This window comes from Quercus lobata, chromosome 12, assembly GCF_001633185.2.
Source record: "Quercus lobata isolate SW786 chromosome 12, ValleyOak3.0 Primary Assembly, whole genome shotgun sequence".
Classification (NCBI taxonomy): Eukaryota; Viridiplantae; Streptophyta; class Magnoliopsida; order Fagales; family Fagaceae; genus Quercus; species Quercus lobata.
Genome location: NC_044915.1, coordinates 7061019 through 7122779, shown reverse-complemented (window position 1 = coordinate 7122779; position 61761 = coordinate 7061019). Strand labels below are relative to the sequence as shown.

The following is a 61761-nucleotide window of genomic DNA, read 5'->3' as shown; positions in this document are numbered from 1 at the left end:
CGATTTGGTAGCTGAATTCGCTGAGTGCCCTGAGGAAGTTAGTAGGAATCGAGATCACATGGACGAAAAATCGGTTGGCGTAATATCCGCGCCAGGAGGGCCGGTATGGAAGGTATATGTGGATGGGGCTGCAAACCAACGGGGAGCTGGACTGGGATTGGTCCTGATATCTCCCGAAGAGGTCATCATTGCGAAGTCGCTAAGGCTGGGGTTCTCAGCTACTAACAATGAGTCAGAGTACGAAGCTCTGATAATGGGAATGAGCATGGTCCATAAAATGGGTGGAAAGGCAGTGAAACTGTTCTCGGACTCGAGGCTGGTCGTTGGCAAGGTGACTGGAGAGTTAGAGGCCAGAGACCCGAGAATGCAAGGGTATCTGAACCGGGTTAGGCATATGCGAACAGAGTTCGAGTCGTTCGACGTAATACATATTCCACGAGGCGAGAATACCCACGCAGACTCCTTAGCGACCCTTGCCACCTCCTCAGCACGAAATTTCCCACGGGTAATTATTGTGGAAGACTTGCATACCCCCACTTCACCAGAAAAGGAGATTTGCCAAGTTCGTCAAGCTAGTTTGACGCCGTGCTGGATTGACTCTATATTAAAATTCCTCGACAGTGATGTGATGCCCGAAGATAAGGTAGAAGCTAAGAAAATACGAAGGAGAGCACCTCGGTATTGGTTATCCGAAGATAAAAAGCTATATAGACGGTCCTTCTCTGGGCCATACTTGCTCTGCGTGTCTCCCGAGGCAGCAGAGTTAATCCTGGAAGAATTGCATGAGGGTATTTGTGGAAGCCACACAGGAGGAAGATCCCTGTCATGCCGAGCCCTAACGCAAGGTTATTGGTGGCCGAATATGCAGAAAGAAGCGCAGGAGTACGTTAAGAAGTGCGATCAGTGTCAAAGATATGCTCCGAATATCCACCAACTTGGAGGAGTTCTTAACCCTCTCTCAAGTCCTTGGCCCTTTGCACAATGGGGGCTAGACATTGTCGGCCCTTTTCCTAAAGCTATAGGAAACAAGAAGTACCTACTGGTCGGCACAGACTACTTCACCAAATGGGTTGAGGCTGAACCCTTGGCGAACATCCGGGACGTAGATGTGAAGAGGTTTGTCTGGAAGAACATTGTTACGCGATTTGGAATCCCACGAGCTCTTGTTTCGGACAACGGGCTCCAGTTCGATAGCAATGCCTTTAGGAAATACTGTTCAGAACTGGGAATAAGAAACAGATATTCCACTCCAGCTTATCCGCAAGGCAATGGGCAGGCTGAAGCTGTTAACAAAGTCATTGTCCATGGGCTTAAGAAGAGACTAGACGACGCGAAAGGAAGATGGGTGGAGGAACTCCCACATGTGCTTTGGACATATCGGACAACGCCCCGGCGTTCGACGGGAGAGACTCCTTTCTCCATGACCTACGGAACCGAGGCCGTTATTCCGCTGGAAACTGGATTCCCGACATTAAAGACCAGTGCATTCTCTTCAAGTAATAATGATGCGATGTTGGAAAAAAGTTTAGACCTGATTGAAGAACGAAGGGAAAGCGCGATGGTACGGCTAGCTTACTACCAGCACAAACTCAAGCAGTGCTACGATAGCAATGTGAGGATGAGGTCGTTAACCATAGGCGACCTGGTGCTGAGAAAGGTCCTGGGGGCCACTAAGAATCCAAGCTGGGGAAAACTGGGACCCAATTGGGAGGGACCGTATCGAATTACCTCTGTAGCTGGAGTAGGGGCTTATTATCTAGAGGATCTAGACGAAAAACCTGTACTCCATCCTTGGAATGTAAATAATCTCAGAAGGTATTATTATTAGTAAAGAAGTTTTAATTTAAATATTCTCTTTTAACTTACGTCAGATATGCATTCTATGAGTCCCGCATCCTGTCATATCATACTGAATTGTTAAACAGAAACTGAGTTATGCCAGGTCCTCGGATCGCAAACTTAGTGGAAATTAACATCCTATCATACTGAATTGTTAAACAGAAACTGAGTTATGCCGGGTCCTCGGATCGCAAACTTAGTGGAAATTAACATCCTATCATACTGAATTGTTAAACAGAAACTGAGTTATGCCGGGTCCTCGGATCGCAAACTTAGTGGAAATTAACATCCTATCATACTGAATTGTTAAACAGAAACTGAGTTATGCCGGGTCCTTGGATCGCAAATTTAGTGGAAATTAACATCCTATCATTCATACTGAATTGTTAAACAGAAACTGAGTTATGCCAGGTCCTTGGATCGCAAACTTGGTGGAAATTAACATCCTATCATTCATACTGAATTGTTAAACAGAAACTGAGTTATGCCAGGTCCTTGGATCGCAAACTTAGTGGAAATTAACATCCTATCATTCATACTGAATTGTTAAACAGAAACTGAGTTATGCCAGGTCCTTGGATCGCAAACTTAGTGGAAATTAACATCCTATCATTCATACTTAATTGTTAAACAGAAACTGAGTTATGCCAGGTCCCCGGATCGCAAACTTAGTGGAAATTAACATCCTGTCATTCATAATGAATTGCTAAACGGAAACTATGTTATGTCAAATCCTTAGACCACTAATTCGGTAGAAACTTACCTGCTAAGTTGTGCATTGAATTATTAAATGGCAGAAAGAGTGGTAATGAGTTTTCTAAATCGTAATCTCAGTAAAAGTAATGCCCTATGAACATTCGTTAAGGAGTCAGAAAGAGAGAGCTTCGAATGCAAGATTGACGTACAATAAAAGAGGCGTCTGAAATGAATCCATCCAAAATTACAACGACAAAGTAAGTAAGTGTAAAGATAACTTAGAACCATCAGAATGATAAGAAAGTAAGCGAGAAAGTCCTCTACTAAGTGTCTAAATTAAAATTACAAAGGAGTTTCTATCTTTTTACTTTTCGATGATGCCCCCAGCCGATTGAACTGTGGAGTCCAATTCTTGTTGAAAACCCTGTGAGACCGTATATGTCTTCGAAGCAGTGGTAGATTTGTTTGGAGAAGCTCTTGGAGGGGAATTGCGAGGTAAAATCTCCTCGCTGGGGGTAATAGCTGGGGCTGGAGTATCAGCTTGGTGTGGTTGAGGAGCTGAGGTGCGTATCGCTTCGGGGTAATATACGCTCTCTGGCTTACGTAGTTCAGATGAGGCTTCAACCCCAGCACGGTTAAGAGCCTCGCTCCAGGTTCTCGCACAGAAGATACGGCAAACCTCCGGAACCTCGGCTCTTAACGCTTTCTCAGTTTCAGCTATCCCGATTTCGTAGCCCCTCTGCTCGGCTTCACCCATTGCCTTCTCAGACTCGATTTTTGCTTTCTCGGCTTGTTCTTTAAGCTTTTCGGCTCTCTCCCTTAACCTCTGAGTTTCTTCCAGATGCTTCTTAAGAACAAGAACTTGCTCTTGAGTTTTCTTCAGCTCAGCATTCGCCTCGCGCAGAAGCTTGGCCTGTTCCTCGGCCTGCTTCTGGTAGCCCTCTGATGACGATTCAGCACTCTTGCGAGCTTCTTCCTCGACCAGCAGCTTTTTCCTTGCGACGGTTAGATCCTGTTCAGATTTGGACAAGGTTTGAACAGCCATTACCCTTCTTTTCCTTTCACCATCTAGCTGATTGGAACAAGCATTGAGCATCTCATCTAGCTTGAAGGTATTTTGGATGATCTGTAAAAAATAAAAGGGGGGGGGTGAGTTAGTGTTATAGTTAATGAAAAGTACGCATTAGTGAGTAGCAGTCACAGAATGAAGCAGTATAAAAGATAGCTTCCCACCATGCCCAAATATCGTTTATGTCAAGGATGAGTTGATTCTTCCTCACATTCTTTAGCTCGGCCATATCCTTTGGGAGCAATAAGGCCTCCTCTATGGCCGAGGCCACATGACACCCTATGCTGCCGTTATAATCCCTTACAGAGGCATCGTTTCGCAGGGGTTCCCCACCGAGCATAGGAACTGGCAGCCATGCTTGTGAATCGGGATGTGGGGAATCGAATTCCTCTTGGCCCCGCGTAGAGGGCTGTCTGGTTTTCTGCTGCTTTGCCGCTCGTTGGACATCCTCCTCTCGAGTGGGACGGGTTTTGCTCGCATCTGCCACCCCCTTACCTTTCTGCTCTCTGCGCTTCTCTGGCTCGGCAGTGCTTGGCGGTGCTGTTTGCGGAGATGATGGAGGAGGGTGGCGGGGGACTGGAGGAGGAGACCTGGTTGGAAGAGATGAAACTTGCGATGGTACGGTTTGGGCAGGTGTAGACTTTCCCTGTTGACCTCCTATCAGCTCCATTAGGCTTTTTTGGGGTATCCTTTTTACCCCCATCTCGTCAGAACTTTCCTCGGGGTTTGAGGGCTGATTGAAAATCTCAAAATCGTCCGCGGATTCCGATGCTGTTGCGCCGGTTTGCTTGCTTTTTTCCCTTTTCCTTCTCCTATTGGTGCCCTTTTTCTTGAGGGAATGTGGAGGTGAAGAAAGCCCCGCTGAGACGCTGGCCACGGAAAGAGGTTCTGTGAGAGGTGTGTGTTCGGGAAGTGGAATACCCTCTGGAGCAATGAATCCTTCGTAGGCAACACTGATACGGCGAAGCTGAGGATCGCGTGCCCTAATCACGCACTTCGGCACCTGAAAGCCAAAAGAACGGGGGGTATATCCGAGAATTAAATGGGCTGCTCGTAGTTGACCATCAGCCTCGTTCACGTATATTTCAGCTCTCAATAATCTGTCTAGGCTCGCTTTCTGCTCTCTGCGCTTCTCTGGCTCGGCAGTGCTTGGCGGTGCTGTTTGCGGAGATGATGGAGGAGGGTGGCGGGGGACTGGAGGAGGAGACCTGGCTGGAAGAGATGAAACTTGTGATGGTACGGTTTGGGCAGGTGTAGACTTTCCCTGTTGACCTCCTATCAGCTCCATTAGGCTTTTTTGGGGTATCCTTTTTACCCCCATCTCGTCAGAACTTTCCTCGGGGTTTGAGGGCTGATCGAAAATCTCAAAATCGTCCGCGGATTCCGATGCTGTTGCGCCGGTTTGCTTGCTTTTTTCCCTTTTCCTTCTCCTATTGGTGCCCTTTTTCTTGAGGGAATGTGGAGGTGAAGAAAGCCCCGCTGAGACGCTGGCCACGGAAAGAGGTTCTGTGAGAGGTGTGTGTTCGGGAAGTGGAATACCCTCTGGAGCAATGAATCCTTCGTAGGCAACACTGATATGGCGAAGCCGAGGATCGCGTGCCCTAATCACGCACTTCGGCATCTGAAAGCCAAAAGAACGGGGGGTATATCCGAGAATTAAATGGGCTGCTTGTAGTTGACCATCAGCCTCGTTCACGTATATTTCAGCTCTCAATAATCTGTCTAGGCTCGCTTTATTGACCAATCTGAGATTGGGCTTCGTGTAGCGTCTATCTGCAAGACCGTTGGTTTTAAAGTTAAAAGTTGTGAGACGCGAAAATAATAAAGGTGATTAAAATGTGATTATGAGCTAAGTAGCATAGGTCTATAACTTCGCACCCACCTGGCGTTCCCTCCACAGTCGGGCAAGATAGACCATCGTGCCATTCCCCAGAAAAAATGAGGAAATCCTCTTTTAGGTGTTTATTTGAAGTAGGGAGGCACTGAATCAACCTTACTTCAGGATATCTCGACTTAAGATAGTAGTCCTGGTCAGCTAGGCGATGAAGGCTGTACGCCCAATTCACGTCGTGATGGGATAGATTTAGACCCATTCTCTGATTCAGAGCGTCTATACTTCCTAGAATCCTAAACATATTGGGAGCGCATTGGGTGGGGGATAGCCTAAAGAAATTAAGGTAACCCCTAGTGATACTACCCATGGGGATGGTCATCCCCCCTTCAATAAAGGCGATCATGGGGATAACCACTTCCCCAGTTTGCCTGGCGTCAACCCACTCCCCTTGGGCCGCATACCTCATCCCTACCGTTGGTGGGATACTGTACTTCATGCGGAAGTTTCTAATACCCTCCTCGGAGTCAACGAGACACCGAAAGGGATTCCTCTGCTTCCCCATTTTTTCTAAAGAAACTTAGTAGAGAAAAAAACTTTTTGATTTTGAATAAAAATGGTAAAAGCTTCGAGAGGACTTACAGGTTCAAAGGAAGGACCTCGGACAACGTACGATTATTTGTAGTCGCCAGGAGAACAGTGAAGACAGGAAGAAGGCAGGTTCAGTGTATAGGCCTTGGAACCGCGTAACCATTAAGGGTAAGGTACAGGTTTAATTTGGGAACGCCTTTATAGTCATGTGAAGATTGTGAGCGGCGAAATTCCCGCTCACAAAACAAGAGAAGCCCCCTACCGTTCGATTTGGATCTAACCGTCGAACGTGGGGGACAAGGGAGTTGTCAGAATTTAATGCTGCCAAAATCGGGGCGCTGAAGCGTCAGGGGCATGCCCCGAAACGCGCACAGGTGCAGGCTCATGACGTCAAAACCCACCTTTTCTCCTGAGGAGTCGAAAAGTAGGATTTTGAGGGGCTATTGTGGGGATCATTCGGTTGATAGGCCCATAGGATTCAGAACTGGTTGAGGATTGTTGGGCCAGTGGCCCATCCGAGGTCGTGCACCCGTCCGAGGACGCCATGCTCCTCGGCAGTATGCGTCCGAGGATGATCGCGCCCGAAGACGATCAGAACGTGGTCTCACCACGATCAGATCTCAGAAGTAGGTCATCTCAAGGGATAGAGTAGCCGACTAAAGATGAAAGAGATAAGGCAAACAAATATCTGAAACTATAGCTGCCTCCGCATTAATGACCTTTCAACCAACTCTCTGGCCGCATTAATGTGGAGGTGATACCTGAGCAGTAGGGAAGCAGCCTTACAGCTGCCCGTAGGAAGTTCCAGGAGGCACCAGATGGGACAGAAAGAAATCCCCCAGACACAATCTACACGTGTTCGGTGAAGATGGATCGCGAAGAGGAGTATATAAACTAAAAGAGGAACATGAAGAAGGGGATCGAAAAAAAAAAGAAGAACACACAGAAAACTGAAGAGAAAGAAGTAAGAAGGGGAGAGAGAGAGAGTAACACTAGGGACTTAAGAAAAGACGTTGATTATACCAACCAAAAAAGAAGGAATACATTGTATGGGTTTGAGAGAAAATCTTGGAGGTAGATACCACAGTTAACCTAGCTCTTTACACCCACGCTCTACAAATCATATTGTCTGGGCCTTTTACGTACGAATCCAATACTGTTTAGGTTCGTCACCAAATCGTGTCCTTACACTAGTCTTTAAAGACTGATTGTTGATAATTGACTCAAATTGACTAATATTATCATAACCAATAAAGAATAACTTTGCATTTAATTATGACAATATATGTACACACACAATCAAATTTGAACCTATGGCGTGATGATTGTCCTTTATAATCATCACACCAAAACATCAATTGGTTTTTTGTGAAGTTGAAATTCGAACTCAGGTTCCTTATCTATGACAAGAGAGTTTCCTAATTAAGCTAACTAGATTGAAACAAATAGTGAATCTTAATCTGCCTTTGTTAAATAGAGGATCCCTTGTTTGTCCTGAAACTACAATGAGAATTATTTAGCTTTAACATGATGGGAATAATTTGCCTTGTTTACTTAGCTTAATGCACACCAAGTTCATCTGCCAAATGTTTGATAACTTCTTTGAAGAACCAATTATGTTCTAATGTAGGTTTTAAAGTCTCTACTTTTCAACGATAGTGTGGTCTCTTTGAAACCCTCTGCACCAGTTCTCTTTGTGGATCTATATTAGTGAGGGTTCTTGAGGAAAGTGGAGTTCCACAATAAGATATGAAAATAATCCGACTGCGCTTTTAGAAAAAGTTACCTCAAAATCCTGTCTTGTCCTAAGAGAATTGATCCAAATCCTAAACTCTTTATAAGATCTCTGTGGTGGTTCCTGTGGACAATCTTACTACAGTTGTTATTTTTTAGACCAAAGCAATGTGTTTTCAATTTTAGGTCAACGTTCCTTTTAGGGGGCACTTGGAGAAGCATGTAACATGGCACCATGGCAGCCAATAGTGCAACATAAGCCTCATAGCATTTATGGCCTTCTATGATACTTGAGGGAAAGGTTGAAATCTCCTCATGCCTACCAGGCAACATGTTTGGAACCCTCAGATACTATAGGAACATTATGTGTTTCATTCAAGTGGGATCTGCTTAAATGTGAGAAGCATCATGCTTTTCAGTTTTCACTTACGTAAGAAGTTCACCATACTTCTTGGTATGCGTAATTTACATGTCTTCACTCAATTAGAAAGAAGTAATTTTTCAAGAGAGCAAATTTAAGTCCAATATGCTATGGAAATTTGTCTCTCAGTCTCAGAGAACCGTACATATTAAATGGACTGTTAAAAGTTTGGTCTTCAACACACTCGACCCCAATGGATGCAGAAGTTGGGACCTTCACCTGAAATCATAGTGGAAAGGTTGGACACAGTTTCATGGGACTCTATAAAGGATTATATCAAGCAAAGTTGACTCATTTCAAATGCTATTGAGAATACAAAAATTATTCCTTTCAAATCCAAAACAAAATAAATACATAACTATCATTCCAAAACATTGCAATGTTTGCTGTCTACGCTTCTTCATGTTATGTGTTCCCCAAGTATCAAGGTATATCTCCTACCAACTCATAGTTCTAAGTAATCAGTTACATATTCAACGATCAATAACATTAAATCAAAATCAAGCTGATCAACTAAAGACCAACTCTATATGACAAATCTCCAATTAAAACATTAGTTAGAAAGAAGACTTCAAGAGCTGCTAAACCCTAGGAACTGGTCCACAAGTTTGGCCACAGAATTGGCTAGGCTGTCAGCTGCTTCTTGTGTTGATGCCTCTGCATAAACTCGAATGACATCCTCAGTACCCGATGGTCGTATGAAAGATCGGCCTTGAGGGTATTTGGCTGCATTATGAATTTAAAAAGAATTTAAAAAACAAAAGAGCAGAAGTCCAGTGATCAGTCATTCATGGCATGTTCGCTCAAAAAATTGGTTAGTCAAGAAGTTACAATTACATGAAATAGAATTAAACCAATCCAAGTTCCATACATATGCAAGGTTCTCCAGCCATGCAAAGACATAAAAAAGAAGAAGAAAAAATTAATGTGGCACATTCTGTCATCATTTAGGGGAATTTCTGTGTAATCATGTCTTGTTCTACATTCAGTGACGTTTAGATGGTTGTTGAACCACAAGAATTGGATGGTCCAAATCAATTATCAAGTTGAGAACATGAATGGTAATCATGTACATGATATATGTGCACTTACCAGTCTCGGCATTAATGGCTTCTTGTATGCCAGGGGGCTTCACAACCACAGTTTCTGCATTCGCTGTTACAACAGCAGTTCTGTCTACAACTTTAACCTGACAGAATGGGAAAAAGCAGCAGAAGCATCAATTACTGAATTAGAAGTAAGAAAAAAAATATAATGATTACACTTTTAGTAAAGATGTAACCTTGAAGAATATATAAACTCTAGCAGGCAATTTTCCTCCAAGAGCAAAAAGAAGGGAAAATCAACCATGCCTTTCACAATTTTGGCATATCTATGGTCGTGGAATGTGCTATATCACAGATCCAAGACCAATGCCCATTCCAGTCTTTCTTGTTTTCCTTCTATTTCTTCAACTTTCTACCAATTTAAACGACTCCCCTTCACTAACCTTCATTCATCTAGTCCTCACAGTGCTGCAAATAATTTACCAAAATGCATTTTCCTCTTCTTTTGACACAAATCTGGTCAGCAACCTTATGTTTCTTGATGACCTGGAATTATAGCGTAAGGCATGGCAGACCAGCCTTATGGTCGTCTTATATTAAGTCTACATGATTTAATATAGACAGCTGGAACAAACTATGTTAATGCACCTTACCCTGTTTTCTAATCCCCTGTTTACTTTATAAGGTAACTACTTGATGCATCACATGGAGAAGCCTGTGAATAACCAACTTTATAACAGAAGGTGCTAGATGAGTTGATCTTGTAAAAAAATTTACAATCTTACATTTAAAATTTCAGATGTTGCCATGGAAGATGCATAAGGAGAATTCAACGAAAATATAGTAGAATAGCTTTGATAGACATTAGCTATTATATCATTTCACCTTATTATAAAAAATAAGAAAACCATTTCACCTTTAAAATTTCACACAAGAAGGTTTACCATGGGTAACAGTGACATGCATTATCAACATTAATTTTTTACCCCTTTAGCTGTTTAGGACACATCTTATATATCCTCAATTCGAGAAATCATCAAATCATTTTTGAAGAATTAATCTTGATAAACAATGGCCACTTTTTAAATTAATCTTAATTAAAGATGTCTCCCCTAATCTGGAAATAATTGAACCAATTCAATAATTAAAGTTCCACTCAAATAATAGAATCCCCCATACCTATGAAGAGCTCATATATGCTGCAGAAAAAGAAAATGATCATCTAGCTTCCATCTAAAGTATAGAAGTTATAGAAGGTAACAAAGGAAATTGACCTTGAGCTGCCTACTGGGTAGATCTCGGTAAAACTCAGTCCATCTGTGTATTGACCATCCCATGTGTTGCAAAATGACCTCCACCAAGAGTAACCCACTCAGAGCATCTCCAACAGCTTGGTTGATTAACTTACTGACTGCCAATAGTCTCAAAGCAGCCTTTTGCTGCTCTGAACCTGAAACAAAATAATTCATGAAGTTATCACTTGACCATCAAGTTAGCACTTCTAGAATTATGAAGACTATATCAGATATAACCTTTAACTACTGAAGAAAGCTCATTATTTCTGGACTCTAACCAACATAAGAAGGATTCAGAAAACACGATCGTTCCGTGGCCATTTGCCTCAAAGTAGATCCCAATATCATACTCAGCAGCTTTTTCATGTAGATATTTCACTCCTGTTGGAGTAAACAGAACTTCTAAGCCCAACCTTCTAAGGTAATCTGTTGATGCTCCATTTGCATAAGCTGTCTGTATGACACCAAGTCGAGGTTGATAATCGCTATTTACATCTGTATGCCCTTCCTTTTTGAGAATGCTTAGTTGCTCTTTAATGAAAACAGCAAACAGAGATAATATCTTGTCCCCATCAACAAGATCAATCTTACTGCTACTTTCTGATGGCACAGAAAAATATACAAGCCGATCAGCATCCCCATCCAAACTAGCACACCTGAAATACTAGAATTGCCCATGTGATTAGTCCCCACTTCCCATTAGTCAATATTTATTAAGCATCAAAGATACAGCACACATTAAGTGGCCTCAGTCAACTTAGAATTTAGAACCACCCCCCAGCCCCCCTCACCCCAAAAAAAAAGCTTGCATGCAATCCTTTCTCAACAAACTGAATAGTTTTTACAGTCAATGGACATTGCCTCAAAACACCATCAAAACTACCTTTCTCAAGCAGCCAATTATCCAATGTATCAGTTAAGAGCCATTATCAATGTTCTTGATCACAATTCAAGTTTTAACAACTAATTTGCCACTAATATACTGTTACAGTGAATATCAGTAATTCAAACCAACGAGGTATAAAAATATATTACAAAACATAATATATATATATATATATATATATATATATATATATATATATATATATAAGACACGTTGACTAGAACAATCCAATAAGTTATTTATCCACCAAAAAAAAAATTTCCAATAAGTCACCAGAATCACAGAGCTTATTCCATGGATATCACAAATATCACAAATATAGTACTTTTACTTAACATCTATATGCAAGAGACAAAATTATTTGTCAAGTTAATAAATACTTTCAATCTTCCTCAGGAAATTTTCATGATTTGGCCATACAGGAACTCTAAGTAATATTTGGGTGAAAAATTGAAAAAAATATCTTTGTGTTTACAGTTGGCAATCAAAAATTACTTCCCTATTCAACAACGAAAAGATGCCTGACCTTATCCCTACATCCTGGGAACTAAATCCACAAGGAACAACCTTCTCTTTCTGCACATAATCAGCACCAACTCCTTCATTGAGTACACCTCCATCTTTCCCAGAATTACGAACCTCAATAGCCAAACCATCCAACATTTTCTTTAAAACTTCAAGCTTTTCTCCACCCACACCGTTAGCTCCATCCACCACCAATTTGTTATCCAACTCATTGAATGTACTGCCACTAGGGATCAAATCCATCAAGCACCTACCAAGTAACATAAACTCCTTAGCGAAGGCCTTTTGAAACAACATAATATCGAACAAATTATCATATTATATTCACCTTTATCTCAAACTAACCTGAATGAGCTCGATAGCTGTTCAAAATAATCAAGTTCAGATGCTTTCACGCCCTTATTTCTTGCACGAACCATCCAATGTAGTTGTGGGGTTGTCACAATTCCCATATCGATGGCAACTGCTCCAAGAATTGAACTGATTCCCTTTAACCGAACATAAAACAGAAGCAAATCAAACTTAAGTAAATGAAACAATAACCAAAATATTAGTGCAAAGTTCATAGTTATTAATGGAAAGAGGCTACGCACTTGTTTTGCAGCTTCAAGTAGAGATTCCCCACTAGGCCTAGTGTCCCTCCCCAACAATATCTGGGCTGGCCTCACTCCTTCCAATGGAATGTTTTCCTTCTCCACAAATTCGATTATCAGCTGCCCGCAAAAACAATGCAACAAAATAAGCATAGTTTATTTTTCAATACAGGCATTCCAAGTAAAAAAAAAAAAAAAACCAGCAAGACATACATTCCCACTTTTGAGTATTTAATCGTCAAAAAACCTCACTCTCACCATTGAAACCCAATTCAACTATTATGAACAAAAATTCTCCAAATTAATATCTTTGAGTCTCTCTCATTCCATGTTTTCACATCAAAAACTTTTCAAGCCAAGAGCCTTGTGTAGCTCAGTAGCATTGCCTAGTCTAAGGAGAACCAGGTTCAAATCCCCCCACCCCTCTTGTTGTAACAATTAAACTATCCACCCAAAAAAAAAATTTCCAAGACCCAATTTAGCTGAATACAGACATGAAATCTAGTTAAAAAAATAGCAAATTGTATATTTTCAACTCCTTTTCAGGAAAAATGTTATCTCATTCACAATACACACACTATACAGCTAAAATTGACATTCTTTTCAAGACCCAATTTAGCTCAACACACATGGAACCTAATATGAAACTGAAAATTGTAAATTTTCAACGTTATCCCATTCACAATACACACACTATACAGCTAAAATGACATTCTTTTGTCCAAAAAGATATCTTTTTTCCATTAAAAAAAAAAAACAAATGGGCATTTCACATTCAAAGTAAATATGAAGAATACATGCGAGAGGGAGAGAGAGAGACATGGAGGAGGTGTTGGGGAGAGGGAGCATTGGCAAGTGCATCAGCGAATGGTTCCCAATGTTGAGAGAGCATTCCGCCACTTGGGTCAGCAATTTTGACTCCATTATCAGACTCTTTGTTGTGAGAGGCCGTAATCACGAGCCCGATCACCGAAGAGTCCATCTTGAGAGACCTCAGAGCTGCCAAGATCCCCACTCTGTACACCGTCGATTGGAGCAACCCCGCATCAGCCCTGAAACCTGCCGTACCGTACGAAAGCCTCACACCTGTCCCCAAACCCACCATATATCAGTCTCAATTCTCAATTTTCTATAATTCTGATTGTTGAGGAAAGGAAACAAAAAAAGAGAAAAGAAAATGGGGACCTTGAGGAGGAGGGAAGCGAGCGGAGGAGCTGAGGAGGAGGGACTGTTGCTGTTCCTTCATGCTTTCTGTTAGAGTCTGAGAGAGACGAAGACCAGTTCCAGGAAGTGAGCGTGGTGATGGATTCTATGATTCTGTCGGAGGAGACTGGTATTACGCAACCAACCGTCTATTTGTTTTTCATACTGTTCCTTCACTAAAACGCTCCGTTTCTATCTACGTCTATTTTTATTCTATTCCTTGACATATCAACTTTGCCCATTTTAATTTTTATCCAACCAATAAAAAAAAAATTGCCCATTTAATAACATATTTTTCTTTATTAATTATTACAACTCCCATTGAATAGAGGACAATAGAAAAAAATAATAATGTTATTAAATGGGCTAGTTGATATAACAAGCAATATATAATTCAATGATGGCATGTTTGTAGTGCATTTGTAATTATTAAATCTCTTATAAATCTTTAGTTTAAAATTCATCTTCTAAGAAAAAAACTTATTTTTCATATGCTATATTTTGTTTTCTTTTTTTCCTTTTGAATAAAAAATAGAGCTTTCGATGTAAGCTCATCGACTCTACGTCACGTGACGGTAATGAGTAATACCACATATATTACATGGGTCTTGTTAGAGCTATCGCTCAAACCATTCATCTCTGTGTGCAGAATGAGGACTTTTATCATCAAGTCACACACTTTTTGGTTTTTTTTTTTTAACCTAGAGAAAAATATCTAGTTTTTTTTTTCCTTTTTTTTGAATAGCATGTGACTCTACTCTAACTCTATTTTTGGGGGTGAGAACTAAGAAGAGACCAATGATCTATAGATAAAAGGATGTGAATTATACATTGATAAGTTTAATTAACTTAATCGATAAAAGTTAAAAAAAAATAATAAATAATGATAATCATGGAGCTGATTGAAATTCTATCCTACTAAAAAAAAATCTAAAACTACCCGTAAAAAATAAAGGACATATCCGTCATTTGACAGAAACCCAACACGATCATAGTTTTCTCAGCCCAAAAACCCTATTAAAAAAGTAGTAGCTCATTCAGTGACACTCATATACACAGAGCAATTCTAATTTTCAATCCAACCAGACATGGGTTTGCTATCTTGGTTCAAAGGCAGCCCACAGCCACAGCAACCCAAACCCGTATCCGAATCCGAATCCAAACCAAAACAACCCACCACCACCCAAAGCCCCGCCGAAGTGCCCGGGATGAACGGCGCCGTGGCGGTCCCTCGCCGCCTCGCCGACGTTACGGTTTTCGAGTTTGGGTCGGTGACTGCCTCCGCCGACAAGGTCACTCTCGCCGGATTCTGCACCGTCTCCGACGACCTCGAGCCCTGCCGTTGGGAGATCCTTCCGGCCAGTTCCTCCGACGCCCCTCAGTTCCGCATCGTCTTTTGAGTGAGAGAAAGAGAGACTCTTTTTATCATTTTGTAAACTAGCTCAAAATATAAAGAGACCCCATTGTTGAGTTTGCTTGTTTTTTCGGTTTAGTTATGTCAAATTTGAAACCGAACTCTGAATATAATTTTGTTAGAAATGGGGTTTTTCTTTATAAAAAAAAAAATGTAACTTTATTTATTGAAAATTGACTTATAGTAATCTATGCGATTGATTATGTTCTATGTTGTGTTTACTTTTGGAATCACTTAATTTTAATTTGAAAATGGTTTTTTTTTTTTAATTTAAATAGCTAAAACAATATTTTGAGGCATTTGATGTACTTTGGTTGTAAACAATTTACTGGGTTTTAGTTATTGTTTGCTTGGGTACATGTGTTTTCATTAGAATAATGCAGTTATTGAAACTGTTTTAAATTTGCACTATTGACATTGGACTTCTTTTGTGTAGATATGTGAAATTGTTTATGCATGATAGGAATTTGTGGTCTGCATTATTTGTTTCATTAATATGATATAGCTTGTATTATGACATTTGCCTTTTGGTGCCCATAAGATGAATGATTATTGAGCTGGATATTTTTACATATGAAGATGTAAAATGTGTACACATGGATATGCTTGTGTATGATTGTAGATTGAAAACATTGAGAGTGGAATCACAACAATTGCTAAATCTTGTAGGTTGGTCAACATTGAAGCTTCCCCCAGTTGATTTGAATAGAATTGTTGTCTAATTTTGGCACTCAATGTTGCTCCACATGTGTGTATATATATTATTCACATTAATCCAATACAAATATGTTATAACAAGTAACAACTCATTGCTGCTTGGCTGTAATCGGAGCTTGATATGTCCTGATATTGTAGTATAATTTGTAGTGCCATATGTGGTTTCTCTTAGATTTAAGGACGGGATGAAAATGATGAACAACTTGAATGGATTTGGTAGTAAATTTAACTTTCTTGATGATAGTTTAAAACTTCAGCTACAAATTGGTATAGGCCTAGTGTTTTCTTTAGAGGGTTTAGGGGTCATTAGGATTTAGGACCTGGTAGAATATGTTGTTGGGTATTGGATAGAGATTTGGTGTTCTTTTGTTAGTTTATTTTTAATTTGACTTGAATTGGGTGTTCAAGCTCAAGGTAGCTAGTATTTTATGTTTCAAAAGCAAAAAAAACAATGAGAATCTTAGGAAAAGAATATAAGAATGAGAACTGAGAAGAAACTTATTCCCAAGAAAAGTAGAAGAATCTGAGGAAATCATACACCTGCTGTTTTTGAGCAGCTGGGCATGTGTGAAAAGATTGTCAAAAACTCTAATAAAGGCTCACAGAAATGAAGCTTCAATTGATATTTCATGAAGAGAGAATGAAACCATTTTAAGTGCTAAAAAACTTAGGATTGTTATATTCTATCCCTTGAATTGATTAGTTTGACACCAGCAGTATATATTTCAAGTAAAAGAAGCTGTAGAAGACACTCAACTTATACTCTTGGGCTGCAACATTTGCATGAACTACTTGCTGAATGCTAGACTAAAATAAACTTCTAACCGAGAGAGATTGAAATAAGAAATAAGCTTCTGGTCTGGCTTGAAGAAAATTAAGGTTAGGATTGTATCTAGATTTTTATAAATGGGCTAAGGCAACCTACCTAGTGTGTTTGTAATCTTGGTTTAATCAGATTTGGTCTTGGAATCAATCCCACCCACCCCCCCCCCCCCCCCTCCTTTCTCCTTTTTCTTTTTACTGAATGTTGTTTGAGCTGCTTGTTATGTAATAGAAATGCTCTGTAGTCACAAAGAGGACCAAGTAAAAGAAGAGGAAATTCGGAGTTGTCCGAATGGACACCTGATCTCAAGTGGTTGTCAAAATTCTGTGTATTAACACCTTTTCTTTCTTATTGACAACACCCTGGAACAGCTACTTGGCAAGCATATTTTCCAAATTATCTTGAAATTTCTGCTCTACTCGTTTCCAATCACCAAATCCCATCAAGCATATAGATGTTTGCCAAATAAAAGCAGCTGCAGGAAACAGGTTTCTGGATGTGTCGGATCTACTTTCAATCTGTATATGTAATGAACTTTTAGCAAGTATTGCAATTGGTTGATGGTTGATACCTAATTGGACATCCCAGTACTTTTGCTTACAGTTTTAAAATTGAACATTATGTTGCTTGTCCTTAAATTCTCCTGTGTTTGGATGAATGTGGGGCAGCAGAAGAATGAAACCAATGTGGTTTTATTGACTTTCATATCACAAAACCATTCTTTGGGAATGAGAGACCGCAATGCAGAGTGAGAAAAATTGGAAGATAAAAGGCTTTTGATAGAGTTGTAGTTCTCGCTTCTATGATCAGCTAATCTTGATACTTATAAAATTTATCCATCAATTTTTTCCAGTAGTCGATCCTGCCATGTTGGCTAATGGGCAAGAATTGTGAACAAAAACCGTACTCTCTGATTTAGGAATGAGAGCAATAAAAGTGTGGCTACGTTTTGAAAGACCATTGGAGAAAAAAGTTTGCAGAACCTCAATCACGTATTCACTATCCATCCTCCAAGGGTGTTGAAAAATAAATAGAGGCATAACTTCCGGCTCCAGCTTTATTAGACTTCATGCTAATTAAGTACAAATTGCTTTATTTCAACTGCATATGAAACCTATCCCAGGTCGTCATTTTCCTCTTGAGACATGACAATTGGAATAAGGCTTTCAAGTTCTTGGGTACAAATTGTTTGCGAATGTCCCCCCTTGATGAAATTAAATGATGATTGTCAATCTTTAGAAAACCCATATGATTCTTCCTCCTCCTCATGATAGTTAGAGAGGTGAAAGAATTTTGTGTTTGTGCAAGTGAGCAATTGAAGGCTAGCACCACACGGAGGAAGACCTATGGACGGGTTAGAGGTTAAGCAACTTAATTCAGGTCTATTTGGTTTTGTTTTTGTAATGGTTGGAAAGTGCTTAAAGGGGGTTAAACCTCTTTTAGCTGAAATTGTCAAATCACTAAAGAGTTTTAAGGAAGTCTTTGTTTTAGAGTTGAATTTGAAACATTTAGAAAAAGACTTTACAATTCACGATTTATACTTTATACATCCAAACTTTTAAAGCACTATTCACTATAATTTCTAAACAATTATAATGTTTTTTTTAGTTATAACTCTATATTGCTAAAGCTATACTACTAGGCAAGAGTTTTAGTATTCTAAGGGGTCTTTATTTTCAGTTTTAAGGTCAAAATTGAATTTAAAATTTTTAGGAAAATACTTTACAATTCACGGTCTATACTTTATAAATTCAGAATTTTAAAGCATTATTCACTATAATTTCTAAACAATAATAATGTTTTTTTAGTTACAACTCTATATTACTAAAGCTATACTACTAAACAATGGCCCTAGTGTTTTCAACCTAGCCGTTTAGGTTCAAATTCCTCTTCTGTTACTGAAACCTCTAGTTAAAACCCTACTTTTCATAATAGTGCCAAAGAGGCACTAGACCAAAGTTATTTCAAATTTTAATATTATTGTTTCGATAGTGAGGGTGGCACTTCAAACAAGAAATGTTGCAACTTGATATGAATGTATGACCTTTTTATTTTTCACTTAAAAGAGGAGCTCGCCTTGCGAGTTGAAATTAATCACATGCCACAAGGCGACGAGAATTGGGTTAAAATTGGGTTGGGTCCTTGGCAGAGGACCTTGCATTGTGGTAAAAGGCTCTTCTTCATTTTAAATAAATCTATTTATGGTTTAGATTAAATATTAGAAATCTAGAGGAATTAGATCTAGGAAATAAAATCTTAATCATAAGATGCACTTTCTTTTTTTTTTTCCCAATAAAATTTCTTGTTCCTGAATTGTTCTTATTTTGAAGTGTGCATATGCTAAGGATGAAAATAAACATTTACTAGCCCCGTTTTATTTTTTTATTGTAAAATATTTTTCAAAAAGTATTTTCTAATATTTGTTTCATTGTAAAATATTGGCCAATCCTAAAAACGTTTAGCAATCAACCAGAAAATGTGTGTAAAGAGACAATTTGCAGCATGGTCAGTTTGAGTTAATCCAGTTGTTTTTTTGGGCAAATCGATCGAGTTTGCACCAATCTGGTGGTTTGTGCTTGGTGGTGGGCGGGGTTGTGAAATAGGAAAACGTTTTATTTTTATGTTTTAAATACCTAAAAAGATTTTTTTGGAAGCATTTTCAAGAATATAACCAAACACCGAAAAAGAAAACATTTTCCCCAAAAATATTTTTAGTTGAAAACAATTTACATTATAAAATATTATTTTACAACGAAAAAAAATGGAACCTAAGGATCCATTTGCTTCAATGAAATGTGTTTTTGCATTTTATGTTGTTTGGTACAACGAAAAATACATGTCAACTAAAACCAAACCCAATAAAAGACAAAACATATTTTCAGCTTTTTAGGAGCATAAAATGTTTTAAAAACAATACATACTCAGTAAATTACCATAATGTTGTATAAATTACCGACTTTATACAACTGGGAGTATCCTTTAACCAAATAACTTCATGCTCTAATAAGAAGGCAGGGTGTTTGAGCAATGCCCACTACTCCAAGAACTAGATGTTTTTCTCTGGGTAAAAAAAAAAAAGACAGTTCATCACAACTTAGCCCAACCATTTTTAAGTAAATTTTTTTGCTATGGAAAAATACAATCTGGTGAGTGGTGGCAAAGGGCTGCTTCTTGTCTCAATTTTAAAATCAGAGATCATTTGAGACATCTATTGCAATAAAGGCACTCACCACATGGGCAAAAAAATATCAACCTTCATCCAAAAAAAGCAAACACTCATTCTAACGCAACTGAGGAAGCTCAAGCTCAAGAAATCAAGAAACAGAAGCCTCAAATGTGTAACTTAAAACTGATACTTCTTTACACAAATACAGCAGGGCCTTCTCAGAGTGCATTGTAATCATTGTCACCACCCATCTTAATGTAGCACATTATGGAAAATACAAGTACGAAAAAGGATGAGAGCTCCATTACTAGGGCTCCCCAACCAATAACACCGGCATGCTTTAATATAGCTGGTATGGCAATGCTTCCAACAGCTGAAGCTCCAGTCAAGAACTTAGTCGCATTCACCCAGCTGTTTTCATCATCAAAAAGGATGTAAGGACAAGTTGAATGCTTATTTCAATGGTTCAGCTCATATTAAAGAAAATTGAAAAAAAAATCATTGCTGATTAGTTTTAGAAAAGACTTACGGGCTCTCAGATTCAGATATTACAGAAGAACCATCAGATCCCGCTAAAAACAGCAAAGGCATGGGAAGGAGCACATACATCAATACTGCAAGAGAATAATTTGCATATTTTCAAACAAATAAGCCAACAGGACGAACATTTATATGGGGAGAAATCTCAAGCCCCCTCATTCTATGTAAACATTTCACTATTAGCAACTTTGTCCAATTAAAGAACCAAATGACCAAAAATCTTCACCTAAAACACTCCCTAGCAAAGATCATATCACTTATTATGAAATTAAAATATGAATATTACCATGCATATGCTAGTTATGGGCAACAATGAAAAATATGAATACACTAACAGTTGTGCTTATACAATATAGTACCTTATTTGAGATTAGAAAGTATAACCTATGTTGCAAGGACCAAGTATTGATTTAAAATTGAACGCCTCCAATTTATTATGCTCTAGGAATTCAGGTGAAAGCCTTAACCATCCAAATATAAATTCTTGAACATAATCTTACCATGTGATTAAAACAGGAATGAAATATGAAAAGCTGTATCTATATTATGTTTGAAAATTCAATACATTCATCTAATAAAGGCAGCAGAGAACTCCAAATATATTCATTTTTAAAAACTAATATGTGAATATAAACTTCTTCAGTGAGAGTACCAATAAATCAATATGTGCAACAGCATAAGTATCCAACATATAACCGTTCCTGCAGTTGCACCTAGTCATGTAGGGAGAGATCATCCTGGTAAACATATCACTTAAAACCCTTTAATATAGGGTAATTTGTTCACTTAACAGTATATTATGACTTTTGTTTTCAAGTTATTTTTTTACAATTTTATGTAACAAGATCAACCTTAGCGGTTTGGAGAATAGGTGTAGGCATGTCAGCCCTTTAAAGAATTTGATAAGTTAGAACCTCTCTCTCTCATCTTTGAAGAAAAAAATTATTAAAGCACAAAAAATACACAACCCACGAATTTAATATTTTACTTACAACTTACAAGGTCCTGATATATTTATCACATTGATTGAAACCAAATATAACAATTTAAAATTTGAAGTTACAAGCTATAGAGATTAGAGAGCCCCTTGATAACAAACCAATGCTAACACCCAAGACCAAAAACTCACCAGTTAGCATGGGCCACCAATTGTCGTACAAAGCACATGCCTGCAGTATCACATATAATAAGATAGTGATTAGGTTTTGGCACAATAACTGTTTTTTCATCAGTTTGTATTTATAATTCAAAATATGACCAAAAGAAAAGAGCATTACTGACCAATATTTGCAGTACAATCCCTCCAGAGACCAAAATTGCCAAGAAAGCAAGTTTGCCGGATTGCAAGCAGGCACGCACATAACCTGGTATGTCTGCCATAATCAAATTTGCCTTACCTCATAGAAGAGAACAACTGAAACAGAAGATGCTATTAAAGCAGATATATGGAAACTAAAGAAATAAATATTTGAAATAACTAGGCAGATTGCAGGGGATGCACGATAAATAAAGTCATACTACAAGGACAGAAAATTTTAGGAAGCCATTTATTTAGCAAATTCTTAACCGATTTTGTTCGGAAGAACAAATTCATGCCACATTTCAGGTCAAATTTTTAGCAATGTGGATGTAAGCCCAAAGAAAGGAATTTTAGTTGCAGTAGGTTGACCTGGATACTTTCTATATATATAGTAAAATTTTCTTGAAAATCAATTTCAAAGTTTTTTAAGTGCAAATGCATATAAAGACGTTCACTTGAGAGAGAGAGAGAGAGGTGGGGGGTGGGGGGCCTTAGATCAAGCAGCCATAAAATTTGTCAGCAAACACCACATAATCATGCTTGGTATTTGTTTCAGATAGCTGTGTTGATTACTGAGTATGAGCAATTAGAACATGAACATTTTGTAATATTAGCATTATTAAAGGCTAAACACATATTGACATCATAAGCAAAGCAAGGCATGAGCCTGAATGAAGTTCAGCATATCTTTTGGAGTTATGGAAGATAAATATAGATAGGGGAAAAAAAGAACAATATTGCAAAACTGCTGTGTTCATTGATGCAAAAAACTAAAATTTGATAACATAAATGCATGCCATATTTTGGATTTAAATACATAAAAGTAAATCTAACAAGGCCTTCTGAAATGTTTTTTTTAATAAGTAGGAAAAATCTGTATAATAAAGCTTCTTTATGCAAAAGAGCACAAAGAAGTCAAAAAGTACAAGGAAGAAAAAAGATAAAAGCAAGGAAAAAAACTTAAATACAAGAGAGAAGAGAAGTAATGAACAGAGGGAGGGAGTTACTAGACATGCCCAAGACCAATTAAAAAGAGAACCACTAAAAGAAGCAAGTAGATGGTCTTCTGAACTATCTACATCCTCAGATGTCCGCCTATTTTGCTCCCTCCGTATACACTACATCAAACACAATGGAACTAAATTCCAAATGTCTGAAGAATGCTTCCCCAACTAATTCCACCAACCAAAAAGAAAATCTAGTACCGTTCTTCGTAAGACCCACGAAACCCCAAAGGATTGAAAAGCAAAACACTACAACCAATGAGCCTTCACACAATGAAGCAACAAATGATCCATGGACTCCTCACAACAATGACACATAACACACCAGTCAACAAAAGTGAAACCCCTAATTCTCAAATTATCACCCGTGAGTATCTTATCCCAAGCTATGGTCCAAACAAAAAAAGAGACTCACCGAGGGACCTTAACTTTCTGAATGTCTTTCTAGGGAAAGACACAAAGAGAGGGCTCACAACTAATTATAAAGTGATTGGATATCAAAATCCCCATTTTTCTTCAACTTCCATCTCATGTGATCCCCATTTTTAGTTGAAGGAGTATTGGATTCCGAAGGAAATCCACTACTAAATCTGACTCCCAATCATTTAGATCCCGAGTGAAACATACATCCCAACTCTTCCTCTCCCCCACCCCCTGCCTTGCCAAGGAAAGCTCTACTGAGGCCTCCCTATTAATGGTAATCTCATACAAAACTAGGAAAGTCAGTTGAAGAGGTTGATCCCCACACAACCTTGCTAGAATTTTACTCTATTTCCCACCCCAATCTCAAATTGAGTATTTTGGCTAAGTACTTCCCAACCCATTCGGATGCCATTCCCTAAACCACAACCATACATATTTTTCTCCAAGGAAAAAGGTTAATTTAAAGGATATATTTTTGCCTTACTATGGCCATAAAACAAGAGAATTGAGAGTATAGGGAGTAAGTGAAGACAGAGGAACTAAAAGGAAAATTTCACATGGACATTAGGTGGGTGAAACAAACAAGCTTGTATTGTAATCTCTAAGGGCCAGTTTGGATGGAGGTGGGAGGGAGGGGGAGTAAAGGGATACCCTTTACTCTCCCTCCCTCCCCCTCCCTCCCCCCGCCATCCAAAATAACCATAAGTGCCATATCATGGAAGTCATCACCTCATGTTATGCATTTGTGCCTGTGCTAGTGAATTCCCTTCATTTGTTGACCTATTGTCATAACTATATTATGCCTAATCACTTCTCTTATAATTGCTTCCACCCAAGGGTATGGCAAGGTAATCAGACCCAAAAGAAGGTTACCCTTCCAAACTCTATCAACATCTGGCATATGCATCCAATGCCCATCTTTTAAACAACATGAAAAAAACTCCATTCCAAAAAAAAAAAAAAAAAAAACTTTTCTTTTTTGATAAATCAGTAAGATTTCATTTAAAAAAAACACTCAAAACAAACAGTCCCGCTACAGTTCAAGACAAGGCTCAACAGACAATTCCGGCACAATCAACTCAACTAACAAATATGCAACAGAAGAAAACAATATCCAACTCACGACTCATTTTTCTGCTATAAGAGCTGAGACTACACTTTTTTTTTCAGTATCCACTAACTTCACCAACTACCATGGGGTTATAGATTGCTTTTGGATTGAAGAACAGAGAAAGGTAATCCCCAGATGGAGCAGAGGACTCTGTTTAAAAGGTTGAACAGTAATCTCCTCCAATAGGAGCAATAAAATTTGCATTACCTAATCAATAACTCTGAAATTAGCAACACAAATTTTCACACACCTACTAAGTGAAAGACTCTAAAATCACCTCTAGTAAGAATGAATTGTCAATGGAATGAAATTACAAATTTTTTTTACCACACATTAATCACCTATCAAGTAATTCAACCACATCTTTCATGGTCAAACTTCAGAAAACTCAAAAATCTAAGACCATACTCAAAAACCCACCTAATAAAAACGCAATTTTTAATAGACAACACCATGTATCATATCATATCATATAAGTTACCAACAAAAATTTATGGTAAATCACAATATATTATTACGCAATCAGGGGAAAATCATGGTGGAAAATGACCCTTTATTCTCTGCTAATAATCCAACACAAACAGTAGTATAATCTGAACTGTAATGGAAATTAAAGTAAAGAGTTACAATCTTCGAATCATAACATAAACATAGAATCAGAAAAAGAAGAAGTATTAAGAGAATTAGGAAGAGATTAAGGTCTGGTCAATGGATCTCTAGCAATTAAGTTATTATCGATATAAGATGCAGAGAAGTGAAATGAGAGCGTACCAGAAGTAGAAGTAGAAGTAGAAGAAGAAGCCAATGTGTTTCGAAATTCGATTCTATAGCATAGGCGTGGAATGTACCAGACAGACAGCCCTGTGTCTGTGTGTTGGCCCTTTTTTCGGATACAACTAAAATCAACGATATCATTCAACAGAACAAGTAATTATATATATATTTTGTGAATGGTGGATGTGAGGTCTACCTTGATAAAAGGATCCTAGCGCTAATTCACGTTTGATTATTGGATTCAACCTCACTTTCACACTACTAATCTATTTATTATAAAAATATAAATAATTATTCAAATTATTAAACACAATTTAAAATTATTATAAAAATATAAATAATTATTCAAATTAAAAAATATATATATATATATCATGTAACACATGCATATGTATAGATACACTTAATAAGATAAAACGTGTGGTGATGATCATTTTTTTTCTTTGTAATTTTTAATAGAATAAAACGTTTAGTGATCTTTGTTGTGTAGTGATTTTTATTGAGAATTGTGACTTGTTTTTTTTTAATTTAAATTTCTATAGTTCATTAATATTAGATTCTTAGTATTTTGTACTCATTAATAACTCACTTGGTACAAAAATTGAAAAACTTAAATAGATAATTATGGTATGATTCCCACATAAATTTAGACACATGGCACAAAATTATATTCTAATTTCAAGTTCTAATTGAACTTTCTTTAAGCTTTACCTATTAATATATATATATATATATATGTTATGTATTTTTTAAAAATAATTTGATAATTGGACATTTCTGTTGGAAATACACGAAGTGTTAATTGAGACATAATACTTTTAACTACTTTAATTATGTACTCTTCTCTTTGGGAAAAATTGGAAAATAACAACAAATTTCAAACAATTTCGTTAGTTAGCACCATTTCCAAGCTATTTAGGAAACTAAGATCTCGTGCTCATTGGACTCGATTTTGGTGTAGTAAATCAAGTTCTAGGGACTCGATTTCAATGACTGGAACTCGAGTTCCATAAAGAGATTTCAAACTAGAAAACCATGAAGAACAAATTAGAAAAAACCAAATCACGAACAACAAATCAAAAAACCCAAATAAAAAAACCACGAAGAAGTTCTATGAACCCAAATCGAACCTAAGAGCGACGACGAAGGTTGGAGGAGGCAGCGGCGGCGAAGCTCCAGGCGAAGCAACCCACGGTTTGGACTGAACCCAAGTGAGGTGAGCAACCCTACGATTCGAACTGAACCCAGGCAACGGCCTTTGCTCTCTGAACCCGGACAGTGGGTTTTATGCATTTTTCTGAATCTTTGATTTGGTCCTTAAAAAAAGAAAAATGAAGGAAGAAGAAGGACTCGCAGAACGCTGAAAAATGAAGGAAGAAGAAGGATTCGCAGAGCGCAGAAATTGTCTCTCTTAGGCTCTAGTTCTCAAAGAAATTGAGTTTGTTAGGGTCGAGTTCTAAGAGCAAAATTGAGTTCCTTCGACTCAAGATGTTAGTTTCCTAAATAATTTGGAAACATTGCTAACTAACGAAATTGTTTGAGAATTGGTGTTATTTTTAAATTTTTCCCCTTCTCTTTAAAAAAAAAAAGTACTCTCGCTAACTTATTAAGCTTGCGAAAAAAATAAAAAATTATAATCCACTTCGTTTGTAAGACAAAAAAAAAAAAAAAATCAATTTATTATATGTTTATGTTATTACTATTTTAGGAACAATGAGTCTATGCATACAAAATTCTTCATTACTATTGACATAGTATGTTGGTGTTATTATTATTATTATTTTTGATAAAAAGGAAAATGCATTAAAGAAAATGTTATGATTCATACGTAATATAGCCAATGTCAGTAGTAGGCCACATGGAAGTAAACAAATAGGTTGGGTCAGGCTGGTTCTAGTTTTATCCAACTAAGCATGGGTAAGAAACGTACCGAACTAAACAAGTTGCATAATAACTTATAACCTTTATTCAATTTTGATGAGTCATATAACCTATGTTGAAGTCCAATTTTACCATGTTTATATGAAAGTGATTTTGATATGATCATAATTTCTCATATTATAAATCATGACAAAAAAACTAGACCCTAACTTTGCTGTTTTAAGGAAGATTGATGGATGGTAACACAAAGGGATAATAATTACAGACTGCATGGGATTATTAGGATAGTTGGAACCTTAGTAACTAAGGATTTAGCTTAGGTCACAGCAAAAAAAAAAAAAAAAGGATTTAATTTAGGACAATTTAGGTTAGATCACATTTTGATTTGGGCTTAGAGGTCAGTCAAATTATTAAATGGAATAACGGACCGTTTGGGAGACACAAAACACAGCACAAGAGTCCAAAACTGAAGGAACAGTAGGTTGGCTGAATCTGATTCTGGATTTTAGGTAGAGGTTTTGTTCCAGTGTAAAAAAAGACAGCTTTGCTTGGGTGCTGTGTCGGCACCAGAGCTCCACAAATCTTGATTTTGTCCCAATTAACACAAAATATGCATTATTGAGCAGACCAGACCACAACTATTTCTACCCTCATTTTAGGACTTTCTTGACCAGACCAGAACATTAGTGATAGTGAATAAAAGATAATGCATTATTGTCCCAATGAATCTTATCTTAATTTCACTTGGGAGTTCGGATCCAATAAGAGACATGGTTACCACCTCGAATACAGTTTTTCTCTAAACTAGTTTGAAGAGAAATCTTTCAAACTTGTCATATATTTTTATATTGAGTGTGAAATTTGAAAATCTAACTATTGGATTGCAGGTTCTTATTATATCCTTCATGCTTGCAAAATTTCAAAAAGATCAAAGATCAATTGTTATATCATCAAACAAATGTTAAATTTTCAAGTTTTTATAATATAAAATTGTGTATAAAAAATAAATTCATTGATCAAATAGTAAATAAGATTCAAATTGAACGAAATTTGACATGCATATTAAGAACATAAGGAAGATAAAATTCAACGGTTAGATTTTCAAAATTCACACTCGAAAAAAAGATATATGATAAGTTTGAAGGGTTTCTCTCCAAACTAGTTTGGAGAGAAACTTTGTTCTTACCGCCTCCTCCCTTACTTTACGAGAAATTATTATTTACACCGGGAGAACTGTTGATGTGATCCTTCCTAACCAATAAAATAATGTTATTTATGCAAATGTATGTGAAAGCTTCCTAATTAGCACAAAGAATAAAAATTAAAAATTACCAGATGATGTCACATTTGCATAAATAACAGCATTTTATTGGTTGAGAGGTCAGGGAGAACCACGTCAGCAGTTCTCCTAGTAAACCTAATAATTTCTCATACTTTACACCACACCACAACTATTTCTACCCTCATTTTAGGACTTTATGCATCTAAATTCCCATTGCAAAGATTTTATCCTATTGCAAATTTGATATGTTGACTGCAGAGCTAAAATTCCTTTCTTTACCTTGATTATACCTTTTGTTCTAAATATTTAGTTTGGGTTCAATAATCAATATTTTCCCCTCAAATTTCTATATATATATTTTTCCTCAAATTTAAAGATAGGCCTAGTAGTATATATTGGGCCGAGGGCCCGGACCGAGGACGCCTAGTAGTTCGAGGATAGGTAAACGTTGTTATGGAAGTTAGCATTAGTGAATAAAGAAAAGAGTCTGGTCATAATAGTCCAAGAAGGTGGTCCGAGGAGGGATACTTCCTCGGCTATTCCAACCATTTTTTTTTTCATAAAAAGAATTAAATAATATCATAGAGTCTTAGATTGATAGCTTAATAATTGTAAGGATGATAGGCCTAGTAGTATATATTGGGCTGGGGGCCTGGTTCGAGGACGCCTAGTAGTTCGAGGACGGGTAAACGTTGTTATGGAAGTTGGCATTAGTGAATAAAGAAAGGGGTCTAGTTATGATGGTCCAAGAAGGTGGTCTGAGGAGGGATGCTTCCTCGATCGAGCAAAGCAGAGGTCAGAAGGTGTGGTCTGCTATCCAGAAGTAACGTTCCAAGAGATTCTATTGATAAGGATATATATCATGAAATTACAGGACAAAGGAAAGTTATGAAATATCTAAGAGAAAGCTGCTACCACTACATTGAATGCTTTGTAGCTAACTCTCTGACTGCATTAATGAGGAAATGATACCTGAACAGTAATTTTCAGCCTTACAGCTACTCCCATAAACTTCAGAAAGATGCTGATGGGATAAGGATTAACACCAACAATCTAATCTACATGTAGAGGGTGGAGATGAAAGAAAGAAAATAGTATAAAATAGAAAGAAGACCCTAAGGTAAAGGGATCAAAGAATTAAGAGAAAAACATTGTAAGAACAAGAACAGGACTTGTAACCAAATTCAAAAGAGAGATATACAAGAACTGATCTCCTTGGATTGTGCCGAGAACAATTTTCTTTAGATAAAACTAGTTTATCTTTGCTTTCTCGTCATTTGGGCCAACTATAATGGTTGTCTAACTCATTAGAGCCTAGTTTTTTAACCCATTATCTACAAATTCATTGTATTGGGTTTTTTGGGCCTAAATCCTTTAACCCTTTGGGTTTAGGAACCAAATTGTGACCTTACAATAATCATCCAAATATTTCCTATGTTTAATACGCTAATAAAGAGACAATATTTTATGGGAAAATTTTGTTACACTCATTTTATTGTGTACTCTGTCCACATTTCCCTTAAAATTGTGTTTTGAGAACATGATTTCATTTAAAATTGTGAAATCATGAAATCGTGTTTTTAAAGGAAATGTGTATAAAGTATACAATAGACAATGTGATAATCATTATACTTGTATTTTATGAATAATGGCTGGTCCTTAGCGTACAAATAAAAGAAAAAATATATATAAAAACACTATATGCTAGGAGAGAGAAAAAAAAATTTCTCATGAAAAATCTATCCAAAAAAGAAAAGAAAAGAGAGCATCAATTCAAGGAATCCGCCTCAAACTAAGGAGGAGCATCAATACAAATTGAGAAACCAAAAATTCAAAGCTCTACAATAATCCATCTCAAAGTCAAATAAAGCCGTTTAGGAGAAAACCAAATCTAGAAGAGAGAGCCCACCTTAAATGCTTGATAGCTATGAGGAGGAACTCATTCAGTTCTAGAACTCTAGCCTTGAGATCTCAAACATGTTAGCGCAAAGGAGCTTCGATTTGATGGAAAAATTTGAAGGTGAAAATGAGAAGGAAATTTTTTTATTTTTTTTTAATATAAGATAGAAAATTGAGTGAAGATGAATTTTTTCTTAATCGACAAAAATGTCCATATGTACGTGCACATGGGCTCCCTCAAGTTGCCTTTATTTATTTATTTATTCTTTCTACCTTGGGCAGTAATGTTACCTTTTGTTTATTTATTTATTTTAATTTTCTAAGCCTAGGCATGCCCTTTTTTTGTCTTGATTAACGTTGCCTCTCTTTCTTTTTTTTTTCTTTTTTTTTTCTTTTTTATAAACTAGTCATGATATTTTTTGGACATGATTTTTATTTTTTAATAAATTTCAGTGATTGTTCTTTTTTTTATTTATGGTTATTTGTCACTTTTTTGTTTTAATTGAGCCTCATTCTTTAATAAGGATATATGAGTAAATTTATTAAAACTAATTTTTTCCATCCCTCCACTTTTTCACTCTCAACTAAACAAAATGGAGAGAAAATAAAATCACTTCCATCCTCCTACTATTTTTTTTTTTTTAGGGCCTAGGCGTGATATATATATATATATATATATATATATATATATATATATATATATATATAATAAACTAGATAAAGCGTAGCATTTATTGTTACTATGCTTCAGTTAAGCCACATTAGCATCCATGTCATTATCATTTTTTCTTCCCAATTTTTTGTACAATTTTTTTAACATTTAAAGTTAATTAAAAACGCTATTATGTTTCAATCAAAATATCATATTTATCTTATTTTTAACTATTTTTATTTATTATTAAATTTTCAATTCCATTTTAATTTTTCATTTCCCCACTACTTTCTACCTTATCTTTCTTCAACCTTTCTCATTCCATTTTAACTTTTCATATCCCCACTACTTTCTACCTTAATATCACTATTATTCTATCATTTTATCTTTCTTTATTTTTTACTCTTCTTATTCTTATCCTCATACTATAAATTTGTCATCCCCTCTCTCATTCCATGCATAATTTTTTATTTTTCCACACATAAAAGGTTCTCTCTCTCTCTCTCTCTCTCTCTCTCTCTCTCTCTTTATTTTTCATCAATTTTTGGTATATTTATTTTTCTTGCATCTCTACTTTAGGATGATAAACTTTTGTATTCTTTAAAATTCTCCTTTGGATTGATACGATTTTGTTTTTTGTTTTATGTTGTTATCTTTTTTATTCTCATTGATTGTTAAATGTTATGTTATTGCATTATAAAGATAGTATATAGAAATATAATGTTATTTTATTGCATAGCATAACTAAAATAATTTGGTGTTTATTGCTATACATTTCATTTTTACTATTTTTCTTCTCATCTTATTTTATTCAACATTTAAATTTAGCAACATCCACCATATTATTAACTTATTTATATTCTGTCTCTTTTTTTTTTTTAAATTAAACATATAATATTTTTTTAAAATTCAATAAATAAAAATTGCTCTTATAGAGTATTCCCATGAAATGTTACAATGCATTGATGGAAAAATAAAATACAAAACAAATACCAATTTAGAAACACTAAATATATATATATATGAAACCAAACATAATATAAAAAAACTAATAGTTACAGATATACTAACTTAATGGAAGCAAGACGGAGTGAAAAAATAAAAAAATAAACGTTATAGTACATATTTAGTACATTAGAATTATCATCAAAATTTGGAAAAACAATAAGATGACAACGGAGAGAGAGAGAGAGAGAGAGAGAGAGAGAGAGAGAGAGAGAGAGATATATGGGTAACAAAGTGTAGATGGAGAAAGGGAAAAAAAAAATCAAACGTCAATTTGTAATTGTTAATTAGAAAACAAAGAGCCTGACGGGAGGAGTAAAGAATAAAATAGAGAAAACCTTACAAAGGACATCAAAAACTTTACTTCTACTTTTATTTTGGTCGATTTTTTTTTTTTCTTGCATCTCTACTTTAAGTTGATGAATTTTTGTATTCTTCAGAATTCTACTTTGGGTTGATACAATTTTTTTTTTTTTTCGAAGCCCATTTTTGTGTTTTAAGTTGTTATCTTATTTATTATCTTTGATTGTTAAATGTTATTCTATTACATTATAAATATAGTATATAATAATATAATGTTATTCCATTACATAGCATAGCTAAAATAATTTGGTGTTTATTGCTATACATTTCATTTTTACTATTTTTCTTTTCATCTTATTTTATTCAATATTTAAATTCAGCCATATCCTCCATATTATTAATTTATTTATATTTTTTATCATTTTTTATTTAAAAAATTAAAAATATAATATTTTACTTAAATTCAAATAAATAAATAAATTTCTTATAAATTCTTCCCATAAAACGTTACAATGCATGAATAGAAAGCTACAATACAAAACACATGCTATTTTAGAAACACTAAATTTATAATAATAATTGTGGGGCCCAAATAATTTATGGGCCGGGCCCATTTACCCGTGAGGAGGCCAGAGGCCCAAGTCGAGGAAGGCTATGGCCCAAGCTCGGCAAGATAGCCTTGGGATTCAGCCGAGAACAGTTCAGTCCTCGGCAGACCCAAAGTCCCACCAGAAAGAGGGGTAAAAACGGTATAGGATTAAAACTAGGAAGAAAAATCTAAAATATCCGGGGAAAGCTGCCCTTACGGCCATTCAATGCTCTGCACCTGACAGAGCCGCATTCTTTGGCTTTTACAACCACCCCCAATGACTTTGGGTATGGGCTGATGGGACAAGTATCAGTCTTGGAAAGTTTGACCCTACACGTGGACGAAGGACAGCGAACACAGGCCAGTATAAAAGGGAAAATAAGTGACCTAGGGAAGGGGCTGGGAAAAATGGCTAGAAACCGGAGCCTCCCAGCCCACCTCCAGGAGAAAGACTCCAGGGGTGAAGAAAACTTAACCATGTGGGAACATCACGAAAAACCCACCGTCTGGTGACCAAGGCCTAGCCTTTCAAACCCACGCTCTACAAATGATATTGTTTGGGCCTTTGTATGTACGAACCAAATACTGTTTAGGTTGTCGCAAAATCGAGTCCTTACAATAATAATAATAATAATAATATCAAACCATACATATCATAAAACAAACTAATAGTTATGGATATACTAACTCCATGCCATCAAAATGGAATAAAATAAAAAATAAAAATAAACGTTACAATGCATATTTAGTACATTAGAATTATCATCAAATTTGAGAAAACAATAGGATGTTAACGAAAAGGGAAAGAAAGAGATTAGTAAAAGAAATCAAGTGTCAATTAAATAAATTAATTAGTAACTATTAATTGGAAACCAAAGAGGCTGACAGGAGTAAAAAAATTAATTAAAGATGACCTTATGAATGTCATCAAAAGCTTTACAGTGCAATTAAATAAATCATTAAATTCACTTAATTGAATCATATAATCAACAATTAAATACAATCATACAAAATTTAAACTTAAAACTAATCAAACTCTAATCTAGAAAACAATATTTATTATCAAAACTAAAAGGAAGATGTTCTTCAGTAATAATAGAAATATATAAGAAATAAAGATGGAAAAGTTCAAAATCCCATTTTTGACATTTCATTTAACATTATTTATAAATAATAAAAATAAAAAATAAAATCCTTAAATGCTTATATTCTTCACACATCATGACTTTTAAAAATCTAATGAAAGGTTCTAAGATTTTATCTCTCATGTAATGCCTCTATTATGAAAATCATCATCCAGTAAAATATGATAATAGTAAAAAAAGTTACAAATCAGATCATGAAAAAACTAATTAGCCACTATTATTATGGAATAAAAGGTTATTTATTTATTTATTTTTTATGTATCTAAGGAAATGAAATGTATAGAGTTTACTTATTAAGGTATATTTAAAGATTCACATTAAAAAAATATGTAAAGGTTTTTTTGAAAAATAAAGTATATGTAAGGTTTTTATTAACTTAAAAGACAATGAAAAACCAATTGTTATTAACTACAATCGTCACTACTCTATAAATCTCACACAACACTATATTTAATATCCTAAACAACTTATAAATTACAACCAAAATCAATCATACAATTACACAATCAAAGCATGAACATGTAACATGAATTACCTCCTGAATTATTGCTTAAAGTTTTCACAATTATTGAAAGAGAATCACTAAATTTAATTTTTAGGAAACATCAAGATAAGGTGTCACGCCCCAAACTCGATACCCGGATTTGTGACCATGACCGGCATGCTAATATCAAGCCTAAACTTGATATTAACAAGAACCAACTTAACTTTTACAAAACTTTTACCAAAAGCTTTCCCCTTACTTTTCATCCTTGTTTCCTTACTTAAATGATATAACTTTTCACTTGATATTCATAGCATCTACATTGTACCCAAAGATTGACATAGTCCACCAATTGTTCAAATTCGGAATTTCACATAATACATCTCTTAATACTTTAAGGTATACACTTTCATTTGATCCTAAAATACACAATGCTACAAATCTAAACATCATATTGCTAATTTAGGATCTATACATATAAAACTAAAACCAGCTCATTCCAAAACTCGACTAAGACTCCCTCTGCTCCAAAATAAAACCTGCTAACTGAAAGAGTGGAAGGGGTGAGCTATACAACTCAGTAAAGGTAAGATATATGAGAATTTAATAAGGATGCATGTAAATCAGATCATTTCATTCTATGAATATTCGAATAAGAGAACATCTTTTCATGCATAGTATTTTATACTATTCATATTAATAACTTATACGCTCTTCATAGAAAATAATTGTTCTCTTTTTTCTTATCAGGTTAATATTACCAAAACCTTTCGGGTTACACTTCTTTCATTTCCTACAAAGTCACTATATGTATATTCTCATTACAAAATAATCATTTTAACTTAAATAAGATAATCGGCAACTTTGTATTAAACTAGAAACATCTTGACCCAATAAGAAAGCCTTTCTTTATAAACCTTTTTCCCGAAAAAATATTATAACTTTCATAGTCATAAAACTTTTTTTTTTTTTTTTAGAAACTCATAGTCATAAAACTTAACATTTCATAAAGAACAGGTATCTGATAACTTTTAAACATAACTTGTACTTTCATCGGAAGTTTTATCTTTATAGCACAATAGAACTTTAGAAACTTTTATATTTAATGAACAGCTTTTCTTTTCATCAGAAACTTCTTCTTGCCATGAGAGCTTTTACTTTTCACAATGCATATAAACAAAATAATTCTCTTATGATTAATAATATAACATAGTTGTTCATAAATAACTTATTGGTTAGTCCAAATCTGATAAGTCTGTACTTATTTGGGAGGTTTCTAGCACCACAGTGCTAGGCATCCAGTATTCCCCACAGTACTAAGCATCCAGCATTCCCCACAATGCCAGGTATTCCCGGAATTACATCATAATATATATCTTTCAACCATGGGGGTAGGTTGACTTCCTCCACAAGTTGACCGTAACCAATAAGGGCAGGTACAGCAGAGCCAGTTCCACTTAATGACCAATCATATAACATTTTCCATGAAAAGCAAGTAATTAACCCTTACTGACAGAGTTCAGATCACCAGATGACATAACCTGCAAATCTTTCATACTTATACATCATCCTGAAATTTCTTATTTTGCATAACATTTCATAATAATAGCATTTCCATTCTTTTCTTTAAACATCATGTTCGTGGAAATTAGTAATGGCATCAATATGCTTAAATCATATACATAAGGTTTCGAAAGTTCATGAACATATCTTTGTCAGAATAATGATTATATGCCATATCTCTAACCAAAAACCTTTTAATGCATAATATACTTTAAAATAACCTCATGACTTACCAAATACCCATATAACTTATCCCTTACCTGAAAGCAGAGGAACCGAGAGCCTAAAGTCGAAAGAGCTTAGACTTGGATACTGGTAACACCTAAACCAAATATCAAAACTTATTACTATCCATAATTCATTATCATAAACTTACACATTCATCTCAAAGCCTGTCTTGTAGAATCAAGGAAATCCTAATCCCACCTCAACGAGGGTCCCACAAACACAAAATACATTCATCATACAACATGTTGAACAAAACAGCTTCATAAATACAACTGTTGCATGGTTTAGAACCCCTCCTTTGAGTACTAAATCTCAAACCAAGTTATACGAAATTAATCTATGATCTAAACATACCAAAAGATAAACATATTAAATTATAGCTCAAAACATTCACCCTAACTTTAGAATTAAATCCTCAAAGTCAGAGTTATCCTTTACCTTTGATTGCTCATTTCAGCAGCATATGCCTCATTTGTAAAATACAAATGGGCTGTCCATACACATCAAAATGCCATGAAATTTTACAAAACCACTCCCCTGTATGTCCAGTATATACCATAAAATTTTTCGGAGTCAAAACATAAAACCATGATTTATTAAAAATCATACAAGACAATGTGCTCAAATCTGTCCTGACAGAGTTTCAGGCAATTTAGAAATTAAACAATTATTTTTATATTGATTCAAATGCTGTGAGACCACTTCCATAACAACCACATGTGTCTTAGATTCCATAGGAAATATCCCAGCATCCAAATTCACTGTATACAATTTAATACATAATTTACCATACATGAACACAGAATCTGTCACAGTAATAGTTTTGCAACGTTTTATTGTAAATTCATAAACAATTATCAAACGATGGTATTTTCATATGGGGATTTTTATATACTCATTAGACATGTTATAAAACACTTATATACAGTCATTTAACCATTTGGAGCAAAAATACACACAACAAAAATCCCAGTAGCAGCATCAAAAATACTCATCCTAACTTTTTCTTACTTCCTTAATCATATAAAATCATTAATTAGTAAAAAACCCTAATCTACCTTCAACAAATCACCAACACAATTTCAAAGCTTCTTAAAACACTATATATATATATATATATAGATTTACAAGTTCATGATTTCCTAATTTCACAAACCACAAAAACCATTACTAAAAATTCCTTGAAGAAATCATGGATTCTAAGGTGAGAGTAGCTAGAATCCTTACCAAATTTATGGTTCTTGAGAGGAAATAGAAATAAATCACTCTTGCATGAAAGGATGTCCCTTTCCTAGTGGTTGGACCAATGGCGGCTCTAGGAATATTTTTTAGGGGGTCAATAAGAAACATAAATTATGCAAAATTTAAAACAAAAGAAAACTTGAATGTATCGACATCACAAAAAACAAAACCAAAAAAAAAAACAAAAAAACAAAAAAAAACCGAAATACATAAAGTTTTACAATTGCTTTCTATGATGTTTCATATATTGAAATTGTTAAATGATTTATTCATTATAAATCTTATGAGCTATATTTTTTTCAGTATATACAGCTAAACAATCATTGATCCATTGATCTCTCATTGATCCATAGGACTTATTAATTTTTTTCCCATATTTTAATTCAAATTGGTTTGTTATTGAGTTTTTTTTTTTTTTTTTGGTTTTAAAAATGTTAAGATATTGTTAAGAGGATCATATTCAAACTTATTTAGCTAGGTTTAAAAAAAAACCCATCAAGGTTTTTATTTTAGGGAGGTCAATTTTTTTTTTTTTTTTTTTTGGGTGTGCGGGGCCAGCAGGGGGTTCATTTGAACCCCCCGGGCTCCAAGTGGAGCCGCCTATGGGCTGGACCCAAAAGTATGAGAGGTAGAGAGCTTGAGAGAGTTTTCTTTCTTTTTGGTGTTGGACCCGTAGGAATGCAAGGGAGAGTGTTCTTGATTGTTGTAGTTGTTTTGAAAGAGTCAAAGAAGAGATAAGATGGAGACTTATCTTTCTTTTGGTGTGTGAACCCGTGGACTTGAGAGAAAGACACAAGGGAGCTTCCTAGCACTTTCCTTAAGGGAAAAAGAGAGCAAAGTTAGGTAAGAAATTCAGATTTGTTGTTTACCCGTGGAAACAAGAGAGGGAGATAGCTTCTTGGATGTTCTATTTGTTTGAGAAAGTCAAGGAAGAGGTGAGGTGGAGCTTGGTGATTGCATGTCCAAGTCTTGGTCTTTGGGTTTGTTCACATGCATGAAACTTTGGCTTTACATGTGTTGAATTTCAATTGATTGCATCATATGCCTAATTAAAACACCAACTATGTATCTAATAACTTAAACCACTTAATATAGTTTTGTACATACTTAGTGTGTGTCTATATATATATATATATATAAATATAAAATACAAAAGGCCATTCAATTATTTATAATCTTTACAATTCTTATTCAAAGGTATTATAAAATAATATGCTTATTAAATACTCTTCTATTAATTATAAAAAAATGAAGGTTGTTTCAAATAATAATTAACCATTAAAACACATAGTTTAATTATAAAGTTGGGTCGGAGTGTTACACAAGGTATAAGAATTTTAATTTTTAACTTCCATAAAAAAATACTACCCACATTATTTCAACCCTTATGGAAAAGAAGGTATACATGTAGCATGCAAAACGTGTTTAATTGACTTCAAGATGTAAAAATTAGTCAACCGACTATGGTAGAATTAAGGTTTCAAAATTTAAATAAAAAAATTCTACAATAATAAAAAATTATTTTATGATAAATATGATTATGAAATGTATTACTTTTCATTAAAATAGTTCAAATTACAAAATAATAATAATAATAAGACCACCCATAAAAAATAGTCACACGCAACGCGCGGGTATACGACTAGTGATTTATCTACTCTACCATTTTATAAAAAGAAAAATTATATTTTTATTTTGGCACATTAGGCAGAAAATTGAAAAACATAATATGCATTGTCAAATTATAAATAGAAATAGATGGTAAAGTAAATATGAAAAAGATATAAAAAATAATGTGTCAAAATAAAAATTTTAAGACGTAAACGCCCTAAGAGGACCAAAAGTACACTTTAGTAAAAAAAGAAATAAAAGAGAGTAGTTTGCATAAATATAGAAAAAAAATTACTAATAAAAAAAAAGTAAAAACAAATTAAAGTTTAGGGGGCATTAGCATTATTTTAAACTAGTCGCTAACCCGTGCGATGCACGGGAAATGTATTGAGTACAATATATAATTTAATCTTTGTTTATTTTACTACAACACCAAAATTGAATTTGTAAAATAAAATCACAGAGCTAAAACATTTGTTAACAACTATACGTTTCAGACATTTATTAAACTATATTATTATCTATATATATATAAAACCGAAGTTTTTGAAACTCCTACAATTTTCCACATCAGCACAATATTTAAATTAAATTTAAATTAAATTAAATTTTCCACCTCATCACTGTTTTCTTTTTCCAATACAAATTAGACTTCTAGCCAAATAAGGACACTCTCTCACCGCCTCTACTCTCTCCTATTTTTACAAAACAAAAATTATGTGACTACACAATGGAGAAATATAATAAACAAAAAAAATATGTCTACACAACATAGAAATATTAGAGAAATATGAGTTACCTTTTAAATGTTAAAATTCAAAATATTAAAACTTTTAAAAGGTTAAAAAAATTTGAAGATTAAAAAAATCTTGAAGAAAAATAAGTTTTAAGGAGAAAATTGTGTTGCGGCAAAAGAAGATAATAGCAGATCTAATCATAAAATCTAAAATAAAAAGAATTTAAAATAAAAATTGTAAGGACACGATTCGTGGCGGACCGTAACAGTGTTGGGTTCGAACGTAAAAAGGCCCAGACAATATGATTTGTAGAGCGTGGGTTTGAAAGGTTAGGCATTGGTCACTAAGTGGTGGGTTTTTCGTGAAGTTTATACATGTTTCAGTTTTCTTCACCCTTGGAGTCTTTCTCCTGGAGGTGGGCTGGGAGGTTCTGGTTTTTGGCCACTTTTTCCTAGCCCCCTTTCTAGATTACTCATTTTTCCTTTTATACTCGCCTGCGTTCACTGTCCTTCGTCCACGTATAGGGTCAACCTTTCCAAGATTAATACTTGTCCCATCAGCCCATATCCAAAGTCGTTGGGGGTGGTTGTAAAAGCTGAAGAATACGGCTCTGTCAGGTGCAGAGTATTGAATGGCAGTAAGGGCAGCTTTCCCTAGATATTTTAGATTTTCTTTCAAGTTTAGTTCTATACCGTTTTTGCCCCTCTTACCGGTGGGACTTTGGATCCGCCGAGGACTGAACTGTCCTCGGCTGTAACCCGAGGCCATTTTGTGCTTTATATTATCAAACTTGGGCCATAGCCCTCCTCGGCTTGGGCCTTTGGACTCCCTACGGGTAAATGGGCCTGACCCATAATTTATTTGGGCCCTACAATAGCCCCTCAAAAACCCTGCTGTCCAACCTCTTGGTTGGAAAGGGGGGTTTTGGTAATACCGAGCCTTTATTATGGCCTATCCAATTCGACCTTTCACTAATGCTGGCGGTTCTCCATCTACCCAGGAGATGTACCGGTCTACGAGACATTCTTTTGATCTTACTCCTGACGCGTTTTCGCCGTTTGGTTATCCAAGACGCGCTTTTAATGACTTCTATTTACGAGACTATTTAAATTCGATGGTTTGTTTGATGAGGTGGGGAAGTGGAACGGATACATCTTTGTTTACAGGTTCTTCTGGAAACCTGGACGAATTTAATACCTTCCGTTTTGCCCTTCCTATAAGAAGGCAAGTAAGAGGCTATCGCTCTCGTACAGAGACCCTTTTTACCTTTCTGAAATCTGAAATCCTTAACCTCCCTTAGCGTTTACTTTACCCACTAGTTACACACTAAGTCATAATACGTTCACCGTAACAACGAGTAATGAAGGAGCCATACCCCCCCCCCCCCCCCGTAAACACCACATTCCAATAGAGCTCGTAATGGCTCGGTCAGGGCAGGGATGACGAAGACTCAAAATCTATCTCACCATCCTTTCAGCCAAAATCCGAAGCAGGGACTAGTTACGTCCAACTTTTGGCGTGACTGAGTCGAGAACACTCATCATCAGTACCAACCGCTCTCTCACGAGCATACCTAACATGGCACCAGTGTGTTAGGAGTCAGGACTGAGGCAGGGGCCAAGTACCCCTGCTTCTTCCTCTCTTCGTTCACTGATGCCTCCTTTTGCCTCTCTTTCTTCTTCTTTCCACCACCAGGTCCATCCTGGTGCTTTTCATTCTCCCTCTTTTGCTCCTTTTTCTTTCTTTTCATTCCTTCCCTCTTCTTCTCCTCCTTCTTTTCATTCATCTCCTCCATCTTCTTCCGAAGAAGGTCCTTCTCTCAATATGGGCGCTACCAAGAAGAAGGTCCTTCTCTCGATATGGGCGCGACCGAGGCAGAGTTTGGAGGGACCTCGAAGACGAGTTTAAAAAGAGATCTGACTGTTCGCTTAATGTATTGTTTTTTTTTTTTTATTGTTTTGGCAATCTACTTTTTGTATAAGCTTGTTTAAGCCCCTCTTTGTACGTTGTAATACATCTTTATATTAATAAAAATTGTTATCACTTTACTTCACATGTTCTTTCTCTATATTTTCGAGATGATAGCGCAATACATAGACATACAATCTTGTGAATTCTTTTTATTCTTAAACCGTGGCCGACGTCTAGGACCAAAGTCCCAGTTAATAAAAAGATCTTGCTCTGTGTTTATAAAAACAATCCGACTTAATAATAATACTGAATCGAACAAATGATACTTAGGGCTGAAACTCCCATTAGACAGGAAAAAAAAGGACATTATGATGAGCTTATTGGGTCGGCCTAGCACAATACCGCCGACCTTAGAATGCAATACTTGGGGGCCCTAATCCTTTACCAAAGAGAAGGGCACTATTATGAATTTGCAAGTGTTGTTCGGCACAATAATATAGCATTTGAATCAATGACACTTAGGGCCAAAATGCTTGCTAAAAAAGATATCACCATAACCTTAATAAAGTTGTTTGGCACAACAATGCCGACCTGTGAAAAACGATACTTACCCCAAAACTATCTGAGATGATAGCTCAATGCCTGGTGCAGTGTAGGAAGTAACCATCCGAGGACATATCACCCGAAAAATGAACTGCCCCCCTATGCTACTGAATAGTGGGGTGTTTCTCCATCTTCTTAACACTCCTATTGGCATTAACCTTTTATAGTATTTTAGCCGAGGATTGAGCAACTTAGAATTGTTATTAAGAAGCCAACCTTACAAAGCTCAATCTTTTTCTCATCCAAGTAGTTGGTTTCTCCATAGGCTTGAGTCCGAGGACCATGCAATACCTTGGTTCTGTCCATTGGTTTCCCCATAGGCTTGAGTCCGAGGACCATGCAATGCCTTGGTTCTGTCCAAAACCCAGTTTTCTCATCCAAGTAGTTGGTTTCCCCATAGGCTTGAGTCCGAGGACCATGCAATGCCTTGGTTCTGTCCAAAACCCAGTTTTCTCATCCAAGTAGTTGGTTTCCCCATAGGCTTGAGTCCGAGGACCATGCAATGCTTTGGTTCTGTCCAAAACCTGTCCAAGTAGTTAGTTTCCCCATAGGCTCGAGTCCGAGGACCATGCAATGCCTTGGTTCTGTCCAAAACCTAGTTTTCTCATCCAAGTAGTTGGTTTCCCCATAGGCTTGAGTCCGAGGACCATGCAATGCCTTGGTTCTGTCCAAAACCTAGTTTTCTCATCCAAGTAGTTGGTTTCCCTATAGGCTTGAGTCCGAGGACCATGCAATGCCTTGGTTCTGTCCAAAACCTAGTTTTCTCATCCAAGTAGTTGGTTTCCCTATAGGCTTGAGTCCGAGGACCATGCAATGCCTTGGTTCTGTCCAAAACCTAGTTTTCTCATCCAAGTAGTTGGTTTCCCCATAGGCTTGAGTCCGAGGACCATGCAATGCCTTGGTTCTGTCCAAAACCCAGTTTTCTCATCCAAGTAGTTGGTTTCCCCATAGGCTTGAGTCCGAGGACCATGCAATGCCTTGATTCTGTCCAAAACTTAGTTTTCTCATCCAAATAGTTGGTTTCCCCATAGGCTTGAGTCCGAGGACCATGCAATGCCTTGGTTCTGTCCAAAACCCAGTTTTCTCATCCAAGTAGTTGGTTTCCCCATAGGCTTGAGTCCGAGGACCATGCAATGCCTTGATTCTGTCAAAAACCTAGTTTTCTCATCCAAGTAGTTGGTTTCCCTATAGGCTTGAGTCCGAGGACCATGCAATGTCTTGGTTCTGTCCAAAACCCAGTTTCGATAAGTAGTTGGGGGAACTATCCCCTTGGCTATGGCGTAGGATCTTGGTTTAAAGGGACCAGCCGTGCTATTAACGCTACAAAGCGCAGCCCCTAGTGAAGAAAAGTAGCCCCTAGTGGGACTTTACTCTAAAACACTATATCCAACTACTGAAAATGATGTGAAGGGTGGTATCTACCCACCACCAGTGCCAAGACACAAGCCTTCCCACAGACGACGCCAATTGTAAGGACACGATTCGTGGCGGACCGTAACAGTGTTGGGTTCGCACGTAAAAAGGCCCAGACAATATGATTTGTAGAGCGTGGGTTTGAAAGGCTAGGCCTTGGTCACTAAGTGGTGGGTTTTTCGTGGAGTTCATACATGTTTCAGTTTTCTTCACCCCCGGAGTCTTTCTCCTGGAGGTGGGCTGGGAGGCTCTGGTTTTTGGCCACTTTTTCTCAGCCCCCTTTCTAGATTACTCCTTTTTCCTTTTATACTCGCCTGCGTTCACTGTCCTTCGTCCACGTATAGGGTCAACCTTTCTAAAATTGATACTTGTCCCATCAGTCCATACCCAAAGTCGTTGGGGGTGGTTGTAAAAGCTGAAGAATACGGCTCTGTCAGGTGCAGAGTATTGAATGGCAGTAAGGGCAGCTTTCCCTAGATATTTTAGATTTTCTTTCAAGTTTAGTTCTATACCGTTTTTGCCCCTCTTACCGGTGGGATTTTGGATCCGCCGAGGACTAAACTGTCCTCGGCTGTAACCCGAGGCCATTTTGTGCTTTATATTATCAAACTTGGGTCATAGCCCTCCTCGGCTTGGGCCTTTGGACTCCCTACGGGTAAATGGGCCTGGCCCATAATTTATTTGGGCCCCACAATAATAATAAAAAAATAGTGGTGACCAACGGCCATACATATAAATATAAGATATTGATCAACCTTTATAAAAAGATGTCAGTTTCAATATTCACTTTGTGGTAAGAGTTCTCAAACATCATCTTCTCCGCGAATAGTTTTTGGGGTTTAGGTTTTCTACGTAAGCAATTCTTAAATAGGAGAGAGTAGAGGCGGTGGGAGAGTGTCATTATTTGGCTAGAAGTCTAATTTGCATTAGAAAAAGAAAACAGTGATGAGGTGGAAAATTTAATTTAATTTAAATATTGTGCTGACATGAAAAATTATGGAAGTTTCAAAAGTTTTGGTTTTATATATATATATATATATATATATAGATTTGCACTTAACTTCTTATTTTAAAAGTCGAAGCCAGAGGATTTTTTTCAAAAGCCAGGGGACCATGGCCCTCCAAACATTTTCCAACCCCAAAAACGCAACGAGTCATTCTGTAACCAAATTTGGACCCATGCTCGATAATTTATATGAGAGTAGGTAATCCTATCGGATCCATATCCCTCTTTTCTCAGCCGTAGATTTAATCTAATGGCTTAAATCATTGACACCTCACCAAAAATTAAAAGACTACTTTACCCTTTAAAAAATTTCACCCGCCCACTGTTTCAGTTTCAGCCCTAACTTTTCATAAACTCAAAATTCTCTCTCTCTCTCTCTCTCTCTCTCTCTCTCCCCTGCGCAGCTGCCTCTCCTTCAATCCATTGTCACAGCAGCCCGGTACCAGTCCACACAAGGCCAAGCCTCTCTCTTTTCAAAGTGGGGTTCTCAATGGACCATGCTCGATAATGTATGTGAGAGAAGGTAATCCTCTCAACAACGAGTAATGGTGTAGATCTTTATCAGCGACCCACTAACAAACAGTTTCATTCATCTTCTTCCCCCACAACCCATTCCCATATCAACTGCTGATTACACTTTTTCACTTCAATGACTTTTCTCACCCACCTGCCCTGAATCTAACTCGCTCGCTCTCATCAATTGGTCAACACTTGTCATACTCCGAGTTCACTCGCAAAACCCAAACTATGTCCTCTTATCTTCAGTCCGTGATCGGACTCTCAGGTCTTGGGACCCAAATTTGGACCCATGCTCGATAATTTATGTGAGAGAAGGTAATCCTCTCAACAACGAGTGATTGTGTGTCGTTTCATTCTGTTTCTTTACATCATTCTGTTTCTTCTGTGGTTCTTTCATTCTTTGGCTGTCAATTATTTTAAGCTTCCGGCATCTCCCATAGCAAAATTTTCGGCATGGAAGTGGTGGGTGCAGCTGTCGGTGCACTAGTGGCAACAACTAGCCAGTTTCTCTGTAGTTGTGTCAGTTCTAAGACCAACACCACTTTCAATTTGCATTCAAATCTTGCTGCTGTTGAGCAGGGGATGAAAAGCCTTACGGATCGTATAAAAGAAGTCAAAGGTGAAACGGAAGCAGCGGAGAAACAAGGAAACAAAATCAGATCTGAAGTTGTAACTTGGCTTCAGGACGTCGAAACGCTTCAGCCTGGAGTCGATGCAATTCAAGGACAAATGGTCAACAACGAAAAGCCTTCTCGATGTTTCTTAAATTGCAGAAAACGGTATAGAGCGAGCAGGGAAGTGGAAAAAACTCTGGAAGGGATCAAAAGGCTTCTTCTTGTAGCTGAAAAATTCAACCATGATGTGGTTTGTCCTACTAGAGTTCCCAGAGCAGTGAAGCATATTCCTGGACCTTCAATTCAGGGTCAAACAACTGCATCAAAAAAATTAGACGAGATTAGGAAGGCGTTGGATGATGGATTCAAAAGGATTGGTATTTGGGGACTAGGAGGAATTGGCAAGACTACTCTGGTGAAGAACTTGAATAATGAGCTCAAAAAGGCTTCTACACAGCCTTTTGGCATTGTCATTTGGGCCACCGTTTCCAAGAATGTGGTCATTAAAAATTTCCAGAAACAAATAGCTGAAAGATTAAATTTGGAGGTGAAAAGGGAAGAAAGCGTGCAGAGAATGGCCAGTCGGCTTTATGAAAGGCTTGAGAATGAAGAAAAATTTCTACTCATTCTAGATGATGTTTGGGCGAAAATTGATTTAGACACTTTGGGTGTCCCAGGGCCGGATGTTCATAAAGGCTGTAAGATCATATTGACTTCTCGACTTAAGGAAGTCTGTAGGACTATGACAACCAATCTCGAAATCAAAATAGAAGTTTTAAATGATGTTGAAGCTTGGCAATTGTTTTGTCAAAAGGCAGGGGATGTGGCTCATCTAGAAGAAATTAAACCATTAGCAGAAGCAATTGTAAAAGAATGTTGCAGATTACCACTAGCCATCATCACCGTGGGAGCTGCCATGAGAAAAAAGACAAAGGTCGAGTTGTGGAAGCATGCTTTAAATCAGTTGCAAAGATCAGTGCCTTCTATAGAAGGAATTGAGGCTGAGGTCTATAAGCCGTTGAGGTTGAGTTACGACTCATTACAAGGTAACAACATAAAATCTTGTTTCTTATATTGCTGTCTATTTCCCGAGGACTTCGAAATTTCTATAAGGGATTTAGTACGCTAGTGGCGGGCAGAAGGTTTGATAGGTGAAGGACAGAATTGGGAGGGTATGGACGAAGGCATTTCTTTGATTGAAAATCTGAAGGACTCTTGTTTGTTGGAAGATGGTCCCTATAGCGAAACTTTGAAGATGCATGACGTTGTTCGGGACGTTGCTATATGGATTTCATCAACGTCTGAGGATGGGTGTAAATCCCTTGTTCGTTCGGGGATTGGGTTGAGTGAGATTTCTGTTGGAGAGTTTTCAAATTCAAATTCAAATTCTCTCGATAGAGTTTCTTTCATGGGTAACAACATAACAAGGCTACCTGATTGCATGATACAATGTTCAAAGGCCTCGGTTCTGCTACTCCGAGACAATCATGCCCTTGACACGGTTCCTGAGAAATTCCTGCAAGGGTTTGAAGCACTAAAGGTATTGGATCTCGATTTTACCAGCATCCGGTCATTGCCTCATTCTCTACTTCAACTTAGAGATCTCCGTGCTCTTCTTCTTTACGGTTGCGAGAATCTTGAAGAACTACCCTCACTGGGAACACTTACTAAACTTCGAGATCTTGATCTTTGTGGCACGTGTATCGCAAATTTGCCAAGAGGGATTGAAAACCTGAGTGAGCTAAGGGTTTTAAACTTAGAGGAGACTAGTGAACTGAAAAGCATTCAACCTGGAATTATATCCAAGTTGTCTTGTTTAGAAAGTCTCTCTATGTGGGCTAGTGGCTTTCGTTTCCATTTGAAGGGAGAGGAAGATGGACAGGCAACTTTTGAAGAGCTCAAATCATCCTTTAATCGATTACATTACTTAAACATCTCATTGAAAGGGATCCCATGGGAAAAATCCGAAGATCTTTCCTGGATAAATAGAATGAGTCATCTTCAACTTTGTTTTTATGATGCACAAGGAAGGAGCGTCCTAATTACATTCGATGAAAAAAGGTGTTCTATTCGGAATCTTAATCTTTCTCTCTCACAAGAATGGATTGGGTGGTTCTGGGATAATTCAAGTTCTCTGCAATTAGAACAATGTATAGGACTGGTTGAAATGCTTGAAGACTTCATTGAAAGTGATGCCAGCTTTGCTGGTTTAAAGTCACTTTCTATTACAAAATGTCCAACCAGTTTAGGGTGAGGAGGAGGATGTGCTGCCCGCTGTGACCTACCACCAAACCTGGAGGAACTTCATCTCGAAAGTATGGAAAACCTAAATAGCATTTCAGAGCCAGCTGGTCATCTTGCGCTGAGATTTCATAGCCTAAGATCAATAAAAGTGGAATTCTGTCATCAGATGAAATATCTTCTCTCCTGTGGTGACTTCATTCAGACTCTGCCAAACCTAGAAGTAATCAATGTAACCAATTGTGAGAACTTAGAAAAGCTCTTTAATAATGAATCAGGGCAGAACATATCTCCAGATCCTATGGTTCCAAAACTAAGGATATTGCAATTGGAGTACCTTCCCAAATTCAAAACTCTTTGTAGACACGAGGAGACATGGCCGTGTCTGGAGCAGGTTGTCGTTTGGCGGTGCAAAGGTGTCAGAAGGCTGCCTCTTACTAACCAAAATGCAGGTACCATAAAAGAAATAAAAGGAGAATCAGAATGGTGGGATGCTTTGGAGTGGGATGATGACCAAACCAAAACAAGTTTGCTGCCTTTTTTCCATCCTCGGTAGTTGGGTGGCTTCGGTCAAATAAGGGCTACGGCCCAAAGTGGCCCTTTTGATTGTGTTTGAAAATTGAGTGAGTTAAGAGTTCATTTTCGTAGTGTGAAAGCACCGATCCGTTTTTTTTTTTTTCTTTTTCAATTCAAGTTTGAGAGTATGTTCATTATTAGAGTGTGAGTATACCATTGCGTGAATTTGAAATTTGTAATAATTGAGTGTCATGTTTGTGAGTTAAGATTGAAAGAGTTTTGAGTTACCCATATTGGGTTTGAAATTGTGAGAGATTTATAGAGTTTGAAGTTTGTATCTATATCTTTCATAAATGGATTTTTTTTCCTGGTGTGCCCATAGATGTCATGTAGGCATGAAGTTGAGGAAATGATACTGAAATTATGTTAATATATTTTAATTTCTTGTTTAAATGGATATATTTATACTTACTAAAAATTAAAATGTTGGTAGATATTCAGAATTATGGTAAGTAATAAAACAATTTCAAGTATCCTTCTAGGCAGCCCTACTCCAACAAAATCTTGAGCACCACTCTTTTTTCTTTTTCCTTTTCATGATTTCTTATTCTTTTTTAAAGATCCATTAGGGAAAGAAAAACATTTATCTTCTTCTGCAAGTTATATATCAGCTCATCTGTTTGATTTCAAGCTTAAAATGATTCGAATAGGCAATTTATTAATACTCTTCCCAAAAAATTTCTATCTTTTATGGTATTTATATTATGCTTTTGGAGCAATATAACTTTCCTGTACATGCAACTGTATAGTTTGTGCTTTCCAGCTCTTTGCTGTCTGAACATAAATTCCAACTTGAATCTAAATAGAAGAGCTCCTAATTTCCTGGAATTAGGTGATCTTCAGCAAATACAGAACATTGTTGCATAATGCATAGCACCCAAAAAAAGAAGAAGAGAGAGCTTTTAAGCTGGTGTCTTTCACCTGCATAGTACAAGAAATGCATGACCAAACTATCAATTTGTTTATACAAATAAGCAGTACAAGATTACAGGCCTGGACAACTTTCCTAGAGAAAGATGATGGTCTATTTTAGCAAAAATTTTTGCCTTTTCTCTCAATTTAAGAAAAAAAATTTTGATAATTGTTTTTTTTTTTTTTTTGAAAATAAGCTAACATTTTAACTTTTTGTCATATATTTAGCATAAAAGCTACAAAAAACTCTATCTCTTTAAAAAATATCATGCAAATAAGCTACCAAAAACTACAGTATGCAAATAAGCTATCGAAAACTACCACATACCCAAATGCACACAAGATCAAATTAGTTTAAAATGCCATTTATATTAAAAAGAAAAAAAAAAGGTTGACTCATAGTTGTAGTTCCACAGGTTCATTAATAGGTATTATATTCATTGAAATCAGCTTATCAACTGATTAGATTAAAATGCCATTTATATTAGAACCTTTGCAGAATAAGATATTTTTAGAGCTTATGCCTAACTAGTCTAGTTATCCTATTCATTTAGACCATGCAATATCATCCTCATCTCATTACTCTGTTGTTAACATGTAAATGACAATTCTTTATCACCTATCCTACTTCAGAAAATAAAAACCATTTTCACTGAATATACAACACTGATGCTTGGGTACAAACAGATATACCTTCAAACACGTTTGAATATTTACTATTTCATAGCATTGTTGAAAACTTTAAGAAAAGCTTTCCTGAATCCACAAAACCATCAACCCTTTACCCCTATAACTCATTAAAGGATGTTGCAGAAAGCTAGAGAGTAAAACTTGTAAGCACGTTTCAGTCCACAAGTGAAAAGATCAACTGGTTAAAGAATCTAGGAAATCCATGACAGAATAGGAAGAAATCCAATTAAACAAATTGTTACGGAAGGAAGATAAGAACCCACACATGAGATTGGTGAAGAATTTCATCTTTGATAAAATGTAAAAAGAGTGGTAGCAGAATATATTTAAATTAAAAGAATAAAGAAACAGTGAGTGAGAGAATTTACAAGATGCTATTTTGTACGTATTGAGAAAATATATAGACTGTTATTTACAAAGTTGAGTAAATGAAATCCCAAATACATAGCATCCACAGCTCTACATCACTATTCTCTAAATTTCCACCCATCATATACACTATTAAGAGAAAAGGGACAAAATGTAACTCAAAACTACTAGCAAGAAACAGGGAAATTAATTATGTGGGGACCGGCCCAAAATAACAGGCTGGGCCTTAGGCCCGTCCGAGGACGCAGCCCATTCGAGGAGCCAGCGTGACTCAAGCAATCCTTATTCAGACCCACTGGAGCAAAGAAAACATGTCCAAAGAGTAATTTTTCCACGGATACTGAAAATCCAGAGCAAAGGTACATCCAAGCCACTGCAGCCCATCTTCTAAATACGTAAAAAGGAAAGAAACCCGAAATATCTCAGTAAAGGCTGCCACCACCACATTAAATGCATTACAACTACTCTCCTGGCCGCATTAATGTGGAGAAAACCCCTGAACAGTGCTACCTTGGCTACTGCAACTCACAAAAAACTAAAAGAGGTGTCTGACGGGACAGGTGCTCAAGTGGGGGTTTGGATGATCAACAAATGTAAAGCCCAGATGAGTGGAAAGGGCCTATATAATATGTAGAAGTCCCCCAAGAGAAGGGGACAAGAAAAAAAAGAGCAGAATATTGTAGCATTAAGAGGAATCCTATTGCATTGATCTGTATCCATTAATCAAGTTTTTTGCCCTATCAGTCTTGGGGACCTTTCTGACACAGGGGCATTTGTTCTTGTTCGTGTATTCCCTTTACCCATGCAACAAACCGTTTAAACTTACTTAAACCGAGTTTTTTAGCCCATACTCTACAAGAATTCATTGTGTTGGACTTTTTGGATCAAGACTTGAACAACAAGGACTGGGTCACCAAATTGTTCATCTACAATTGGCGCCGTCTGTGGGAAGAACTTAAGTGTTAGTAAGTACGACGGTTAAGCATGGTAGAATTAGGTCCACACCAGGAGAATCCCCACCAAGCTGACCCTCAACTGACGGAACCTATTGGGTCTCAACGGCAAAATAATCCTCCCAACCTGGGAACAAATCTAGGCAATGGAAGGAATAATGAGGGAAGCGTACATACTACCCAGACCAGCCAAAGCCATATCCAAATGGGTAGTCGTGTATCCCGAAGGTGAAACAATCATCAGGCCATGCAACGAGAGATAGAAGACCTGAAAAGAAAGCTGCATGCACGGCAAAAGCGATCTCCCTTCAGCTCAGATGCGTCCTCTAATGAGGAGGAGGACGTCAGTTATAGATGAAGGTCGAGAACTCCCCAAAGTGAAACTTTTTCTTATGAGAAGGAGTTGCGCCCTACACGGAGGTATGAGAGCCCATCTAGTAAGGGATTAGGTAATGATGCCATGAACAAGGCATTGGATCAGATCTCCAGATCGCCCTTCGTGCACAAGATCGAAGGAGCTAAATTACCCCGACGTTTCAATCAACCAACGTTTACCATCTATACTGGCCAAGGAGACCCGGTGGAGCATGTGAGCCAGTTTAACCAAAGAATGGTCATATACTCCCAAAATGAAGCTCTGATGTGCAAGGTTTTCCCGTTCAGCTTGGGGCCAATGACGATGAGATGGTTCAACAGCCTGAAAACAAATTCCATAGGCTCCTATAAGCAGTTCACTCAGACTTTTTGTTCTCACTTTATTACAAATAACAGAGTCCCTCGACCCCTAAGTTCGTTATTGTCCTTGTCCATGCGCGAGGGAGAGACCCTAAAGGCATATTCGGATAGGTATTGGGAGATGTATAACGAGTTGGATGAGAACCACAATGATGTCGCTATCAGCATATTCAAAAGCGGTCTCCCCACCGAGCTTGGCTTAAGGAAATTTCTAACTGGTAAACCCGTTGCCAATGTTTATCAGTTGATGGATAGGATTGACAAGTACAAAAGGGTGGAAGAAGACCAGCTACAAGGAAAAGGAAAGGAGAAGATCATTCCCCCTAAAGGGAATGATTTTAGGTTGGAACGATATAACCATAACCAGCCGAGGAGAGATTTTTCTTGAGACAGGCTGGACAAAGCAACATGCAAACGTTTAATGTCGTATTCAGAGAGCCAGTACAACAAATTTTGGAGAAAGTCAAGAACAAACCCTTCTTCAGATGGCCAGGAAAAATGGCTGGGGACCCTTCGAAATGCAACCAGAACCTATATTGTCACTATCATCAGGACCATGGGTATACCACTGAAGATTACAAGAATCTATGGAATCACCTAGATCAGCTGGTCCGAGAAGGAAAGTTACGTCACCTTTTACACCCCTCAAGCGGTCATCTGGGCCAGGCAATGCAAGAGCCTCGAAAAGATGTATCATTAAGACCTCTCACGGGGACGATACACATCATTCTCGCCGCTCTAGGAAGAATCGGCTCATTTCCTTCCAGGATGTTGTCCGTGGCTCAGCTCTTCGCCGAGGATAGGGAAAGAGAATTTAAAAGGTCTAAAAAGGGAAGCTCTTTAATATTAGGATTCTCAGACGAAGATAAGAGGGGAACTATCCAACCTCACGACGATGCCTTAGTGGTTACGCTGAGAATTGGAGGTTTTGATGTGAGGAGGGTACTGGTAGACCCGGGCAGCACAGTAGAGATAATGTACCCTGATCTATACAAGGGGCTGAACTTAAGACCGGAGGATTTGACGGCTTATGACTCTCCCTTTATCAGCTTCGAAGAGAAGACTGTTGTACCAAAAGGGCAGATCAGATTACCCATACAGACCGGATCAGAGGCGGTAGAGGTGGACTTTATCGTGGTCGATGCCTACTCACCCTACACAGCAATAGTAGTCAGGCCATGGATCCATGCCCTGGAAGCCGTATCTTCCACACTTCACCAAAAGGTAAAATACCCATCCGGAAGCCAAGTGGAGGAGATTCGTGGAGATTAGGCCATGGCTAGGCAATGTATGGTGGCCGCTATCTCACGTCAGTCCAATGTCGAGTCCTCGGCTTTAGAAAACTTATAGCAATCAACCATCTCGGCAGGGCAAGTCAGTGAGCTGGCCAAGAAGATAAGGTGTGAAAGTTTGGAAAAATTTACCATTGACAATGACCCAGACAGATTTTTCCAGGTCGGCTCGGAGTTACCTCCTCAAGAAACAGAGGAACTGGTCGGGTTTTTGAGGAAAAATGTTGATATATTTGCATAGGACGCTTACGATGCCCCGGGGGTTGACCCTAGTCTCATTTGTCACTACTTAAATGTTAACCCATCTTCTATTCCAAAGAAGCACCCACCCCGACGCCCTTCGAAAGAACATGCCAGTATCGTTAGAGACGAAGTAACGAAGTTAAAAAAGGCAGGGGCTATCAAAGATTTTCCAACCCCAAAACACGCGTGAAACCCAACGAGTCATTCTGTAACCAAATTTGGACCCATGCTCGATAATTTATGTGAGACTAGGTAATCCTATCGGATCCATATCCCTCTTTTCTCACCCGTAGATTTAATCTAATGGCTCAAATCAATGACACCTCACCAAAAATTAAAAGACTACTTTACCTTTTAAAAAATTTCGCCCGCCCACTGTTTCAGTTTCAGCCCTAACTTTTCATAAACTCAATTTTTTTTTTCTCTCTCTCTCTCTCCCCTGCGCAGCTGCCTCTCCTTCAACCCATTCTCTGCCTCTCCTTCAATCCATTGTCACAGCAGCCCGGTACCAGTCCACATAAGGCCAAGCTTCTCTCTTTTCAAAGTGGGGTTCTCAATGGACCATGTTCGATAATTTATGTGAGAGAAGGTAATCCTCTCAACAACGAGTGATTGTGTGTCTTTTCATTCTGTTTCTTTACATCATTCTGTTTCTTCTGTGGTTCTTTCATTCTTTGGCATCTCCCATAGCAAAATTTTCGGCATGGAAGTGGTGGGTGCAGCTGTCGGTGCACTAGTGGCAACAACTAGCGAGCTTCTCTGTAGTTGTGTCAGTTCTAAGACCAACACCACTTTCAATTTGCATTCAAATCTTGCTGCTGTTGAGCAGGAGATGAAAAGCCTTACGGATCGTATAAAAGAAGTCAAAGGTGGAACGGAAGCAGCGGAGAAAGAAGGAAACAAAATCAGATCTGAAGTCGTAACTTGGCTTCAGGACGTGAAAACGCTTCAGCCTGGAGTCGATGCAAATCAAGGACAAATGGTCAACAACAAAAAGCCTTCTCGATGTTTCTTAAATTGCAAAAAACGGTATAGAGAGAGCAGGGAAGTGGAAAAAACTCTGGAAGAGATCAAAAGGCTTCTTCTTGTAGCTGAAAAATTCAACTATGATGTGGTTTGTCCTACTAGAGTTCCCAGAGCAGTGGAGCATATTCCTGGACCTTCAATTCGGGGTCAAACAACTGCATCAAAAAAATTAGATGAGATTAGGAAGGCATTGGATGATGGATTCAAAAGGATTGGTATTTGGGGACTAGGAGGAGTTGGCAAGACTACTCTGGTGAAGAACTTGAATAATGAGCTCAAAAAGGCTTCTACAAAGCCTTTTGGCATTGTCATTTGGGCCATCGTTTCCAAGAATGTGGTCATTAAAAATGTCCAGAAACAAATAGCTGAAAGATTAAATTTGGAGGTGAAAATGGAAGAAAGCGTGCAGAGAATGGCCAGTCGGCTTTATGAAAGGCTTGAGAATGAAGAAAAATTTCTACTCATTCTAGATGATGTTTGGGCGAAAATTGATTTAGACACTTTGGGTGTCCCAGGGCCGGATGTTCATAAAGGCTGTAAGATCATATTGACTTCTCGACTTAAGGAAGTCTGTAGGACTATGACAACCAATCTCGAAATCAAAATAGAAGTTTTAAATGATGTTGAAGCTTGGCAATTGTTTTGTCAAAAGGCAGGGGATGTGGCTCGTCTAGAAGAAATTAAACCATTAGCAGAAGCAATTGTAAAAGAATGTTGCAGATTACCACTAGCCATCATCACCGTGGGAGCTGCCATGAGAAAAAAGACAAAGGTCGAGTTGTGGAAGCATGCTTTAAATCAGTTGCAAAGATCAGTGCCTTCTATAGAAGGAATTGAGGCTGAGGTCTATAAGCCGTTGAGGTTGAGTTACGACTCATTACAAGGTAACAACATAAAATCTTGTTTCTTATATTGCTGTCTATTTCCCGAGGACTTCGAAATTTCTATAAGGGATTTAGTACGCTATTGGCGGGCAGAAGGTTTGATAGGTGAAGGACAGAATTGGGAGGGTATGGACGAAGGCATTTCTTTGATTGAAAATCTGAAGGACTCTTGTTTGTTGGAAGATGGTCCCTATAGCGAAACTGTGAAGATGCATGACGTTGTTCGGGACGTTGCTATATGGATTTCATCAACGTCTGAGGATGGGTGTAAATCCCTTGTTCGTTCGGGGATTGGGTTGAGTGAGATTTCTGTTGGAGAGTTTTCAAATTCAAATTCTCTCGATAGAGTTTCTTTCATGGGTAACTACATAACAAGGCTACCTGATTGCATGATACAATGTTCAAAGGCCTCGGTTCTGCTACTCCGACACAATAATGCCCTTGACACGGTTCCTGAGAAATTCCTGCAAGGGTTTGAAGCACTAAAGGTATTGGATCTCGGTGAAACCAGCATCCGGTCATTGCCTCATTCTCTATTTCAACTTAGAGATCTCCGTGTTCTTGATCTTAGTGGCACGTGTATCGCAAATTTGCCAAGAGGGATTGAAAACCTGAGTGAGCTAAGGGATTTAAACTTAGACAAGACTTGTGAACTGAAAAGCATTCAACCTGGAATTATATCCAAGTTGTCTTGTTTAGAAAGTCTATCTACGTGCAATGGTGGCTTACGTTTCCGTTTGAAGGGAGAGGAAGACGGACAGGCAACTTTTGAAGAGCTCAAATCATCCTTTAATCGAATACATTATTTAAATATCTCATTGAATGGGATCCCATGGGAAAAATCCGAAGATCTTTCCTGGATAAATAGAATGAGTCATCTTCAACTTTGTCTTTTCCAAGCACAAGGAAGGTGCGTCCTAATTACATTTGATGAAAAAAGGTGTTCTATCCGGAATCTTAATCTTTCTCTCTCGCAAGAATGGATTGGGTGGTTCTAGGATAATTCAAGTTCTCTGCTATTATCTAAATGTACAGGACTGGTTTAAATGCTTGAAGACTTCATTGAAAGTGATGCCAGCTTTGCGGGTTTAAAGTCACTTTCTATTAGAAATTGTCCAACCAGTTTAGGGCGGGGAGGAGGATGTGCTGCCCGCTGTGACCTACTACCAAACCTGGAGGAACTTCATCTCCACAATCCGAAAAACCTAAATAGCATTTCAGAGCTAGCTGGTCATCTTGGGCTGAGATTTCATAGCCTAAGATCATTAAAAGTGGGATACTGTGATCAGATGAAACATCTTCTCTCCTGTGGTGACTTCATTCAGACTCTGCCAAACCTAGAAGTAATCAAGGTAACCGATTGTGTGAACTTAGAAAAGCTCTTTAATAATGAATCAGGGCAGAACATATCTCCAGATCCTATGGTTCCAAAACTACGGATATTGCAATTGGAGAACCTTCCCGAATTCAAAACTCTTTGCAGACACAAGGAGACATGGCCGTGTCTGGAGCAGGTTGACGTGTGGGAGTGCAAAGGTCTCAGAAGGCTGCCTCTTACTAACCAAAATGCAGGTACCATAAAAGAAATAAAAGGAGAATCAGAATGGTGGGATGCTTTGGAGTGGGATGATGACCAAACCAAAACAACTTTGCTGCCATTTTTCCATCCTTTGTCGTTGGGTGAAATAAGGGCTTTGGCCGATGTTCGCACTTCTGATTGGGTTGAAAATTGTGTGAGTTTCGTAGTGTGAAAACACCGATCCTTTTTTTTTTTTTTTTTAATTCAAGTTTGAGAGTATGTTCATTATTAGAGTGTGAGTACACCATTGCGTGTATTGAAAATTTGTAATAATTGAGTGTCATGTTTGTGAGTTAAGATTGAAAGAGTTTTGAGTTACCCATATTGGGTTTGAAATTGTGAGAGATTTATAGAGTTTGAAGTTAGTATCTATATCTTTCATAAATGGATTTTTTTTCTTGGTGTGCCCATAGATGTCATGTAGGCATGAAGTTGAAGAAATGATACTGAAATTATGTTAATATGTTTTAATTTCTTGTTTAAATGGATATATTTATACTTACTAAAAATTAAAATGTTGGTAGATATTCAGAATTATGGTAAGTAATAAAACAATTTCAAGTATCCTTCTAGGCAGCCCTACTCCAACAAAATCTTGAGCACCACTCTTTTTACTTTTTCCTTTTCATGATTTCTTCTTCTTTTTTAAAGATCCATTAGGGAAGGAAAAACATTTATCTTCTTCTGCAAGTTATATATCAGCTCATCTGTTTGATTTCAAGCTTAAAATGATTCGAATAGGCAATTTATTAATACTCTTCCCAAAAAATTTCTATCTTTTTTGGTATTTATGTTATGCTTTTGGAGCAATATAACTTTCTTGTACATGCAACTGTGTAGACTGTACTTTCCAACTCTTTGCTGTCTGAACATAAATTCCAACTTGAATCTAAATAGAAGAGCTCCTCATTTCCTAGAATTAGGTGATCATCAGCAAATACAGAACACTGCTACATAATGCATAGCACCCAAAAAAGAAAAGAAAAGAGAGCTTTTAAGCTGGTGTCTTTCCCCTGCATAGTACAAGAAATGCATGACCAAACTATCAATTTGTTTATACAAATAAGCAGTACAAGATTACAGGCCTGGACAACTTTCCTAGAGAAAGATGATGGTTTGTTTTGGCAAAATTTTTTGCCTTTTCTCTCAATTTAAGAAAAAAAAATTTTGATAATTTTTTTTTTTTTTTTTTGGTAAATAAGCTAACATTTTAACTTTTTTTCATATATTTAGCATAAAAGCTACCAAAAACTCTATCTCTTTAAAAAATACCTTGCAAATAAGTTACCAAAAACTATAGTATGCAAATAAGCTACCGAAAACTACCACATACCCAAATGCACACAAGATCAAATTAGTTTAAAATGCCATTTATATTAAAAAAAAAAAAAAAGGTTGACTCATAGTTGTAGTTCCACAGGTTCATTAATAGGTATTATATTCATTGAAATCAGCTTATCAACTGATTAGATTAAAATGCCATTTATATTAGAACCTTTGCAGAATAAGATATTTTTAGAGCTTATGCCTAACTGTTCTAGTCATCCTATTCATTTAGACCATGCAATATCATCCTCATCTCATTACTCTATTGTTAACATGTAAATGACAATTCTTTATCACCTATCCTACTTCAGAAAATAAAAACCATTTTCACTGAATATGCAGCACTGATGCTTGGGTACAAACAGATATACCTTCAAACATGTTTGAATATTTACTATTTCATAGCATTGTTGAAAACTTTAAGAAAAGCTTTCCTGAATTCACAAAACCATCAACCCTTTTCCCCTATAACTCATTAAAGGATGTTGCAGAAAGCTAGAGAGTAAAACTTGTAAGCACGTTTCAATCCACAAGTGAAAAGATCAACTGGTTAAAGAATCTAGGAAATCCATGACAGAACATGAAGAAATCCATTTAAACAGATTGTTATAGAAAGAAGATAAGAACCCACACATGAGATTGGTCAAGAATTTCATCTTTGATAAAATCTAAAAAGAGTGGTAGCAGAATATATTTAAATTAAAAGAATAAAGAAATAGTGAGTGAGAGAATTTACAAGATGCTATTATGTACGTATTGAGAAAATATATAGACTGTTATTTACAAAGTTGAGTAGATGAAATTCCAAATACATAGCATCCACATCTCTGCATCACTATTCTCTAAATTTCCACCCATCATATACACTGTTAAGAGAAAAGGGACAAAGTGTAACTCAAAATTACCAGCAAGAAATAGGGAAATTAATTAAAATGTGACTAAAAAGAAATCCAAACAAGGTAGAATGAATTTCAATATATATATATATATATATATATACAGCCTTCATTCAGTATAACATCTTTACCAGATTGAAAGCCAATCAATATTCAATACTAGTAAGCTTAGTAACTTCATTTCTCATGTCCAACCAACCATTTAAACCAGACAAGGGACATACCTCTAATCAAACTCACCACCTTCATCTTTAAGATGATTCTCTATTTTCATGCCTTCTTTGTTACTATTTACAAACTTGAGTTGAGCCTCCATTCTTAAGCTCTTTCTATTAATTACAATCTCACGCGAGTCTTTGTTTTTGGGCTATCACTAATATTTACAAAGCCCTTGGTTCCTACTAGCATCCAAGGCCATTACATTCAGTTTCTTTGCTAGCATTGTGAAATTCTGCCACTACAGCAGCACTGTCAGTCATAGAGTCAAGCAAGCCAGAGCTGCTCCTACATGAAAGCCTGCTATTTCTCGTCATTTGGGCCAACTATAATGGTTGTCTAACTCATTAGAGCCTAGTTTCTTAACCCATTCTCCACAAATTCATTGTATTTGGCTCTTTGGGCCTAAATCCTTTAATCGTTTGGGCTTAGGAACCAAATTGTGACCTTACAATAATTATCCGAATATTTCCTATGTTTTATACACTAATAAAGAGACAATATTTTATGGGAAAATTTTGTTACACTCATTTTATTGTATACTTTGTCCACATTTCCCTTAAAATTGTGTTTTGAGAATATGATTTCATTTAAAATTGTGAAATCATGAAATCGTGTTTTTAAAAGAAATGTGTATAGAGTATACAATAGACAATGTGATAATCATTATACTTGTATTTTATGAATAATGGTTGGTCCTTAGTGTTTAGAAAGAATAAAAATTTGATTCTCAACCAAAAAAAAAAAAAAAAGAATAAAAGTTCTTTGATACTTTCTCTTACATTAATTTTATTACTAACATCAAATACATACAAATAAAAGAAAAAAAATATAAAAATACTATATGCTAGGAGAGATAAAAAAAAATTTCATGAAAAATCTATCCAAAAAAGAAAAGAAAAGAGAGCATCAATTCAAGGAATCCGTCTCAAACTAAGGAGGAGCATCAATACAAAATTACAAATTGAGAAACCAAAAATTCAAAGCTCTACAATAATCCATCTCAAAGTCAAATAAAGCCATTTAGGAGAAAACCAAATCTAGAAGAGCGAGCCCACCTTTTAAATTCTCGATAGCTATGAGGAGGAACTCATTTAGTTCTAGAACTCTAGCCTTGAGATCTCAAACATGTTAGCGCAAAGGAGTTGGTGGAAAAAATTGAAGGTGAAAATGAGAAGGAAAATTTTTTATTTTTATTTTTATATAAGATAGAAAATTGAGTGAAGATGAATTTTTTTCTTGATTGACAAAAATGTCCATATGTACGTGCACATGGGTTCCCTCAAGTTGCCTTTGTTTATTTATTCTTTCTACCTTGGGCAATAATGTTACCTTTTGTTTATGTTTTTTTGTTTTTGTTTTGGGCAATGTTTTTTTGTTTTTGTTTTGGGCAACGTTGTCTTTTCCTTTTTTTTTTTTTTTTTTTTTACTTTCTAATCCTTGGCATGCCTTTTTTTTTTTTTTTTTTTCTTTTTTGTCTTGATTAACGTTGCCTCTCTTTCATTTTTTTTTTTTTTTTTTAAACTAGTCATGATTTTATTTTTTAATAATTTCAGTGATGCTCTTTTTTTCTTTTTCTTTTTTTTTTTTTATGGTTATTTTTCACTTTTTTGTTTTAATTGAGCATCATTCTTTAAAAAGGATATATGAGTAAATTTATTCAAACTAATTTTTTCCATCCCTCCACTTTTCCACTCTCAACCAAACAAAACGGAGAGAAAATAAAATCTCTTCCATCCTCCTATTTTTTTTTTTTTAGGGCCTGGGTGTGATTTTATTTTTTATTTTTTATTTTTATGAACTGGACATGATTTTTATTTTTTAATAAATTTCAGTGATTGATCTTTTTATTTTTATTTTTTATGGTTATTTGTCATTTTTTTTTTAATTTGGTATCATTCTTTAATAAGAATATATGAGTAAATTTATTCAAATTAATTTTTTCTATCCCTCCACTTTTCCACTCTTAACCAAACAAAAAGGAGAGAAAATAAAATCTCTTCCATCCTCTTACAATTTTTTATCCTTCCACTTTTTTACCCCTTTAACCAAACAATCCTTAAGACATATCTATACCCAAACCATATATATAAATCTTTTTTGTTTTGTTTGTTTGTTTTTTTTTTTTTTTTTTT

At 36.7% G+C, this 61761-nt stretch overlaps 6 protein-coding genes and 2 pseudogenes across 7 annotated transcripts; 5 read left to right on the top strand and 3 right to left on the bottom strand.

The window, feature by feature from the left end:
* Nucleotides 1-2507: 2507 nt before the first annotated feature.
* Nucleotides 2508-4274, bottom strand: LOC115970158 (proline-, glutamic acid- and leucine-rich protein 1-like). Its single transcript, XM_031089821.1, has 3 exons — nt 4050-4274; nt 3296-3547; nt 2508-2525 (listed from the first exon to the last, which is right to left on the bottom strand). The coding sequence occupies exons 1-3, from the start codon at nt 4272-4274 to the stop codon at nt 2508-2510; spliced, it is 495 nt and encodes a 164-aa protein (XP_030945681.1).
* Nucleotides 4275-8485: 4211 nt separating this feature from the next.
* On the bottom strand, nt 8486-13901 carry LOC115971939 (phosphoacetylglucosamine mutase). The gene is made up of 9 exons (XM_031092051.1): nt 13712-13901; nt 13347-13612; nt 12527-12646; nt 12279-12421; nt 11935-12183; nt 10760-11178; nt 10502-10677; nt 9274-9370; nt 8486-8907 (listed from the first exon to the last, which is right to left on the bottom strand). Exons 1-9 carry the CDS (start codon nt 13770-13772, stop codon nt 8753-8755), a joined length of 1686 nt encoding a protein of 561 aa, XP_030947911.1. The 5' UTR covers nt 13773-13901; the 3' UTR covers nt 8486-8752.
* Nucleotides 13902-14726: 825 nt separating this feature from the next.
* On the top strand, nt 14727-15295 carry LOC115972068. The gene has a single exon (XM_031092216.1). It carries the CDS (start codon nt 14818-14820, stop codon nt 15127-15129), a length of 312 nt encoding a protein of 103 aa, XP_030948076.1. The 5' UTR covers nt 14727-14817; the 3' UTR covers nt 15130-15295.
* A 4694-nt stretch (nt 15296-19989) lies between these two features.
* Nucleotides 19990-25156, bottom strand: LOC115969920 (vacuolar protein sorting-associated protein 55 homolog). Its single transcript, XM_031089559.1, has 5 exons — nt 24999-25156; nt 21671-21803; nt 21519-21558; nt 20379-20463; nt 19990-20260 (listed from the first exon to the last, which is right to left on the bottom strand). The coding sequence occupies exons 2-5, from the start codon at nt 21767-21769 to the stop codon at nt 20068-20070; spliced, it is 417 nt and encodes a 138-aa protein (XP_030945419.1). The 5' UTR covers nt 21770-21803; nt 24999-25156; the 3' UTR covers nt 19990-20067.
* Nucleotides 25157-45314: 20158 nt separating this feature from the next.
* Nucleotides 45315-48845, top strand: LOC115971105 (annotated as a pseudogene).
* LOC115971107 (disease resistance protein At4g27190-like) lies at nt 45388-56674 on the top strand. Of its 2 annotated transcripts, none has more exons than XM_031090797.1 (2): nt 45388-45505; nt 54381-56674. In XM_031090797.1, exon 2 carries the CDS (start codon nt 54403-54405, stop codon nt 56605-56607), a length of 2205 nt encoding a protein of 734 aa, XP_030946657.1. In that variant the 5' UTR covers nt 45388-45505; nt 54381-54402; the 3' UTR covers nt 56608-56674. The 2 variants fall into 2 exon arrangements, with proteins under 2 accessions (XP_030946657.1, XP_030946658.1); XM_031090798.1 differs by having other exon boundaries at nt 45388-45519; nt 54396-56674.
* LOC115970157 lies at nt 51890-52552 on the top strand. The gene has a single exon (XM_031089820.1). The coding sequence runs from the start codon at nt 51890-51892 to the stop codon at nt 52550-52552; it is 663 nt and encodes a 220-aa protein (XP_030945680.1).
* On the top strand, nt 56611-57360 carry LOC115970156 (annotated as a pseudogene).
* The last annotated feature ends 4401 nt before the right edge of the window (nt 57361-61761 follow it).

What these genes read in the sequence shown, in the direction of transcription:
- LOC115970158 (XM_031089821.1), bottom strand. Translation starts at nt 4,274, where the DNA reads ATGGAGCTGATAGGAGGTCAACAGGGAAAGTCTACACCTGCCCAAACC. An exon ending in GTCCCACTCGAGAGGAGGAT is followed by an intron (nt 3,548 to 4,049) that starts GTCCAACGAGCG and finishes AAATCTGAACAG; the next exon opens with GATCTAACCGTCGCAAGGAA.
- LOC115969920 (XM_031089559.1), bottom strand. Translation starts at nt 21,769, where the DNA reads ATGGCAGACATACCAGGTTATGTGCGTGCCTGCTTGCAATCCGGCAAA. An exon ending in GGATTGTACTGCAAATATTG is followed by an intron (nt 21,559 to 21,670) that starts GTCAGTAATGCT and finishes GTGATACTGCAG; the next exon opens with GCATGTGCTTTGTACGACAA. An exon ending in ATATCTGAATCTGAGAGCCC is followed by an intron (nt 20,261 to 20,378) that starts GTAAGTCTTTTC and finishes TGATGAAAACAG; the next exon opens with CTGGGTGAATGCGACTAAGT.
- LOC115972068 (XM_031092216.1), top strand. Translation starts at nt 14,818, where the DNA reads ATGGGTTTGCTATCTTGGTTCAAAGGCAGCCCACAGCCACAGCAACCC.
- LOC115970157 (XM_031089820.1), top strand. Translation starts at nt 51,890, where the DNA reads ATGAACAAGGCATTGGATCAGATCTCCAGATCGCCCTTCGTGCACAAG.
- LOC115971107 (XM_031090797.1), top strand. Translation starts at nt 54,403, where the DNA reads ATGGAAGTGGTGGGTGCAGCTGTCGGTGCACTAGTGGCAACAACTAGC.
- LOC115971939 (XM_031092051.1), bottom strand. Translation starts at nt 13,772, where the DNA reads ATGAAGGAACAGCAACAGTCCCTCCTCCTCAGCTCCTCCGCTCGCTTC. An exon ending in GCTTTCTTCAGTAGTTAAAG is followed by an intron (nt 10,678 to 10,759) that starts GTTATATCTGAT and finishes ATTTTGTTTCAG; the next exon opens with GTTCAGAGCAGCAAAAGGCT. An exon ending in AGCCATTAATGCCGAGACTG is followed by an intron (nt 8,908 to 9,273) that starts GTAAGTGCACAT and finishes TTCATAATGCAG; the next exon opens with CCAAATACCCTCAAGGCCGA.